General features: G+C 43.6%; 4 protein-coding genes and 1 pseudogene across 4 annotated transcripts; all 5 read right to left on the bottom strand.

Annotated features, from left to right (window-relative positions):
• Nucleotides 1-9,662: 9,662 nt before the first annotated feature.
• Nucleotides 9,663-14,484, bottom strand: LOC128458334 (odorant receptor 131-2-like). Its single transcript, XM_053443125.1, has 2 exons — nucleotides 14,380-14,484; nucleotides 9,663-10,442 (listed from the first exon to the last, which is right to left on the bottom strand). Exon 2 carries the CDS (start codon nucleotides 10,401-10,403, stop codon nucleotides 9,663-9,665), a length of 741 nt encoding a protein of 246 aa, XP_053299100.1. The 5' UTR covers nucleotides 10,404-10,442; nucleotides 14,380-14,484.
• A 2,120-nt stretch (nucleotides 14,485-16,604) lies between these two features.
• On the bottom strand, nucleotides 16,605-20,456 carry LOC128458336 (odorant receptor 131-2-like; annotated as a pseudogene).
• A 1,868-nt stretch (nucleotides 20,457-22,324) lies between these two features.
• Nucleotides 22,325-23,447, bottom strand: LOC128458338 (odorant receptor 131-2-like). Its single transcript, XM_053443127.1, has 2 exons — nucleotides 23,301-23,447; nucleotides 22,325-23,122 (listed from the first exon to the last, which is right to left on the bottom strand). Exons 1-2 carry the CDS (start codon nucleotides 23,445-23,447, stop codon nucleotides 22,325-22,327), a joined length of 945 nt encoding a protein of 314 aa, XP_053299102.1.
• Nucleotides 23,448-24,850: 1,403 nt separating this feature from the next.
• On the bottom strand, nucleotides 24,851-25,902 carry LOC128458061 (odorant receptor 131-2-like). Its single transcript, XM_053442682.1, has 2 exons — nucleotides 25,753-25,902; nucleotides 24,851-25,618 (listed from the first exon to the last, which is right to left on the bottom strand). Exons 1-2 carry the CDS (start codon nucleotides 25,900-25,902, stop codon nucleotides 24,851-24,853), a joined length of 918 nt encoding a protein of 305 aa, XP_053298657.1.
• An 8,877-nt stretch (nucleotides 25,903-34,779) lies between these two features.
• On the bottom strand, nucleotides 34,780-36,163 carry LOC128458342 (odorant receptor 131-2-like). The gene is made up of 2 exons (XM_053443132.1): nucleotides 36,059-36,163; nucleotides 34,780-35,583 (listed from the first exon to the last, which is right to left on the bottom strand). Exon 2 carries the CDS (start codon nucleotides 35,542-35,544, stop codon nucleotides 34,780-34,782), a length of 765 nt encoding a protein of 254 aa, XP_053299107.1. The 5' UTR covers nucleotides 35,545-35,583; nucleotides 36,059-36,163.
• Between the last annotated feature and the right edge of the window lie 17,435 nt (nucleotides 36,164-53,598).

Here is a 53,598-nt window from a genome sequence, read left to right on the forward strand (position 1 = left end):
GTCAAACATCCCATAAGGGACGGTCATTTACCTGAAGTCAAGGGAGGAACCAATGTCCCTATATAACTGTGTGTAAGACCCCTGCAAGTCAGATTTTCACCATTTGGCTGTGTGATGTCTCCGGGTTTCTAGATGCCCGTCCTGACCTGTGAAACTTCTGTGTGATAAACTTTGTTATACTGAAAGTAATAGGTCCTCAGAGTCCTTCCTTCATCATCAACAACTTCTACAACAAAATCTACCTCTCGGCTACATAGAATATACGATAGTACACACACCAATCAGGTTTAATCACTTTAAAAATGCATCAGCTGAGTTCACCTGTTTTAAACCAAAATGGAGCTTGTGCTCAAGAAAGAAGAAGAGTGAGGATGAGAGGGGGAATCCACTGAGGAGGAGAAGGCTGCGGCTGCGGCATTAGTAATGATGTTGTGTGTGATGTTGCATACTGCACACTTTCATGATGTAAATGTACTGTATTCCACACCTATGCTGAACTACACAATCTTGTCTTTCACTGTATTTCTGGGAGTTTTACAGATGGATGCTGAGGAAATCGCATGAATTCATATACATAGATGAGGCAGGGTTCATAGGACAAAAGCAGAAGGAGAAGCAGAAATAACATTGGCCACGGGGCTATAATCAATGTCCCAGGGCAACGTGGGGGTAACATCATCCTTTGCGCTGCCATTACATAGAATGGGGTCCTCCTCCGTCATGCCAATATGAGACTTTACTTCACACCACACATTCTCACATTTTTGGACCGATTGCACAACATCGTCACAGCAGTAAACCACATGCACCAGATGCAATACATTGTCATCTGAGACAATGGGTCATTCCAAGGCTCTGCTCTGGTCCAGAACTGGTTTCAACACCATACACAGTACTATACCGTCCACCATACTCTCCGTTTCTAAACCCAATCAAAGAGTTTTTCTCGGCCCCAGGCTCAGGTACCCCTCATTGAAACCTGTACTAGATACAGAATTTTCTGCTGTCTGATATTTGTCGAGCTTACAGTGTTATGCACACTCCTGTAGTAGCATGAAAACTGGGACATGTTTTGTTGTGATTCTCCATGTTGACATGTTGACTGATTTGGGGATATGGAGAGAAATAAATTATATTTTCATGAGTCTGCAGCATTGGTCTTGTGTAGTGTTTGGTGAATTTATTGTATATTTTCACTTTCTCTGTGTACTTCACTTACAGTACTATAATCACCGAGAAGTAGAATTGCTAAAAGTGTTTTAGGTTAGCAACAGCAGTGTTTAACTGGCTCAAACTGAATTAAGTGTTGTGCAATAGTAGTAGTAGATTTGACGTTGGCTAATTATTAATAATCATGAGAAATGATTATTAAAATAGAAATTATTTATCAAAAATAATTAAAAATTATAAAGCTAGTAATTAAGAATAGTGAAATAATTAATTAGAAATGATACGGTTATCAATTAATAATGGTTAAATTATTAATGAAAACAATAAAATTATCAATTAAGAATGAAACAATCTGTAATTAATGCTTATCGTTGCGGGGCACCACCCTGGTTACAGGGACCAACTATTCAAACTATAGTTATCAGTCTCAAGTGATAAAAGTTAAATTAATAATCTCAATATTTAATATTAATGATTATATAATAAACAATGAAGGGTTTTAAGTTCGAGCACAGGCTATAGTAATCCAGCTGTATTCACATACACATGTACAAATAATCACAGAAATACAAATACTTTAATTACAAAAGTATTTATTCAAAAGGGGAAATAAAGTTAATGTTACTTCAATGATTCTTCATTTAACAAACTCCAATATTTCAAAGAAGGCAACAGCAGCAGCAGCACTTATCACAATGGTCACACATGTAATACTGAGTATCTACTGGTGTGTGTGTTTGGTCGTGTGTGTCTGCCTGTCTGTGTCTCTATGTGTGTGTGTGTGTGTCTAAAGAGAAAAGGGAGTGGCTATGGCGTAATGACGAGATCACGTAGTGACGTAGTCTGGCCAGGATCAAGATGTTACGTTCACGTACTTTCAAGATGGAGGTTTATGACCCCGGTGACGACATGAGGTCGAAGACAAGATGGCGGTCGGTCGCCTGTTACACAAAGGAACTTTAGACAAAGAGATTTCTTATCTCCTGGTTCTGGCGCCGAATGGCGTCGAGATGTATTAAGGCTCTTTAAATCTAGAATTTTCTATGCCACATGAAATATGTAAGTGTAGGTCGGGACGTGTGTAAAAACAGGTTTAGGAGAAAAGAGAGAGAGAGACATCAAAAACATCGTCTGAGACCAGCTACAGTGACGTCACCACTCAGTACACAAATTAGAGTTGTGCACCGATCTTTTAACAGGTTAAGTCTCTGCAAACTTAGTCGGACGATAACAGTGCTGCCGGAGGCTCTCTGTCACAGCGCGAGGCACTTTAAAACATTCAACAATGTAAACAAGGAACCGGAAGTGACGCATCGTTTCCTCATGTTACACGGCTTAAAAACAGATCAGCGATCTACAAACAAACACACTCAAATAAACATGACACGCTAAGTATTTAAACTAGTCTCTGCCCAGACAATAAAGCCTCTTACTGTGACCTCCGCGGATTTTCCAGAAGTCCAGTGAATCTCGTGTTGTGTTCCTCGGGGTACATGCGGTCAGCGAATCCCCGGAATTAGGTGAAGAAGTCATGGCTTGAACTGGATAGCGCTGGTTCATCTGTTGCAGCGGCTTCGTGCTGGGACCGGATATGGAGCGAATTTGTCTTGCTCGTGGAACGGAATTCGGCCTTGTCTCTTCTGCGACAGAATGATGCTTTGTCCTGCAGGGATTAACAGCTGTGTCGCAGCTGTGGGGATCGTGAAAAGAAAAGTCTGTGATGCTCGGCCGGCGAGCGAGTTCCTGTGCGCGGCCTCTTCAAGTTAAAATAACAAAAAGTCCTATCAAAATAAAACGTCGACTGAATAAAGAAATAAAAGAAAATGGAAATAAAACAAACGTCTGTAATTGCCCCCTTTAGCAACTGGAACATCTGGGAGGCCCCGAAGGGGTCTGTTGACGTCTTCAGAGCAGGGTAAAATGGCAATTGCCTCCTTTAGCAACTAAACCATCTAGCTAGACCGGGAACAGTCTATTGACGTCTTCAGAGAGCAGGAAATGGCAGCGATTTTTGGGGTGCAAGGGCTTTTAAATTACCTGAGAGGTCCTCCTCCTTGAGGAGTTGGTCATAGGATGATGCTGGCTTTAAGCCAATTGAGTGTCAGGAATGGATCTGAGTGGGCGGGGCTTGGAACTTAGCGGGGGTTCCAAGGCATTCCCAGAACATTTTCCACCACCAGGGGGAGATTCTTAAGCCTGCAGGAGGATGTCAGGAAAAAGTACTCACAGGTGGATAAGAATGTTCCACAAGGCCTTGATTTACACAGGCCTTTGTTTAGATTTTCTTTGGATAACCTCTGACCTGTGTCTTGTGGTCATCCGCTGGGCTCTGGCCCAACATAAGTCATATGAAGCATGTGTGTTTCATATGGTAAAAAAATATGGTTTTGTTAAATAAGTGTATAGATTTTAAAAGAGTGTTTCATTTTGCAAAGGATCTGAGGTGTTCTGCTGATTGGGTGTGTGGTTGTGCTGATGGGTGTAGTGTTTTGAAACACCGGGCCCTGTTTTGAAAATTGTGCTTAATTAATCGAGAAAAACTGTAACATTGCGGACACAAACTTACACATCCACCAAAACAAGTGTGTGAAGCCCAACACAGCATAAAGAAATTATAACATCGACGATGATGATATTTCATTCACAGACAGGAAACTTCACTCACTGTGAGTCACTGACTCTGAGTGACTCCTCCAACACCCTGAGCCCTTGTTTATAACGTCTGTGGTATTTATTTGTGTGTATGTGTTTGTTTGTGTTTGTGTGTGTGTGTGTGCGTGTGTGTGTATTGGTCAGGTCGTCATAGGGGTATGTTAAAGGTCATGATTGAGTATGAGTGTTAGGGTTAGTGATAATGTTCCCCAAAGCAGACACGAAAGAGTTTGTTGTGAACAGGTAATGGAGTTTATTGGCTGGGTAGGCAGGTGCAGGCTGGAGTGGCAGAGTGCGGGCTGGCTGAGAGATCCTGTAAGAGGCGAGGATGGGAAGCCGAGCGGACAGGCACACGGAGGTTCTGCGTGGAATAATGAAAAATGCAGGCATTAGTCAAAAATAGGCATAGACGCGAAGGTCGAGAGCAAGAGCGATACTACTACCATCATAGACGTATAATCTGGCGCCCGAGTGTTGAGCGGACCAGATCTTTATAGAGGAGATGATGAGGATTGAGTGCAGGTGCGCCTTATCTGCTGCAGCTAGGAACCAGCCACGCCCCCTACCGCTCACACCACCTGTGCAGGGAAACAGAGAAGGGGAGGAGGAGAGACGAACACAACAACAAACAACTACACGACTCCTCAGAGTACCCCCCCCCCCTCAAGGGACACCTCCTGGCGACCTACCCGGTCTATCCGGAAACCGGGCGTAGAAATCTTGGAGGATGGAGGGGTCCAGGATCAAGGACCGAGAAATCCATTGTCTTTCCTCCGGCCCATACCCCTCCCAATCCACCAGATATTGGAAACCCCGGCCTCGCCGGCGTGCGTCCAAAACTCTATTTACAGTCTAAGCCGGGTGGCCGTCAATGATAAGGGTGGGAGGAGGGGGCTCAGCTGGAGGGCAAAGAGGACTTGAGGACACTGGCTTGAGGAGGGAAACGTGAAAAGTAGGGTGAATCTTCAAAGACAGGGGAAGCTTAAGTTTTACAGCACAAGGATTAATGATCTGATCCATCTCAAACGGTCCGATGAGTCTGGGGGTCAATTTCCAGGACTCTGTCTGGAGAGGCAGATCACGAGAAAATAACCAAACCTTTTGCCCCGGCCAGTACTCCGGAGCAGGAGTACGGTGACGGTCGGCAATGCGTTGGTTGCGGGCAGAGGTCCGGATGGCAACTTCACAAGGGGACAAACAGCCGGTCTGGTAGACAACCTGGCTGATCCCTCAGGGCCCCCTGGACCACACCTTCGATCTCCCATCCCGCTGCTCCAACCACACAGGCAGATGGCAAAATGGTGCTCCATGATGTGTCCTCCACAGGAGGTGCAAACTGACGTGACAGCGCATCAGGTTTAATGTTCTTCGACCCTGGTCGGTAAGTGAGCGTAAAGTTGAACCGCCCCAGGAACAACGCCCATCGAGCCTGGCGCGAGTTGAGCCTGCGAGCATAACGGAGGTAGGTCAAGTTCTTGTGATCAGACCAAACAATGAACGGGTGAGTGGAACGCTCAAGCAAGTGTCTCCATTCCTGTAGCGCCAGCATGACCGCAAGCAGCTCCCGATTCCCCACGTCATAATTACTCTCAGCAGGGGAGAGCTGGCGGGAGAAAAAAGCACAGGGGTGCTGCTTATGGTCAGCGACGGTGCATTGGGAGAGCACGGCCCCGACCCCGGAGTCAGAGGCATCCACCTCCACAATAAATTCAACAGCAGGATCAGGATGAATTAAAACAGGTGCAGAGGAGATCAAAAACTTTAGTCTAGCAAACGCCCCCTCTGCTGCCGGCTACCACACAAAAGGAACCTTCACCGAAGTCAGCTGGGTAAGAGGTGTGGCAACTCGGCTATAATCCCGGATAAACCTGCGTTAAAAATTGGCAAACCCGAGAAATCTCTGAAGTTGCTTTCTTGTTGTACGAGTGGGCCATTCGGCCACTGCCTTAACCTTGGCAGGGTCGGTCTTGATCTGCCCCTTCTCCACAATAAAACCCAAAAAACTAACAGAGGGAACATGAAAATCACATTTCTCAGCCTTAACATAAAGTCTATTCTCCAGAAGTCTCTTTAACACAATGTTCACATGTTGCACATGCTCCTGGAGGTCACGGGAACAAATCTAAATGTCATCCAGATAAACAAATACAAAACAATTTAACATATCCCTTAACACATCATTGATGAGCGTTTGGAACACAGCAGGGGCATTAGTGAGGCCAAAAGGCATGACCATGTATTCGAAGTGACCCAGGGGAGTGTTAAACCCTGTCTTCCACTCGTCCCCCTCCCTAATTCTCACCAAATGAAATGCGTTGCCGATGTCCAATTTGGTAAAGATAGTTGCTTTGTGAAGGGGACCAAAAGCAGAGTCAATGAGTGGGAGGGGGTATTTGTTTTTTACTGTGATGTCATTAAGGCCCCTAAAATAGATGCAGGGGCGAAGTGACTTGTCCTTTTTTTCAACAAAAAAAAACCCCTGCCCCCAAAGGTGAAGAAGAGGGGCGAATGAGCCCAGTGGCCAAAGAATCCGTAATGTATTTTTCCATGGTGTCTCTTTCAGGTTTAGACAAGTTGTATAATTTACTGGATGGATAGGGGGCACCAGGGATCAAGTCAATGCCACAGTCATACGGTCTGTGGGGCGGAAGGGATAGAGTACGGTCTTTACTGAATACCTCCCGGAGGTGATGATAAACAGAAGGAACGGAACTGAGATCCACTGGTTTGGGTGGGGATGGTGTGGTGGCTAATGTGGAAGGAATGGCGGAATGTAAGCAGTGTGAATGACAAAATAAAGTCCAATTAGTGATGGAGATGGTAACCCAGTCTATGTGGGGATTATGCAGTTTTAACCACGGGAGACCTAAAACTACTGGGGAACTTGGAGAAGGGATAAAAAAAAAAGATATAGCTTCATGATGGTTACCAGAAAGTTGCAAAGAAATGGGAATAGTGCAATGGGTGACCTGAGCCAGGAGTCTACCATCCAGGGCAAACACCCTTTTCGGGTGAGGAAGGAGCTGAGAGGGAATTCCAGACTGTGTAGAGAAATCAGAGTCAATAAAGTTATCATCTGCCTCTGAGTCAACTAAGATAGAAAGAGGCAGAGAGGTCTGAGCCCACGAAACAGTACCTTTAAGAATCAGGCGGGGAAGAGACGAAACGCTAGCAGAATGGCTCACCAATGCTCCTCCCGTGGTTGGTGAGCCCCCCCTTTTGGTAGAGACGGGCAGTGTTCCCGCAGATGTCCGTCCTGCCCGCAGTAGACGCAGAGTCCGTTGAGACGGCGGCGTTGACGTTCCCTCAATGTGAGTCTTGTTCTCCCCAGCTGCATGGGTTCCTCTGTGCCTGGGGGGGAAGGAGCGATCCGCGGGGGAATCCTGCTGGAGCCTGACTCAGGCAGCGGAGAGGGCGCAAACCCCCGATGAAGGGGGCTCATTGTCCGAATCACGGGAGGGGTGTGGCCAACCCTCCTGGATCTCTCCCTGCGCCGCTCGTGAAGACGATTATCTAATCGTATAGATAAGGAAATAAGATCCTCCAGCGAGGTGGTCTCATCACGAGCGGCCAATTCATCCCTCAACTCATCTCTAAGTCCCCAGAGAAACACCCCCTGAAGTGCCTTATCGTCCCAACCGCTTTCTATCGCAAGAATACGGAAATCGACTGAGTGTGCCACCACTGAGATATCCCCCTGACGAAGAGATAGGAGCCGGTTACTGGCCTCCCTGCTGCGCAGAGGGTGATCGAAAACTTTAAGGAATTCCTCAGTGAAAGAGGTGAAAGAAAAACAAACCGGAGAATTACTGTGAGCTATGGCTACAGCCCAAGCCGCGGCTTTCTCAGAGAGGAGACTCATGACAAAGGCAATCCGCGACTTGTCTGTAGAATAGGTGAATGGCTGCTGATCGAAAACGAGATTGCACTGATAAATAAATTCTCTACCGGAACCAGACTTCCCTGAAAACCTGGCGGTCGTGGGGATGAATGGTTCCTGCGGCTGTGTGGGAAGGGCGCCCGAGGAGGCAGCTGGTGGGAGTGTTGCAGCAGGATCCGGAGCCGGAGCTGGAACGAGAGCTGGAGCCGTCAGCGTGGAGAGGTGAGTAGTAAGCTGCTCCATGCGGCCACCGATCTGCGCCACGTTGGAGGTGAGGGTGTGGAGAGTCTCCATCACCTCGTGCAAAGCCTTCTCATGTTGTCCCACACGAGTTTGTTGGGTCGAGAGAGCCTGTCGGAATTTCTCCGCGTCTACACGACTCCTCACATTGAGGAGACTTCAGATCCCTGAGCTGAAGAGATGAGCAGAAGAAGAGATAGATAGATAGATAGATAGAAAGATAGATAGATAGATAGATAGATAGATAGATAGATAGATAGATAGATAGATAGATAGATAGATAGATAGATGCAGAGACTTCTTTTAACTGAACTACAATTATAGACAGGGTTTAAATTTCAGGAACTGTTGGGGTTACCCCCCTAATTAATTATTAAATACTCCTATAAGAAATACAAATCTAACTCTACTCATTAAACTTACCTGTTATTGCAAATATTGCAGTTTATTTGCTGAGGAGTTACCCCTACAGTGGGCCGTACCATTGACGTAACCGTGACGTCCTCTGTAAGTCCATTCGGTTTGCGGTGGAGCGCGTTCAGGTAACAACGTCACCACAGCTGGTTAGTGTGGTTAGTTAACTATTTCACTAAACTGTATATGATGACAGTCAGGTTCTGCACAAAACTGTGTCTAGTGATGGACGCTAACTTAGCCTGATAACTTCTGTTTAACTTTAGTTTAAGTGACAGTTTTGCTAACGTTAGCCTCACATTAGCTAAGTAGCTGTCCTCAATTTAACCTTTCTTTACTTATATAGACGGAGGATGTGAGGATGTATTAATTGACATCATCAAAGAGAACTGTACTTCCTTTGAATTGTCTTGTGTGTATTTGTGATCGAATCTCTCCTTAATGACATGGTTAAAATAAAGATGAGAGAACAGGACTTCCACACGTTTGCTGTTAAAACAATAAACCTGTCACAATGTGGCAGAAGGCCGATGTATCAAGGTTACAAACGGTTTTGTGTTCTGTGTTTGGTTTTGCTCTGATTATTGTGGAAAACCACCAGAATTCAGTCTCTTTGATAACCAGTGGTCTTTCGGACGAGTTCTCTTGAACCAGCTGTCTCAATGATATTTGACTACGGTCGTCTGTTGGCTCTTCATGATGGTTTGAGTGTTTCTCTCCTAACTCCTTGTTTAGTGTGACTTGTTCCACAAATTACATCTGACATATGGTTCATGGTGGCAAGACGTAACGTTTTCCACCGCTTTTTCCTTTAATGTATTAATAAGTTCATATTAATTTATTTCTTCTTATTTGTTCCTCTGCGCCGGCAGCAGACAGGATCACAGGCATTGGTTATGTTCTCTGTCCAATTTTCATGAAAACGCATTTGGCACAAGGTCACTAAAGGTAATCTTCACTGTGACATGGTAATGTTTTGCATCAACACCTCAAGCTGTTATTCTCTAGGCCAATGGAGGTTGTGTTTTCATCAGCATTTGTTTGCCAATTGGAAGGAAAAAGAGTCAGTGATCTTCTAGTTTAAGATGGTATTTCGTGTCATTGGACTGCTTGGTGGGGATATAAATTGGGAGGCGGGGACTCAGGCCTCTCAGTCTGACGTTGTTTTGCTTAATGTAAATATCAGCATCGTTGTTAATTTTACATTTTTAATGAAGCCATTCAAAACCAAAGGGTATGATTCAACAGTGTGGACATCTTTGATTCAGTATGACAAAATTCCCTTTTTATTGCTATTTAATCATTATTAGTGCTGTGGTGTCACTTTCTTCAGCTTCTCCTGGCACCTGTTGCTCAGAAGGTACATCTTGAAGTACTTCCTGAACTTTTTGTCTCTCACGCCGTAAATGATGGGGCTCAGGAAACGCGGCAGGATGTAGACAATGAGGTAGTTTGCAAATCTGGTCTCCCGGACTCGACCGGGGAAGATGAGATGCAGAACAAGCTCCACACTGGGGGAAATGTAGGAGAGCAGGCACATGGACAGCTGGAGGCCGTGGAGCAGGATGGTGTTCCAGGCTCTCTGTGCTGACATCTTCTCTGTGGCCACGGCTCTCGCTGCAAACAGTATTCGGAAGTAGGTGAATATCAGAGTCAGAAACACAAAGGAGAAATAGATGATGTCAAACGCTTGTCTTTTATGCACAAGGATAGGGTCTTTGAACACGTTCTGGCGTAAACACTTCACCGACCCATGAAACAAGCTCAGGGATTCAGTGGCCAGAGTCACAAACAGATCTGTGATATCTGGAGCCGCGCACAGAAACCAAATCACCCCAATGTACATGTACGTTTTTCTCACTTTGCAGATTTGCGAGTGGCGCAAAGGTTTGCAAATGGCAATGTAGCGCTCAATGGCCAAGTTGACTGGGGTGTTCCTGGTGGTGAAGATGGCCACCAGGATGAGGAGGCAGCAGAAAGAGACGTTGATCTTGTAGAAGATGTAGCTTGAGACAATAAGTATGCTTATGGAGTCGTTTATCACCATGTGGATGAAGAGGATATAACGAGGGTCTTCGTAAAAGGTCTGGAGGAAGACAAGTGAAGAGGGAGGGGGTTGAAATGTGCGGGAAACAGTAACAGCTCTTTGTGTAAATGAAATAATTATAATACAACAATATCAAATATGAATTGAACATAGTGCACAAAGGCCTGCAACTAACATTTATTTTCATCAACAGTTACTCCGCCAGTGATATATTGATCAAACAATTATATGTTATAGTAATATATGTTATATTTATAAAGGTTGATAAAGTAATTAGTTCATTTACAGAAGATTAATTGCCAATGCTTTCAACACTCAGTTAAAGGTTTTTGTAATTTATTAAAGGGGACATATTATGCCCATTTCACCACATTTGATATGGTTCCTTGGGGTCTTAATGAAATGTCTGTAACATTTTTTGGTAAAAAATACCACAAGGATCATTTAAAACAGCACCTTTTTACTCTGTCTAAAACAGACCTCCTCAGATCGACCTGTTTTGAGGGCCCCGCCCCCCTCTCAGCCCGCCCCCATCTTACCCCACCCCCTTTCACCCCTCTCATCCCTCCCCCTCCTCACCCCTCCCCCCTCTCATGGAGGTGTAGGACATAACGTTTTTACCTCCATTAATTAGCCTGTGTGTTTGAATGTGTTCTCACTACAGAATGCATTCAACATCTAAAGGGGAGATTATGGGCCTTTATGTCCAAGAGGAATAGAGCAGTAAGTTTTGTTTTTTTTATGCATGAGATATCAGTCATTTCTGCAATACAAATATGACTGAGGAATAAAATACATAAATTACTCTTCCCTCTGTATTACTTTGCTAACTGCTCATCTTACACGTGTCAATTGTTAACATGTTACATATCAAACATTAAAAGCACACAACTGTTTCTATAAACTTTTATTGTCAGAAAGATTGCTAGAAAGAATGCCACAGAGCTTTTTAAAAATAGTTATTAAATGTACTGGCTGGGACAGAGGTAATAAATACAAAAAATACCAAGTATAATGAAAACATTGATTACAAAAATACAATTTGTGCCATCAGTAGCCATACTGTAAACAAAGGAACACTTTATATTTGTGTGTGACCTTTATTCTCTAAATACATTGTAAACTTTGCTCAGCTGTTACAGGGATTTGGCGTACAGAAGCTTTGTGAGCTGGTGTTGAGGCCACCTGGGCCGGAGAATCAGGGTGGTCCTGCCCTCCTGCTCGGTGCTCCAGATAACCAGAGTGTTCCCTGATGCTCAGGGAAGTTATACAGAGTTCAGACCTGCCCTTGATTGAAACTCGACACATAGCTGGCTATAACTTCCTGCTTGTCAGGTTTCTCATACTTAGCAGAGAGGTCATCAGGTTTTCCTGAGGTCTCATTCAAATATGGGGCCGGGTCCTGAAAAACCTCGTGAAAGATGAGGTCCAACAGGTTATCCACGTGATCTGTAATACAAATTGAGGGGAAAAGTTGGACATTTTGCACTTTTTGTATTTATCATTTTCTTTTTATAATTATTTTATTCTATTTATCGTGAAGACGATAAATAAATGGTCTTTAAATCGTGAAGACCATTTAAAGACAGCAGTTAATCGATATGTTATTTATGTTTCACATACTGTTTGTACATTGTTTGGCTTTTAAATAAAGCCTGTGAGAATCACGGAAGGTTGCATCTGCTTTCACCGGCTTTGCTGTGGACTCGCCCTTCTTATATATTACATCTGTCCCCCGCCGACACACAGGACAAACCTCAAACAGCTCCAGGAGGCAGTTTTCATAGACAATATATGTGGGTGTCTTATGAACAGGGTTGGAAGATTCCATTCTATTAGAACGACAAAGATTTCACCAAAAGGCTGCAACAGCTAAAAAAGTGTAGGATGGTAATCCATCTGATTATTGAAATGTTTAGATTAAATATTGAGTCACTCACGTCACATCTGCTGACTCAGTCAAGACTGTGATCGAGTCATCAGGATCATAGGTAGCATCCTGTGGCTCTCCGAAATCCATACTTGAACAACTTGGGTTGTCCTGTCCCCACTCCAAGCGAGGTCTCTTACAGCTGAGGTCCCAACACCAACATCAGTGCAGCACAGTTTTCTGTGTGCCTATGATAAAACAGACACAGTATCCATGGAGTCACAACAATTGAGATGCTGTTACAACTTTAACACGGAGACACAATCAATGACATGAAGAAGTGACTGAGGGTAAACCAACCTGTACTTTTGTAGTGAGGTCGCAGTGTTTTCATAGAAAGCTGCGTTCCATGTGTGCGCATCTGTGGTGGGTCCGTCTGGCATGCTACGTGATGTAGCCTAGCACCGTGAACAGATGTGCTTGCCTGAACACCAAAAGCAGCAATGTTATTCATGTTTGTACTACTGTCATGCATACAAGGATACAAGGGCACATTTCCCCAACTAGGGCTGGTAATGAATAAATGTTCTAGTCCCGCACATTATGACAACAACATACTCCGGTATCTTGAATGAGCGGCCGTAGCAGCAGCTGTAGCTGGAAGTTAGGTTCGTGAGTGTTGTGCTCTCCACGCTCTTTCCCTCCGTCCGCTCGCGTGTCCTCCCTGGTGTACTGTGCCGCCGATTTTTTCCGACGGCAGCACTGGGCTGGAAGTTAGCTACAGCGCCAGTAGCAACCTTAGCAGCTACTGACGGCCGGCGCCCGCGGCAGCTACTGGCGGCCACGGCAGCTACGGCCGGCCGGCGGCCGCGGCAGCTATGGGCGGCCGGATGCCGCGGCAGCTACGGCCGGCGCAGCTACGGCCGGCGCAGCTACGGCCGGCGCAGCTACGGCCGGCGCAGCTACGGCCGGCGCAGCTACGGCCGGCGCAGCTACTGACGGCCGGCGCAGCTACGGACCCTAACCAGCTACAGCAGCTACTAGGCACACACCAGCGGAGGGGGGGAAAGCGCGTGGAGAGCACAACACTCATGAACCTGCCGTGCGAACACCGTTCACCGTGGACTCCGACGCCGTCTTCTCGCTAAGACTCGCCAGCCGTCCTCGATTAATTGTTCAATAACGTTATTAGCAGTCGAACATGAAAACTCCTGTAAAGTCTCTCCCTATCCCCCACCACTACATACTAGCCCCCCACCCCCTCACACACGGCACAACATGCTAACGGCACTAGCCTCCACACAAAATGTCTAAAAGAAGCAAATACCAGAATTATTTAAAAAAAATACTTACATTTCCCTCGTCTTCAGTATTGCGATGGAAAGATGGCACCGACCCCTCTTTCAATAACAACCTTTTAGAGAATCCAGCGTTATATTGGCCCAGGTTGATAAAACAGTCCTATTCAAAGTGGTGGCAGGAACGTTGCCATCATATATGAACTCAATCCATCTCAATCTTGTGTGTTCTGAAGCTGGAGTCACAGGAAGACATTTGTGCTGATTTGTGCAGCCGACCACTGAGCATCTCGGTTGTCGAAATTGATTCATGCTGCTGTTAGCTTATCCAAGTGTTTCCAAGGCCAAGGCTTGCAAGAATGAAATGGCGGACACCGGTGGACCGAGCTTCTATAAAGTGGGAGGGTCCATCTAGGGGTGGGTCGAGTGGTAGTGGGGGAGTGCATAGAGCTATGGGGGAATGTACTAAATGGGCGTTTTTTTTCGACTATGACGTCTATTTCGGGGGAAATTCCATTGGACGCACTTTAGCACATAGTTTCTGAAATAGAGGAACCACAACAAATCGCGGGAGTGATTTTTTTCCAGAGTTTTTGGGACGGTAGACATGCCAGATACCCAAACTAATGTGTAGAAGCACTACAAAAGTGGAATTTTCATAATATGTCCCCTTTAAACAAAATTATTAAAATATTTAGTGTTTCCAGCTCCTAAAATGTGAGGATTTAATGTTTTCTGTCTGTTGTATATCTCAAAGACAGATGTTTAGATTGAAGAATAGAAAATTGTATGTGTGCGTTGTTTTTACCTGGTGTCTGAAAAACGTGGAAACCAAGGTGCTGTTGATGTAACTGAGGATGAGCCACAACAGAACAACAATCAGGCTCCTCACAACCGCTCCGGTGAAGGTGTCTCTGATGAAAGTAAACTGATTCAGCTGCAGAGGGTGACAAGTAGCAGAGACAAAAAAGACTTTTAGAAACATAGAATCCTCAAACTGCAGATCCTAATCCTTCTCAGTGTTTCGATCAGCTGACCTACTTTCAAACTTTAATCTAGCAGCAGGTTCATATTTAGTTTTTCATGAGCACCCACAGGCTGTGAGTCAGCAGCGTCATCCTGTCTTTTACACTCCCACACAGACACAGCTTAAGCATGTTGAGGTAATGATTCAAATTCAATTTAATCTTGTGTATCTTATGTGCATTCCCATGAGTAACATGTCTGTTTCCATCAAAATAAAAGTTTTTACAAGAAGTCAATAGAGTTTACTCTTTAATTTCATTTCAAATTTGGACTTGAATAAGAGAACACGATGGTGGCAAACTTAAATTTCCCACATTACTATTTGCATTGGTCTTAACGAATTAAACAGCTCAAGATTTTCTACAGTCAACAGTTGGTAAATGCGATTAAAAAAGCAGCTTTGTGACGCACATAAAGTAGTTTGACCAAGTTCTTAAAAACCTCAAAAGCTTATAAAATGTATAGCAGTTTTATTATAAAAACAGTTTAACATTAATAAGACCAATCAACATGCAGTTTTAATACATGAAACAGAAACGCAATTGACAACAATATTATTCTGAGCTTTATCTTAAATGAAGTGACAACACAAATACAATAGTCATAAAAGTCGGAAACACAGGCTTTAAACTTGTAAGATTTATCTCTAATTATGAATTATATTCACATTTACATTCTTCCTGATACAAGAGTAACTAGCAATGTAAAGAATGTTTTTGAAACGTTGACATTTATCTAAATCTTGAACTGAACTGTGTAAAATGGTTCAGCAGAGAGTTGCAGTCTGCAGCTGCCTCACCTCCTCCCTCTCTGTTCTGTTCCTACCTGATTCCAGGTCAGATGCTGAAGGCAGACGTCTCTTCACACCGGTCTTTATAAACATGTCCGAAGTCATCAGAGAAAAAAAAAACATGGTGATGACGGAGGGTGTAGCTTGTGACGGTTATGTTGACGTCAGTGAGATCGAAGCATCTTTTATTTATCCTGTAATATGTTTCGGCCTTAATTTGACTTTAGACAAGTGTCTCCATGATGTGATGGACGAACCGTAGCCTCCTGCAGTGACACTGTTGTCCTCTCATTGGGTCACTCTACTTATTGATTAATCTGCCAGTTACTGTCTCAGTTTCTCAATTCCACCAATGGTCTGGAAAATGAAATGAAAAATGTCCATTACAATATTTAACGGTCTGAGGAGACGTTTTATTTAAAGCCCCCACAAGGAACTTCTCATGTTTGTCAAGCAGTTGTGTTCCCAACGTCTCCTGCAGTAAAAACCTCCTTTTAGATGCATTGAAAAAAATACACAATTCACAAATACAATGAACACGAGACTACTTGTGTAGGAGGAAGAAGTCTGGATCTGTTTAGAATCCTTTCTCGTGTTTGTTCCACCAATGTTTAAGCCCTATGAGACGAATTGTGATTTGTGAATATGGGCTATACAAATTAAATTTGATTGGTTGATTGTTCTCCTTCCCTTGTAGCTTTTTTAGTTTTTCTGCGGTTCTCCTTTCTGATCGTGTCCCAGCCTCAGCCATGACGACAAAAGCAACTTCAAGAAGTAATAATCTCTAAAGACGAGTGTGCTCCAGCTTCCTTTCCACCGACTAGCAGGCTCCTAACTGTACGGTGGTTTTCATGTAGAGAACAATCTATCTGTCAGTGTGTAAAGTGGAGCTCTGACTGCGTTGTCCCACTCACTGAACTGAAAAACACTGGATATTACCCATGATCCTCTGCTTCCTGAACCATAGATCTGTGTTAACAACTCGTATTTTAACTCAACAGTTCTGTTAAAATCAAAGTTGAACCTTAGAATTTTAAATGTTCACTTAAATTTAGAGTTTTAGTATTTGTTGATTTTAACGGTATTAGTATTATGATTTAATAGATAGTAAAAATTGAAAACATAAACACAAGAATTCAGAACAAAATTGCTGATCACACATGGTTTCTCTGCTCGATATTGATATTAGATGTTTGCGGTTTGTCACTGTGAAGCTGTCACTTCAGTTTAATCATCACTCTTGGCACGGTGACGTTTTTCCGCTGGTTGTTGCTCGAACTGACTTTACACACCAGGTACCTTCTCACATATCTCCTGAAGAGCTGGTCTCGCAGTCCGTAGACGATGGGGCTGACAAAGCCACAGGAGGAAAAGCGTATGGTCGAGTAGTTCTGGGACAGCAAGTCTTTAATCTTGAAGACTTTAATCTTGATGATGTTTTCCAGCACGTGGCATCTATTGCACTTCTGTCCATCCTGGGAGAGGGATCCCTCACATGTGGCTCTCTCTGAGGTTTCTACGCATTTTTACCCTGTTAAAGGGGTTTTTAGTAGTTTTTCCTTACTCTTGCTGAGGGTTAAGGACAGAGGATGTCACACCCTGTTAAAGCCCTATGAGACGAATTGTAATTTATGAATATGGGCTATACAAATAAAATTTGATTGATTGATTGAAGTAGAGCAGACATTGTTCAAACATGGGTCTCACATAAACAATCAAGCATAACAGCAACTGAAAACCGTGGAGAAGAATAATGTTTCTGGCTTTTTTAAAGTCTACAGACACTCCCTTGGCAGTGAACAGAATCCTGAGGTACGTGTAGAAGAGCAAGAGCCAAACGAAGACGAGACAAACGATGTGTGATGCGTCTCTCTTCTTCAGGCTGTAGGTGCTCCTGAACACCCTGTCCCTGACACAGAACGCCCTGGAGTGGAAGAACTGCAGAGGCTCAGTGATCAGGAGGATGAAGAGGTCGAGTAGGATAGAAAGAGCACTCACAGCCCAGATCAGACCAATCAGGATGTAGGTGTTCCTGACGGTGCAGATTTGACCGTGGCGGAGGGGGATGCAGATGGCGATATAGCACTCCACCGCCATTCCAGCCAGGTTCAGCAGGGTGTTGAGGGTGGTGGTGATGGTAATGATGAGCAGGATAAGGCAGAAGGGGATGTTGATCTGTGGAGGAGGGTGGACAGGGCCAGCTGCATCATGTCGTTTATCACCAGGTGGATGATCAGAATGTATCGAGGGCTCGAATTGAAGATCTGTGAGGGGAAAACAGCAGGCGAATAAAAGTGACTCTCAACAAGTCACAAAAACAAACTTATAGCTTAAATATAACTCAAATATTTGGTTACTTTCTGAAGGGTAAGCGAGACCCTACAGAGATCTGTGATGCTCTTAAATTTCTTAAAGACACATTTTTATTATTGTGCTCCCTGAGAATATGAACTCACTTTCCACTTTATAATTCCTTTTTTAATAATTTCAGTTCTTCTCCGTAGCTTCTTCTCTTTATTTTATTTATTTTTTACCAGTTTATTAATCTGCTTCTCATTTTTGATAATAATACCAGGTTTACCACATTTCATTGAACAGTATAACAAGTCTGATAAGGTCATGACAAAGTTGTGCTACTGAATATGACTGAGGCATAAAAACAGGAATTCAATTAATAAAATAATATCATTTAGTTTTTCTTTGAAGAAGCAACTTTATATTTCTCATAGAAATTGTTATGGTTTTTTGTACCCTGTATTCGGCTGATTTGAACCTGGATATTGACTTGTGGCATACAGTCTCTTTCTCACTCTCAAAACCAAACAAGAAGCTTGTTCTCAGTCTCAGCAGTTTGTCCTCTGGAGGGTTATTAAAGATGCTGCTCTTCAGATGTGTTTAAATTATACTTAAGATAAAGTTCTTCACCATAGTTTGTTCTCTATGAGGCAATACCCTTTTAAATACATTTGCTCTTTATCTTCTGAATATTTTAAATAATCTGTTCGGGAAAATGATTACAGTTTTTGTTAACACACGTTTTTCAAAACAATAACGGCTTTCTCAAAACTGCACACAGACAACTGAAAACCTCACACACAAAATGCTAAACCTGACACTCCCTTTGCAAGATGACTCTTTGCCATCAAATCTCTTACCTGTTCACAAAATGGAACTCGTGTTTTCATTTGGTACACACAGCCATATTTTCAAATGACACACACATACTCTTCATTGGGAACACACAACTAAGCATTTGCTTGCACACTACCAAGCATTTACAGCACACTGAAGTGAAAAATTGAAAACACAATCATCAAAATGGAACACACCATATGAATGACATGACTCTGGAGAATGAGCTATTTCTCCTTTTGTCAAATGTGTCAGTGTAGGCCTACTTTTTTCATAGTCAAACATAAAACAGCACACAAATATGCAGCATAAAAAGGTTTATTTCGGTACACACAGAGAACAGTACAGAACTGTAAACCGGCCTACTCAACCCCCCCCCCCCCCCCCCCCTTCACAAAAATTACAGTTTTTCACAATCGTTAACACACATTTTTCGAAACAATAACGGCTTTCTCAAAACTGCACACAAAAAACTAAAAACCTCACACACACAATGCTGACAGGCCTCGACACTCACGTCGCCACAAGCCTCCTCAATGGCCTGGAGCAGTGGGACCCGGTCCTGTGGGTTCCGTTCATATACCTTCCACCTCCAAGCTGAAAATAATTCCTCAATGGGATTCAGGAAAGGAGAATAAGGTGGAAGGTATAGAATGGAAAAATGTGGGTGGTCCTGGAACCACTCCCGCACTTGAAAGCTCACATTGTCCCGGATGACAACGTGATTGATCCACTGTGGGTCATCTGTCTGGTCAGGTGGTACCAGCAGGTCATGCAGGCCATCCAGGAAGACGAGGAGACGGGCAGCGTTATAGGCCCCTAGGTGGGCATGACGGTGCAACATCCCATGGTGATTCATTGCAGCACACATTGTGATGTTCCCACCACGCTGGCCGGGGACCTCAACAATGGCCCGCTGGCCAATGACGTTTCTGCCCCGTCGCCTCCTCTTCACCAGGTTGAATCCCACCTCATCAATAAAGATGTACTGGTACAACTCATCAGCTGTGCCATGCTCCTGGATCAGCATGAGAATGCAAGTTACAGTATGGACACAGAGAGGTCAACACAGTGGGCTACAGTGAGACACTGTAGAAAAGGAACAATATTGGATTACAGGTACAATACATGCATGTGTCAGTGCTGAATGTATGATACTTACAAGCACAAACTCTCACCATAACTCCTTGATGCTGTCTGTGTTCCGTTCGAATGGGACCCTGAACACTTGTTTCATCCACATGGCAGTCCTATGAAGAATACAGTCCAATGACGGTCTGGACGTTTTGTAAATGTAGCATGGTCAGCCAGGATCCTAGTTTTTATTTGTCTGAGTGTGATAGCGTTGTTCTCACGAACCATATCTACAGTTTCAGTGTCCTGTACGGCTGTTCAAATGCTGTGAAATTGCTCAACAGACCTGAATGTTTAGAGATTTGAGTATTTGTGTGTTGTAGGTTGATGCTTTGAGATTTTATTTGAGAAGTGTGTGCAACAACTGAACATTGTGTGTAGTGTTTTGACAACAAGGTGATGTGTAATTGACATCAGAGTGTAAACAAGGAAAGTCAGAGTCTAATGCAGATAAGGGAGTGTGAAGTAGTGCCAAATTGGGGCGAGCGATTGGTACATGAAGTGAAGGTTGTGCAAATTGTGCCGAATTTTCGCTTTTTGTGTGTTAACAACTGAGAAAAACTGTAATGAATCGATTAAAGAAATTACAGATATCTTTCAGAATAGTACGTTTACATTCATCATGTCTGAGTTTTGTATGGGAACATACCTGGTGCTTCCTGAAGGTGTGAACCAGACTACTATTGATGTAGTTATGAAATGCAGAGCACCGTCACGATCACATTCTTAGTCACAGCTGTGGTGAAGGTGTCTCGCTCCACTGCATTCACGACAAAAGAGCCATTAACAGATGATAAATTCATGTCTGGAATGGCAAAGTCTGAAAAAACAAAAAACAATATTGAAGGTTATTCTGTGAGCTCCAAAGTGTCACATATTCTATCAAATATTGTTTTCTAACAGTAAACTCTGTATTAGGAAACATGCCACGAAATGTTGAACTGCAGAGATTACCATGTTATTATGTAAATCTTATGTGTCACAAACTCTTCAACTCATTCTGAAGCTATTTCATTTCCGACACATGGGATTATTGTGTGTTCATGTTATGTTCATGTTGAGTGTATTTTAAAGGAATAATTTCAAATTTGGGAAACTTTCTTAGAAAGACAAAAAACAAGAACAAGTGCAGTTTAAACTTTGTGCTTTAAAACAGCTCTGATCAATATTTTTATTTGTTATTTGAATATGTTAAGTGACAATTTGTCTTTGTGATGAACTGAATCTGTTGCTCAACTCACCTTAATGTAGCTCTGCACAGAGTTTCCACTCGGCTCTTCACAGAGTTTCCACTCTGCTCTAAACAGAGTTTCCACTCTGCTCTCCACTGAGTTCCCACTCTGCTCTACACTGAGTTTCCACGCTGCTCTACATTATTAATTAATACCAAACTTATCAAAAACACTTGAACAAACATCAGTGTGATGAGACCTACCTGAAATGACAGGAACCAGAGAGAGAAACATTTGTATCACATGTACTATGCTTTCTTCTTTTGGTCCATGTCCCATCTGCTTACATGAAGGAGGCAGGTTTATGAAATGTACTGCAGTCAGCCACCAGGGGGCATTTGAGAGGGTTTGGCTTCACCTGCGGGGAGCTGTCATGACAGTAGGGTAATACATTGAATGTGTCCTCCCTCCTCACTCCCACCTGACCTACGCTAACTTCACATGTTAACGATAAACACATATCGGAAAATTATTAGGACACGTAGAGTATGTTACTTTGTGTTTCTTTTATTTGCTCTAGTGTTTATGAGACACTTATTTAAACACACAAAAAAAGTTGTAAAATGTTATGTGCACGCAGCTCAACTGCCTCAAACAATACAACACAACACGAGACGTGTACGACCAGGACATCCGGATTCACGATCCGACATATTCCGTTAATGACTAATTACATGTTTTTATGAACCTAAATCGGAATTCTGCAGGTTTTTATAAAGATCAGTTCTACATTTGAGTGATTAGAAAAGAGCAGAGGAGCAGAACCACTTGCTCACAGTGGAGTAATGCACCTCAATGCAGTGGTGCTGCTAAGAGAGGGGCTAGGGGGCACCCTGACACAGTAAAGGTTTGCCTAAGTAGAATGTTATAGGTGCAGCACACAGGTCTAAACTGAACAAATGTCTGTTGTAGTCTGATTTTTTAATTGAAAACCTTATTTTGTACAGAACACACAACAGTAATAGTCTATAATACTTTAAAAGCACATTCTGACAAACTAATGAGTTCAGATTTATCTGATTGTACTGATGAAAAAGCAGTAATGACTGAGGATTTGATTTAAAATTAGGTAATAGTAATTTTTTTATATTGAGATGCATTGACGTGGTGCATGTGAATGGTTGACAGCTAACTCGTTACAGGCAAGTGAAGATGCACATTTCTACTGCACCCCCACCTACACCCGACACCTGCACCCATTGGACGGTGCCAGCTATCAATCACACTGTGGTATCCACCCCCCAACACATCCGGTGCTTTATGGTCTGTTTGTCTCTAAATGATCATAATTCACTAAATGAACATGAGCTGATTGAAGAAGACATGAAACTAGAGACTGAGATAAACTCCTGAATGTTTACTGACGCTATAAAGTCAGAATGTATTGTTCTCATATTCTAAATCTTTGGTTAAAATCTGTTTGCACAGCAACATGAACTTCACCAACGTGTGATGGTTGATCTCCGTTTACATATCAGGTGCTTTTTCAGGTGCTGTCTGAAAGTCTTGTCTCGTAGCCCATAAACGATCGGACTGATAAATCTAGGTAACACCTGAATGATGATATAAGAAACAAAAAACACGTGTACAAAATGTTTGGGGAACAAGTTCAACAGGGCATTCCTCATAAAATGGGCTAAATAGGTCAGCATGCACAGCAGCAGCTGAAAGCCATGAAGCAGGATGGTTTTACTTGCCTTTTTTGCATCTCCATCCCCTGATTTACTCACTTTAGCAGCTTTGGCAGCAAGGAAGATTTTGACGTAAGCGTAGAGGAGCGTGAACCAAACACCAATCAGGTAGATAATGTAGGAAACCTCCCTCTTTTTTACACTGACAGGGTGTCGGAACAGGTTGTTCCTCTCACAAAAAATAGTAGAATGAAATAACTGTAGGGGCTGTGTTGCCAGAAAGATAAACACATCTGACAGAGCAGAAATTATGTTCATGGCCCAAATCCAACCTATGAGAATGTATGTTCTTCTGATGGTGCAGAGCTCCGCATGTCGCAGTGGTAGACAGATGGCGATGTAGCACTCCACCGCCATGGCAGCTAAATTCAATGGTGTGTTGAGGGTGGTGAAGATGGCAAAGGAGATGATGAGGCAGCACAGTGTAACTTGGATCTTGTAGAAGACGTAACTAAAGAAAAACAAGCTGATTGTTGCAGTGAGCTGGATCATATCGTTCAACACCAGGTGGATGAATAAGATGTACCGAGGATTCAGGTAAAATATCTGGAAGAGAGGAGAAGCAACAGAAGTCAATGAAACTCTCCCCTGTTAGCTTATCTTTCTACCTGAAATCCCTGATAATATCAATGATCATGATAATGATAATAATAACAATAATAATAATAATAATAATAATAATAATAATATTTTAACAATAAGAGACATTAAGAAGGATTCTAACCTGGTGTTTTCTGAAGGTGTGAATCAGTGTGCAGTTGATGTAGTTGATGGTCAGACCAAGAGCCAGAAGGAACACATTCTTGGCCACAACTGTTCCCTGAGAGTCTCGATAACTCGTCACATTAAAGTTATAAGAGGAGGAATTCATGGTGACGATGTGAGGATCCTGCAACTCTCTGGAAACATTTAAAATATTTTCAGGTCGTGTTAAGATTGGTCCTGCAAATTTAAGCTTTAACACGTTCTTCTTTGGACCAGAAACCAAAGGAATACCTCTGATCAGCTGTTCAAGTTATCATGCGAAGACCTCTAGTTTCAATCTGAAACCAACATTCACTCTGACAGACGTTTTTCATGTTAGAGCAGTTTTAAAAAAAACACGCCTGCAGGGCCAGATACTGAATAAAAATACACAATAGTTACGTTTATGGATTTGCATTCAACATTTTATCAAGAAACAGATACGTTGTGCTTATTGGAAAGGATGCAGCGTGATATGAGAGTAAGTGCAGAAAAATAATAATGAAGGCAGGGATCACAGATGTTACTCTGACAGATGTGAACTCCTCATGAAGAGAAGGACTGATTTCCTGAAACTGGCTCTGTAACAGCAGAGCTGAATCAGTCCTTTTGTTTGACGGTGAAACCATTCAAACCCAATAATATCCATCTCAAACACACACCTACATTTGTACAGGTCTTGGAGGTCTCTTCAAACTGACCAAATACGGTAAATCAAATGACACATGCTTGATGTAGGAGACAAAAAGTAATTATTGTTGCAGAACAAATGCTGTTATTAGATATTATCTGCACATGCATTTAAAAAGGGTTCCAGCATTATAGACTACGTGATAATAAGATACTGCAATGAGTGGGATAACATTAACAACTGCCCTTCCCCTAACAGTGCACTTACCTATCCTCCTCCACTAGGACTCAAATAAGCCTGAGGGCAGATCGTTGGCTTTATATTCGGTATTGAGCGGCTGTATCATGCTGATGAAACATGACGTCATGATATTCACGTGTGTGTGTGCTTGTTGACAGTGTCAGTCAAAGTGGTGGGGCTTTAATGTGTCTTGTCATTGATTCTACAAGTCTTTGATCTTTTTTTATTTAGGATAGTAGAAAAATTGTTATACATGTCATTGATTAAAGAAACTGAATGGGTTCTGTCCGTACACATATCACATCCTTCCACCTCCTTGCTGCAGTAGCTAGAATAAAACTCAGAAGAGCTTGTAACTCTGAGGCCCTTTGTTTCAATCAAGCCACATCAAATGACTCACACTCATAGAGATCAGCTCTATAAGTATGTGTGAGTTTCAAACATACAAATAAACAATCAAGAAACAGGCCGGTGCAAAAACATAATCTTCTTTGCAGAGGTAACAAAAATGTTTGAATTCATCATGTTTTGACCAGACTTGCAGCTCCTGTGTGTAGTTGGAAAAACTGAGTAGTGTGACAAGCAGTTTAGATTTACACAAGTGGAGCACGATGTTGGATTGAAGCTTTTCAACAACGAGCCAGTCTCTCAATGGTTTGTTAGGTTGTACTAACTTTACACAACAGATACCTCTTCAAATACCTCCTGAAAGTATTGTCTCGTATGCCATAGATGATTGGACTGATGGATCGTGGCAGGACCTGCACAATAATATAATAAGCTAAGAGGAGGTCTGTATAAGTCTGAGGGAACCATTTCAGCAACACATTTAATAACCCAGGGGCTACATATGTGGTCATACAAAGCAGCAGCTGAAATCCATGGATGAGGATTGTGTTTCTGGCTTTCTTGGCGTTTTTGCTTGCTCTTTTTGCAGTGAACAGAATTCTGAAGTAAGTATAAAAGATAATGAGCCAAACTAAGACTAGAAACACCGTGTATGTGATATCCCTCTTCTTGGTAATGAGTGGACTTGGGAAGACAGTTTGCCGCAGACAGAAGACTCTGGAGTGGAAGAAGTCCAGTGGCTCTGTGGCCAAGGTGATGAAAAGATCAGGAAGAATTGACAACATGCTGGTCGCCCATATTGAACCAATCAGCACCAAAGTCCTCCTGACGGTGCAGATCTGCATGTGGCGAAGAGGGAGGCAGATGGCGATGTAGCACTCGACAGCCATGCAGGCCAGGTTCAAAGGGGTGTTTTCAGTGGTGAGCAGAGTCATCAGGATGAAGGTGCAGCAGATGGAGACGCTGAGTTTGTAGATGGTGTAGCTGATAACGAACAGGGTTACGGTCAGCGTCATTTGGATCATGTCATTGACAACCAGGTGAATGAAAAGGATGTAGCGAGGATTCGTGTAGAAGATCTGGAAGGAATAAAAAATACGTTTTTATGAAGTAAATGATTTTAAATGAAAAAATCTTACTGTGCGTGTAACCAGAGCTGCAGATGATGCATTGAATGATTTTTCTGTTCATACTCGTGAAAGGATTATCACACCTGGTGTTTGCAGAAGGTGTGAATGAGACCTGCATTGATGTAGTTGATGGAGATGCCGAGAACCACAACAATCACATTCTTGGCCACAGCTTTGGTGAAGGAGTCTCTGTACTCGATGACCACGGTCACGTTGGTGGATGACGAGTTCATCTCTTGACGTCTGAAGATCTGGTGACAGAGAAAACATTACAGTTTTTATAATATCGTGTTATTGACGAGGAAAGTCACCGAATATATTTCTGTCAGTATCATAGTAAAAACATCATGTTTGTTAAACTAAGGGCAGTTTAACTGTTTAAGTTGGATGTATTTATATTTTTTTAAATAAGTCCTGTACTTTCTAAAAACATTCCTAATTATATGTTTTAATACAATATAAGCTTCCAAACTTAAATCATTATTATGTCCTTTTAGAGAATCACCTTATGACAGTGAGTCAGATCCACTACATGATATTTCAATGGTATCACGATGAACACTATTACATTTTGATTCGGAAAGTAATTATCTATACAAATTCAACACAGGGCTCAATATTAAGTAAATAGATTCAATTCTAACAAACAGGTTTCACAATGAAACTTACCTGTTAAACAAGCTTTGAAATGTATTCTTTAAATATGCAAATAGTAATTTAATGAGATCCTTTAAATACTTACTGAAAAAAAACTTATTTTCTATTTTGAGTCAAAGGTCTCGATAGTTGATATATTGTGAATCTCCTTTTATCACTCAATTAATATAAAAATACAGTGAACAGGTCATAAATATCTACATTTCCCCCTGGTTGTAAGAATACTATACTCTGAATAATAAGACTGTGAATAAATTAACAAACATCTCAGTAAAAACATGTATAAATATATATATATATACATGTGTATATATATATATATATATATAGATGATAGATTGTATCAATTAAATATCTTATTGTCTAAATGTTGCATTTGTCTGAAAGATAACATGGAAGCAAAAATAAGCCATCAAATAATTTCCATTGTGTTGTCTTTGTCATTACGCTGTTGCCTTAAAAAAAAGATGATTAAGAATTAATAATTCATTATAATATATAAACAAGATATTTTTAAACAGCATCTGAATAGATATTTACTTTGGTTTGAGGAGTCTGAGGAGACCCGGTCGAGATCAGGGACTCGAAATATACAATATCCTGCAAAAGAAGAGGAAAGATTCAATGTTTAACTTACGGAAATACACCAGTAAAACCACAAACTAGCCTGTGTAAGCACGTCTTCAGAAACAGGTCAGTGTACAGGACAGTTCAAGGATATCACCTGAGTCGCTGCATAACATCACCAACACTGATGCTTCAGAGGCACTCAGAGGTTATATGTTGTGTTTTCAGCAATCATCCAAGGAATTGTGTGTGTGTGTGTGTGTGTGTGTGTGTGTGTGTGTGTGTGTATGGGTATGTGTGTGTGTATGTGTGTGTCTACTTGTCTCCGTTGCTCTTCAAGCACAAACTAACATCACATTTATTTAGTTATTGATGGAAGGTGTCAGATTTCTTATCTGCATCATCACAGTCCACTTTAACCACAATGTCCTGGTTGTGTGTGTTGTGTGTTGTGTTGTGTGTGTTGTGTGTTGTCAAAACAATCAAACACAAAGCACTGGATGGGTCCTGGTAGTTTAGGATTAGAGTTGGTGTTTATTTTTAGGTGCAAAGTGAGTGGCAGTTAGGGGGGGGGGGGACCTTGTGTCTCGCTGGCCTCCTCCTTTCTCTCCTCGCTCCAGCATTGAGCTTTGACTCTGTCTGAGGTCAGCTGGACTCTGGTCGTAGGTTTACTTCCCCACTTTCATGTATCATGTCCCATAATATGTGATACCGCGTCTTTGTGATGTCTAGTTTGGTCAGTGATGCTTCACACTCACCTTCAGCACTCGGTGGTGGCACCAGTGACAGTGACCATTCCACAGGATCACACTAATTTGTAATGTTTAAGGGAGTCAGCTGTGTCTGTTGAGATATTTTGTTCTGAAAAGGTCAAGACTCCAACACTTAACAGCGTTTAATGACCTCATCACAGGCTCTTCCAAATATCACTGCTTCCTTCCTTTAGAAACAAACCATTTTGGTTTCCTACCCTAACCCTACCCCCCCCCCCCCCCCCCCCCCCCCCCCACACCCCAGTATGCTGCACTTTCTCCGGTAAACTTTCTGTCTTCACAACTTTGTTTCCACAGGAACGACCTCTGGGATCTGCTGACATTTAACCCTCTGTGTGCTGCAGGACGTAGATCCTCCTTCTCATCAGAGCTCGTTAGGCCCTCATGGTAAAGGTCATGCACACTGGGGCAGCTTGTTAAGCACACACACACACACAGGGGTTTATCAGATGTGAGAGGTTCTCATCATCATCATTAAAGTGGAGCTGTTTTCCTATATGTGACCATTAGGATGATCATTTACCTAAAAGGCTTTGGTAATAAATAGATAAACAAGTTGCTCAGTGGAGAGGAGCCCATCCAGGGACATTAACGAGGTGTTCTGAAGCAACAAGCCGCTCTCAGTGGACGGGCTCTTTGATCACATCAGCTGGAAATCCAGATGGAGGCAAAGACACTTTCGAGCAGGTCAGGGACTGTGTGTGATGATTAAAAATTGTTTCCATCATTTTTGACTCCACAACAAGTATTCGCATCTTTGAAACATTTACCGCTAATTTCAGTTCCTTTCTTTTGTCGTCAGTTTTTCAAACTAAAACTTTTTTTTTTCATTTGAAACAAAATTATTAGTTAGTGAAAAATCATACTGATAATTTTTTACAAACCATGTCAGTAATGCTTTAAAGGGGACATATTATGAAAAATCCACTTTTGTAGTGCTTCTACACGTTAATGTAGGTATCTGGCATGTCTACCGTCCCAAAAACTCTGGAAAAAAACAACTCCCGCTATTTGTTGTGGTTCCTCTATGTAAAAAACTATACGATAGAGTGCATGCCCCCCCCCCTGGAGGCGGAGACCGGGTTACGTTACGAGCCACAGCACCCTCCTCAGCTCGAAGCAGCGGGTGTTAGCTGGGAAGCTAGCCGAGGGGGGACGCTAACCAGCCGGTGAGTGGGGTACGAGGCGGAGATCTGGCCGAGAAGCAGAGCCTGCGGTCCGGGTAAGTCACATGCCAAAGCCCCCTCCTCACCTCGGGCTCGTTAGGTGATGTCGGGCTGCCGGCTCCATGTCAGAAGCTCCCTTCTGGTGGACCTGTCGGTGTTTGTTTACGGTTAGTAGCAGGGAGCTAACGCTAGCTTGCTGTTAGTTTGTGTTTAAAGTTGCAGCACTTTCTGGAATGGTTGCTTGTGCACGTTTTTACAGCAGCATTGCATGTGGCAGCCCACCCGAGAAGCAGCGGAGATCTGTCCAAGAAGCAGAGCCTGCGGTCGGGGTAAGTCATATGCCAAAGCCCCCTCCTCAGCTCGGGCTTGTTAGGTGATGTATGGATGCCGGCTCCATGTCAGCGGCTCGCTTCTGGTGGACCTGTCAGTGTTTGTCTATGTTTAGCAGCAGGGAGCTAACGCTAGCTTGCTGTTAGTTTGTGTTTAAAGTTGCAGCACTTTCTGGAATGGCTGCTTGTGCACGTTTTTACAGCAGTATTGCATATGGCAGCCCACCCGGGAAGCAGCGGAGATCTGGCCGAGAAGCAGAGCCTGCGGTCGGGGTAAGTCACATGCCAAAGCCCCCTCCTCAGCTCGGGCTCGTTAGGTTATGTCGGGATGCCGGCTCCATGTCAGCGGCTCGCTTCTGGTGGACCTGTCGGTGTTTGTTTACGGTTAGCAGCAGCCGCCTGACTGATCTCCCCATGGACAGGGGAGCGTTGACAGTGCGTGTCTCGTGTCGCAGTGAGTGTCTTCAACTAGAAAAGCTGTTGTTTTGTTTCGGTAATTGACGGTGACATGTAAGCTAGTTGGCGTTAGCCTCATAGCAATCAGTGCCCGGCTTGCCTGCTCGGAGGCGGGCTGGATCCCGGCTGTACCCGGGCGGCTCACTGCGAGGCTGGCGATGCTCCCGCTGACTTCACACACCTGAGAACCGGACACGTCTCACCGGCTCAGGGTTCCCCACGTCTGCTGGGTATGTCTCATTTTCATCTTTGATCATTATCGATCTGTGACTAATCTCCAGTCTGTGTGTCCCCTGTGTGTGTCCCGCTACGGTTAGCAGCAGCGGGCTAACGCTAGTTTGCTGTTAGTTTGTGTTTAAAGTTGCGACCGTATTTACAGCAGTATTGCATGTGGAACCCCGGCCGGGAAGCATCGGACTGGGAGGTGGGGGGAGAGATCCCATTTCGGGTCCGGAGTGGAGGAACAATGCTCTCGGAGTCGTAGCTTTTGTGTGTGTGTCTGGCGCCCCGTGCATGCAGCAGGTATACATAGAAAACAATGCACTCTGAGGCTAACCCGAGTCGTAGCTTCTGTGTGTGTCTGTCTTTGTTAGAAAATAGCACCGGAACGTGTTCCAGGACCCCCCCGGCCCCGGCTTTATTGTACCCGTGCTAAGGCGCTCGCTCAGCGGACAGCCTCTCCTGTGATGCCCGGGCAGCAAAGCGGAGGAGGAGGAGGGGGGGAGAGAGAGCTGCGCCTTATAACTTTTGAGGCACGTACAGATTTGCTCCACGCACCCCGAGCTGCACGAACCGGTGACGTCACCAGCAGCTCGTTGCCGCCTCCGTCGCTCGCTTTAAAATAAACTCATACCCAGGGTTTTAAGTGCATTTCGCCGCAAAAGTTGCCGCAGTGTTAGCCTCCAAAGCTGTAGCCCCCCACGATCCCTTTGTCTGTGTGTGTCTGTGTGTGTGTGTGCGCGCTCAGACTATATGCCCTGTATGAATAAATATACACTACAATTATATAGTGTATACACACATATCTAATGCATGTATTTAAATAATGTACATCTTTATCAGAAGGTGTAGTAGTTTGAAAATTGTAGCTTCAATGAAGAAACACAACAAACAGATACAGAAATATATGTGTAGGACAGTGACTTAAAATTATTTTAACAACCTTAAATATGCTAAGGGGAGATTTAAGACGTGAAACTGGATGTGTGTTTGTGTGTGTGTGTGTGTGTGTGTGTGTGTGTGCGTCCATTGTCATCAACCATCCAGACCACGATCCACCATCCAGACCAGACGCCACTCCAGTCCTCAGTCACCGTCCACCGCCGCCCACCAGGACCCATCACGAGCCACCACCGCGGTCCTGGTCCACCGCCCGTGCCCAATGCCAACACGACACAGGGTCCGCCACCAGCACCACGATCAGCCCACATAACTCAGAATCCGCCACACTGGATCCAACACCGCGATCCACAAACCGCAATCCATGGTGTGGCCACAGAGGCCCTGGATCTGCGGGTGATAAAGCAAAGGGATTCCGGGGAAGGGGGATAGGGATAGAGAAGAGGAAGGAGAACCTAGAAAGAGAAGCTCCATGTGTCATGTGTAATAAAAAAGAACAAGAAACGTTCTGGCGCACTAATTAGCTCTAACTATAAGCTTTATCAAAAAGGAAGGTTTTGAGCCTACTCTTAAACGAAAATATGGTGTCTGCCTCCCGAACTGAAAGTGGTAGATTATTCCACAGCCGAGGGGCTTGATGGCTAAAAGCTCTGGCTCCTACTCTACTTTTAGAGACTTTAGGGACGACAAGTAGGCTTGAATTCTGAGAGCGGAGTGCTCTAGTGGGTTTATAAGGTACTAACAGCTCTTTAAGGTAAAAAGGCGCTATATTATTAAGGGCCTTGAAGGTGAGGAGGAGAATTTTAAATTCTATTCTAGATTTAACTGGAAGCCAGTGTAGCGATGCTAATACTGGAGAAATGTGCTCTCTTCTCTTTGTTCTCGTCAGGACACGTGGTGCGGCATTTTGGGCAAGCTGTAGAGTCTTTAACGACTTACTGCTGGAGCCTGATAATAATGAATTACAATAGTCCAGTCTCGATGTAACAAAGGCGTGGACTAGTTTTTCTGCATCTTTTTGTGAAAGGACATGTCTAATTTTTGAAATATTACGCAAGTGGAAAAAAGCAGTCCTAGAAATTTGTTTTAAGTGAGAATTAAAGGATAAATCAGGATCAAATATCACTCCCAAGTTCCTGACTGTTTCATTGGAAGCAAGGGCAATGTCGTCTAGCGCAGCTATATCATTAGATAATGTATCTCTAAGGTGTTTGGGGCCAAGTATTATAACCTCTGTTTTGTCTGAGTTTAATAAGAGAAAATTGCGGGTCATCCAGGTTTTTATGTCCTTGAGACATGTTCGAAGTTTAGTTAATTGATTACTTTGTTCAGGTTTTATTGACAAATATAACTGGGTGTCATCCGCATAGCAGTGGAAATTTACCGAGTGTCCTGATAATGTTTCCTAGTGGAAGCATATATAATGAGAATAAAATTGGGCCGAGCACAGAGCCCTGTGGAACACCATGGTTAACTTTGGTGCTTACAGATGACTCATCATTAATTTGCACAAATTGGGAGCGATCAGAAAAATACGATTTAAACCAGTTAAGGGCGGTTCCATTAATGTTAATTAACTGTTTGAGTCTTTGTAATAAAATTTGATGGTCAATTGTGTCGAATGCTGCACTGAGATCTAACAGAACGAGGACCGACACAAGTCCCTGATCTGAGGCTATTAAAAGGTCATTAGTGACTTTTGCCAAGGCTGTCTCTGTACTGTGATTGGCTCTAAACCCCGACTGAAAGTCTTCATATAAATTATTTTCCTGGAGAAACTCACACAGCTGATTGGCTACAACTTTTTCTAAGATTTTAGACATGAAAGGGAGATTAGATACTGGCCTGTAATTGGCTAAAACCTCTGGGTCTAGGGTGGGTTTTTTGAGTAGGGGTTTGATGACAGCTATTTTAAAAGACTGTGGTACATAACCTGATGATAATGACAGATTGATAATGTTAAGTAACGAATTATCAATTAGGGGCAGAATTTCTTTAAGTAATTTTGTAGGAATGGGATCTAAGATACAGGTTGTTGGTTTAGAACCTGAGATTAATTTGGTAAGCTGATCACAGGTGATCAGAGAGAAGCTGTCTAAGTAATTGGTAGGATTGTCAGCCGTTTCTGAGATCTCTGTTGTTGGGAGGGTATTAGTTCCATTAGAGGGCAGGAGATGGTTGATTTTATTTCTAATAGTTTGAATTTTATCATTAAAAAAGGTCATAAAGATATTGCTATTTAGGGATTGAGGAATACTGGGTTCGGTGGAGGTGTGACTCTCTGTCAGCCTGGCTACAGTGCTGAAGAGAAACCTGGGGTTGTTTTTATTCTCTTCTATTAGTTTTGAATAGTAGGCGGCTCTTGCTTTGTGGAGAGCCTTTTTATATTCTTTAACACTATTCTTCCAGTCTATGAGGTTTTCAACATGGTTGCTGGAGTGCCACTTCCTTTCTAGTTTTCTTGATAATTGTTTTAACTTATTTGTCTGGGAATTATACCACGGAGCTAATTTACTATGTTTGACATTTTTCTTTTTTAGAGGGGCTATTGAATCTAATGTTAATCGTAATGAGTCTGCAGAGCTATCGACATGGTGGTCGATCTCAATGGAGCTCGGGTTTTTAAAGAATTTGTTCTTTATATCTACGGATAATACGGGTTTAAATGTAATTGGAATTATTTCCTTAAATTTAGCTACAGCACTATCAGGTAGACATCTAGAAAATGAGTTTTTTATTAGTGGCATATATTCAGTTATTGAAAAATAAGAGAGCTGGATTGCGTGGAAGTACTGTTAAATGTTCAATTCCGACACCGTGCGATAATATAAGGTCAAGTGTGTGGTTACAACAATGAGTAGGTTGGTGTACACACTGACTGAAACCAAGAGTCTAGTATTGAACTAAATGCTACGCTACGGCAATCTTTCTTATAGTCAACATGTATATTAAAGTCACCAACAATAATAATTTTATCGGTCTTTAGGACTAAGTTTGATTAAAACTCAGGGAATTCCGTTAAAAATGCAGTATAAGCCCTGGGAGCACGGTAAACTACAGCAAATATGATTGGCTGTTGGTGTTTCCTGGATTGGCGTGGAAGACTAAGAACCAGACATTCAAATGATTTGTAGCTGAGTTTAGGTTTAGGATTAATTGATAGACTGGAGTTAAAAATAGCAGCAACTCCACCTCCTCATCCAAATTCTCTGGGAACCTGTGAATTTATATGATTGGGGGGAGTAGATTCATTTAGACTGACATATTCATCAGGATGCAGCCACGTCTCAGTGAGGGATAATAAATCTATGTTGTTAACTAAAATAGCTTTTCATGTGACTGTTTCTCAAACACCGACAGGTTAGAAGCAAATACTTGGTAGTAGTTAGTGTCGGGAGTCCCTGCTGACTGTGTGTGGAAGCTGGGGGGGAGCTAGCTGCTTCCGTGTAGCTTCAAGCTGTTGAATTAGCAACGCAGTTCGGAAACAAGACCGGGGAACCGCTGCTCTAAGAAACGGTAACATCAGCATTATGACCCGCTGGCTGTTACTTAATTTTATTTAGTTGCCATCGTAGACTGTGTGTGTGAAAAGCCGGGTGCAGCTAAATAATTAATGTGGACTTCTTCTGGGAACTCAAGAGGTAGGCTTCTCTAAGCTCGTCTTTCGTTGCGCCACCTACTGTTCTGGTGCCCAATTGTTTACAGCAACGGAGAACTATAAATCAAAAAGTGTCCGTCCGATCCGTCTGTCCGTCCGTCCGTAACGGACTCGGAGAAGCATACATTGGCCTTGACTCAACGAGTGACCTTCTAGTTTAAGATGGTTTTTCCTGTCATTGGACTGCTTGGTGGAGTTTATAAATTGGGAGGCGGGGACTCAGGCCTCTCATTCTGACGTTGTTTTGCTTTAATGTAAATATCAACATCATTGTTAATTTTACATTTTTAATGAAGCCATTAAAAACCAGAGGGTATGATTCAACAGTGTGGCCATGTTTGATTCAGTATGACAAAATTCCCTTTTTATTGCTATATAATCATAATTAGTGCTTTGGTGTCACTTTCTTCAGCGTCTCCCGGCACTTGTTGCTCAGAAGGTACATCTTGAAGTACTTCCTGAACTTTTTGTCTCTCATGCCATAAATGATAGGGCTCAGGAAACGTGGCAGGATGTAGACGATGAGGTAGTTTGCAAATCTGATCTCCCGGATTCGACCGGGGAAGATGAGATGCAGAACAATCTCCACACTGGGGGAAATGTAGGAGAGCAGGCACATGGACAGCTGGAGGCCGTGGAGCAGGATGGTGTTCCTGGCTCTCTGCGCTGACATCTTCTCTGTGGCCACAGCTCTCGCTGCAAACAGTATTCGGAAATAGGTGAAGATCAGAGTCAGAAACACAAAGGAGAAATAGATGATGTCAAACGCTTGTCTTTTATACACAAGGATCGGGTCTTTGAACACGTTCTGGCGTAAACACAACACCGACCCATGAAAGAAGCTCAGGGATTCAGTGGCCAGAATCACAAACAGATCTGTGATATCTGGAGCCGCGCACAGAAACCAAATCACCCCAATGACCATGTACGTTTTTCTCACTGTGCAGATTTGCAAGTGGCGCAAAGGTTTGCAAATGGCAATGTAGCGCTCAATGGCCATGCTAGCTAAGTTGACTGGGGTGTTCCTGGTGGTGAAGACGGCCACCAGGATGAGGAGGCAGCAGAAAGAGACGTTGATCTTGTAGAAGATGTAGCTTGAGAGAAAAAGTGTGACGGTGACGGTCAGCTGGATGGAGTCGTTTATCACCATGTGGATGAAGAGGATATAACGAGGGTCTTCGTAAAATGTCTGGGGGAAGACAAGTGAAGAGGGAGGGGCGTGAAATGTGCGGGAAATCAGCAACAGCTCTTCGTGTAAATAAAATATTCAACAATATCAAATATGAATTGAACATAGTGCACAAAGGCCTGCAACTAACATTTATTTTCATCAACAGTTACTCTGCCAGTGATATATTGATCAAACAATGCATTTTTAATCTTTTAAAAAGTACAGAAAAGGGAAAATACTGTTATGTTATATTTATATAGGTTGATAAAGTGATTAGTTAATTTACAGAAGATTAATAGCCAATACTTTCAACACTCAGTTAAAGGTTTATGTCACTTATTAAACAAAATATATACATATTAAGTGTTTCCAGCTCCTAAAATGTGAAGATTTGATATTTCTGTATGTTGTACATCTCAAAGACAGACGTTTAGACTGAAGAATAGAAAATCCCTTTGAGTCTGTTCTATTGTATGTGTGCGTTTGTTCTTACCTGGTGTCTGAAAAACGTGGAAACCAAGGTGCTGTTGATGTAACTGAGGATGAGCCACAACAGAACAACAATCAGGTTCTTCACAACCGCTGTGGTGAAGGTGTCTTTGATGAAAGTGAACTGATTCAGCTGCAGAGGGTGACAAGTAGCAGAGACAAAAAATATTTTTAGAAACACAGAATCCTTAAACTGCAGATCCTAATCCTACTCAGTGTTTCGATCAGCTGACCTGCTTTCAAACTTTAATCTAGCAGCAGGTTAATATTTAGTTTTTCATCAGCACCCACAGGCTGTGAGTCAGCATCATCATCCTCTCTTTTACACTCCACACAGACACAGCTTAAGCATATTGAGGTAATGATTCAAATTCAATTTAATCATGTGTATCTTATGTGCATTCATATTAGTAACATGTCTGAGAACCTCAAAATAACAGTTTTTACAAAAAGTCAATAGAGTTTACTCTTTAATTTCATTTCAAATGTGGACTTGATTAAGAGAACACAATGGTGTTAAACTTAACTTTCCCACATTTTTATTTGCATTGGTCTTAAAGGAACAGCTCAAGATTTTAAAATTTAAAAATGAATCAAAAACAAATGTTCAGATGAAAATGAAAAACATTTTCATATTTCTTTCTAAACATGTAACAGTGAGACTGTTGCTTCACCAAACCTGATGAGGAAAACTCATGTTGCCTCCAGGAGCCACTGACGAGCTCATGATAGACTGAGACCTGAGGCAAACACAGAAGCAGACATGTTTTAATCAGCCTGATAAATATATCTACAGCCAACAGAAGCTTTGTGATGCACATAAAGTAGTTTGACCAAGTTTTTAAAAACCTCAAAAGCTAATACAATTATTCGTTTTATTGTCTGTAGAAAATATCACGTTTTTCCACTCGAATGTAAAAGAAATTCAATAATCAAGTTCATGTAAATCTGTTATTTTCAGGTAATTTGAAAAAAAAGACATTGAAATTCACTTTTCAGATCAAAATATTTCCGACATGAATGAGACCTCTGCTTAATTTGAAGGGTTTTATATGTGAACATGATATTATTCATGTCCATTAGTTTATTATAAAAACAGTTTAACGTTAATAAGACCAATCAACATGCAGTTGTAATACATGAAACAGAAACGCAACTGACAACAATATTATTCTGAGCTTTATCTTAAATGAAGTGTCAACACAAATACAAAAGGTCATAACAGTCGGAAACACAGGCTGTAAACTTGTAAGATTTATCTATAATTGTTATTATTATTTATATTATTATATTTTAAAACCAGCTTAACTAAATCTTGAACTGAACTGTGTATAATGGTTCGGCAGAGAGTTGCAGTCTGCAGCTGCCTCACCTCCCCCCCTGTCCTGTTCCTACCTGAGTCCAGGTCAGACGCTGAAGGCAGACGTCTCTTCACACCGGTCTTTATAAACATGTCAAAGTTGATCAGAAAAAAAAAAAACATGGTAACGACGGAAGGGAGTAGCTTATGACGGTTCTGTTGACGTCAGTGAGATCGAAGGGTCTTTTTTTATTTATCCTGTGATATCTATGGCCTTGATTTGACTTTATACCAGTGTCTCCATGAAGCTATGGACGCATCATAGCCTCCTGCTGTGACACTGTTGTCCTCTCATTGGGTCAGTCTACTTATTGATTAATCCGTCAGTTACTGTCTCAGTTTCTCAATTGCAGCATTGGTCAGAATTTATTTTATTGAAAATGAAAATTGTTCATTACAATATTTAACAGTCTAAGGAGATGTTTTATTTAAAGCCCCCACAAGGAACTTCTCATGTTTGTCAAGCAGTTGTGTTCCCAACGTCTCCTGCAGTAAAAACCTCCTTTTAGAAGCAGTGAAAAAAATACACAATTCACAAATACAATGAACACGAGACTAGTTGTGTAGGAGGAAGAAGTCCGGATCTGTTTTGAATCCTTTCCTGGCTTGTTCTTCTTCCCTTATAGCTTTTTTTGTTGTTCTACGGTTCTCCTTTCTGATCGTGTCCCAGCCTCAGCCATGACGACAATAAGCAACGTCAAGAAGTAATAATCTCTAAAGACGAGTGTGCTCCAGCTTCCTTTCCACCGACTAGCAGGCTCCTCACTGTGCGGTGGTTTTCATGTAGAGAAAATCTGTCTGTCAGTATGTTAAGTGGAGCTCTGACTGTGTCGTCCCACTCACTGAACTGAAAAACGCTGGATATTACCCATGATCCTCAGCTTCCCGAACCATAGATATGTGTTAAAACAGGGGTCTTCAACGTTTTTCAGGCCAAGGACCCCCAAACTGGTGGAGAGATGGAGCAGGGACCCCCTACGATATATATTGTATAAAATTGTTTTTTATATTAAGCTGGGCCTAGTGCGATATATAAGCATAGCTACCCTGTTATTGCACATTCAATACTAAGCTATTCAAATATAACACGGTGCATATATTCATGTTTTTAATTTAAACATGTGCACGGTACAGGGTGGCCATGCCACTGCCATTTATAAACATACATCTTGCATATAACACTGAGCTATTAAAGTAATTCACAGATTCATGTTTTTATTTTAAACACACAAGTAGAAGAGACAGTGAATCCTCAAGCCATCTGTGGATGCCACACATACTCCCACATCAGTGAGATGTCGGACCCTTATGGGTAGCACACAACTTATTTAACCTTGGACGGATGGCGGTTGTCAGGCAGAGTGTCAAATCCGCCTCTCAATATGTTGGATGCATGTTACTGTGTATTTAAAGACATTTAAATTTGTGGAAAAAAATTGGTTAGAAAATAAATCCAAAATTATAAAAAATGAATCAACCAAACATTTCACGACCCCCCTGCAGTACCTCTGCGGACCCCCTAGGGGTCGCGGACTCCCTGTTGAAGACCTCTGTATTAAAATCAATGTTGAACCTTAGAATTTTTCAAATGAAACCTGAAGAGTTTTAGATGTTCACTAAAAGTTAAAGATTTAGTTTTGTTGATTTTATTGGTATTGGTCTTATGATTTAGTAGATATTTAAAAGTGAAAAACATAAACACAAGAATTTAGAACAAAATTGCTGCTCACACATGGTTTCTTTGCTCGATATTGATATTAGACGTTTGCGGTTTGTCACTGTGAAGCTGTTGTGGTGGATGTGTTATTGTCTAATATTGTTTGCAAGTGTTTACAGGGATTTAATTATCAGTGACATCTGCGATCTGTTGCTTTGGCCTTTGGGTTGTTTTCATACTGGGGTTCCGGGTTTGGACAGCAGAGGGGGTGGCTCCTTCATTATCCATGGACTTGAAACTAGTGAACAACGTGTCCGTTTCATTCCTGCACTTTTCCCCTATTTTAGGTAAGAACAGGTGTTGTAATATGGTGAAAGCATGCTTGTGTGTGTGTTTTAGGTCGTGTGGAGAGCGCTGGTGGTGGGATATGTGTTTACAGAGGGTTTTGATAGTTTAGTTTTAGAAGAGTTTAAACATGAAAGAGCCGACCCGATGCGCCATGCTTGCAGAGCACTCAGACAGCGCATGGTCGGAATGTGCGCGCAGCGCCTGCGCCACTGTATGTGTAGTATGGTAGCGGCGTAACTGTTGTTTGGGTGAATGTTTTCAATGTGTTTATTATGTTGTTTATTCATAGATGCCACATGTGTAATTTTATATTTTGTATATTTCATGTTCCAATTTTCTTGATGTGTTTGAGATTTGCTGTAAATTCTGAAATTGCAATGTGTCTATATTTGTTAATACATTATCCATGGACTTGAAGCCAGTGAACAACGTGTCTGTTTCATTCCTGCACTTTTCCCCTATTTTAGGGGCGTAACATTTGGAGGCACCACTGGGAAGTGTGTACGGTCTGGATCAGCTACGACAGGAAGTAGATGTCCTCAACCGTCACGCAGCCCTCTATAAACTACACAGACATCAAGAGCAGGTGGCTGCAGTGGGATCCTGACAACCTGAGGACGGAGTGCACGTTATCTGAGGTGTTATTAAATACCAGGAGAGCTGCCACCAACCTACCTCTATAAAGAGTTAAAAGGGACCACAAGTCAACGTTCATCCACACGCTCTGCTGGAAAGATGAGTTCTTCAGAGATGGAACAGCTACAGCTGGAGATAATCAGAGAACTGTGTGTACTTCCTAGAGATATTCTGGTGGAATTATGTGACTTTCCAATTATCGCATGGCCAGAGTTTGAGTTTGTAACTGGCAAGAGTCGAACAGCTCTCATGACACTAATTTCTAACCACATACAGAGGGAGGAGCTTGAAGAGCTGGAGGACAAGGGGATGTCTTTTCTACTCCATTTTCAGGATAAAATGGCTGAGCTCCAGGTAGTTGCCTCAAGTGACACACAAGGACAAGTAAAAACGCAGGGAGAAGCTGTGAATGAGGAACAGATTAGGAAGGATCAGGAACGGGAAAAGATATTGAACGAGATCGAGGCCTTGCAGCTCCAGTTAGAAAAGACACAGAAACCAAGTGGGGAAAATAAGCAAGTGGACAAAGAAAAGAAAAAAAAAAATTCCAGCAACAACAATGCACAGAGCAGTCCTGCAGCTCCGCCATGGCACAAGGATTTAAAAATATCTGGACAAATCGGGGAACCAGGACAGAAAGATAAGCTTACATTTTCAAGTTTAGCTCGTCAAATTGAACATGGCCTAAATAAAGGGTTTCCAGAACTTGAGATTGTCGATGCAGTGATAAGAGCAATTTCTCCTGGCATGCAACTTCGCAGCTATTTGGAAGGGAAAATTAACCTGACATTGGCCACATTGAGATGTATACTTCAGTCTCACTATCAGGAGAAGAGTGCAACCGAGCTCTATAAACAGCTCACCTCTGAGGTGCAGTTTTCCTCCACCAAACCGTGGACGTATGAGGAGGTGTTTCAGTTGTCAACAGCGGGGAACTGAAGACTATTGCATGCACTGTTACAGGTGTGGCAGCAGTGAGCATTTCCTGGCTGGCTGCCGGGCTCAAGGACAAAGACATGTTGGAGGGAACACTTTAAACGGGGAAGGGTTGCTCGCACGGGACAGGGAGTGACCAATTACACAGCAGTGTCCCCACATTGTGCAAACTGTGGGAAAACGGGTAAAACAGTAACATTAAAGCAATGTGCCTCATGTAAAAAAGTACTCTACTGTTCGAGAACATGTCAAGTTGATAATTGGCCAGTGCACCAAAAGAAATGTGCACCACTTTTATGTATGAACATGAACTCTCCCTCTACAAGAAAAAAACTGGCTAACATGGCTCCACTGGTGGGGAGAAAGTATCTGTTTGACTGTTTCATCCAAGATAAAAGGGTTCAAGCCTTGTGGGACTCAGGCTCCCAAGTGACAATAATTGATGAGCTAAGGAAAGAAGAAAACTTGCCTGACACAAAGCTAAGAGACATTTCTGAAATACTGGACACAGCCGACAAACTAGACATAGTGGCAGAAAACGGTGAGAACATGCCATATGCAGGGTGGCTGGAAGTCACTTTCAGACTAGCTGCAGGAGAAGCTCCAATGACAGAAGTCGTAGTCCCCACACTTGTAATGAGAGGAAATAAGCTTATTCGACCAATAATTGGCTCGAATGTTATTGAGCTCATTATAGACAGCGAACTGAAACAGTCCAACACCACTGATCGGGAACAGATGGGATATGCGGTGAGGGCCGTATTTCCTGACCTTGGGCAGACTCAAGCAAAAGCATTTGTGGAACAAATTCGTGCTGAGCAGACGAATGAATATGTTGTCAAGACAAAGAAGGAGAAGATCAACATTCCGAAACACACTTCTATCCAGGTGGAGGGCCATGTGCACATGTGCTCACCACAAGATGACGTCACACTAATCATGGAGCCCGATGTGAACCCCCGCTGGACAGAGGGGCTCGAATTCTGTGACACACTCGTAAAAGTGATTAAAGGTAACAAACCATCCATTATTTTGAGAGTGCAGAACCCACAGATCATGACATAGCGTTGGCAGGGAGAACTGTGATTGGCACTGTCCAGCCCATTCAGGCAGTTTACCCAGCCTCCATATTAGAAGGATCCAGCCCTGCCCCTCACATGGTGAATCACATGAAAGTGGAAATTAACCAAGTTGCTGACAATGTATGGGACCCACCTGTGAATCTGAGTCACCTTAGTGAGCCAGAGCGAGCAAGAGCTCACCAGATCTTAAGGGAGGAGTCTGCATCCTTTTCACGAACAGATGATGACATTGGCTGCGTAGAAGAACTGCAACTCAGGATATCACTGAAAGACACAGAACCTGTTGCAAAAACTTACCTTTCAGTGCCTAAGCCATTGTATCGGGAAATGAAAGACTATTTGCATGATCTCATCACACAGGGCTGGGTTCAGAAATCAAATTCACCTTATGCATCACCAGTCATCTGTGTTCGGAAAAAAGATGGGAGTTTAAGGCTATGTATTGACTTCCGTGAGGTGAACAGAAAAACTCTCCCTGATCGCCAGCCTATTCCCAGAGTACAAGATATCATGGATGGTCTTGGAGGAAACTCCTGGTTCTCACTGTTAGACCAAGGTAAAGCCTATCACCAGGGTTTCATGGCCAAAGAGAGCAGACCTGTGACTGCTTTTGTAACTCCCTGGGGCCTCTATGAATGGATTAGGATCCCCTTTGGCCTAATGAACGTCCCAGCTGCCTTCCAGCGTTGCATGGAGGAATGTTTGGCAGGACTGAGAGATGAGATCTGTATTCCATACTTAGATGACACTCTGGTCTTTAGCAAATCATTTGACGACCATGTAGAGGATGTGAGGACAGTACTACAGCGACTACGGCAGTATGGGATAAAGCTGAAGCCTAGTAAGTGTGAAGTGTTCATGCGTGAGGTCCGATACCTCGGGCGGATGGTGTCTGCTGAGGGCAGTAAAATTGACCCGGCTGATACATTGGCTGTGAGAGCTTTAAAGGAGAAGAAGCCAAGAACTGTAGGAGAGGTGAGGGCAGTCATGGGACTACTGAGCTACTACCGACAGTACATTCAGAACTTTTCTCGAATAGCGGGACCCCTGTATGCTCTACTCGAAGCAGACCCTGAGGCAGCTAAACAAAAAACCAGCTATGCCAAGACAAGGAATGTAAAAGGAAAAAGCAAAGGGGCACCTTCACATAAGCTGATTACATGGACTGACAAGCGCCAGCAGATCCTGGAAAAACTGATCGACTGTTTGGTGGAGCCGCCGATACTTGGATTTCCGGACTTCTACAAACCCTTCACCCTGCAGACAGATGCTTCAAATCAAGGCCTAGGGGCAGTGTTGTATCAAGAACAGGAGGGACAGCTACGTGTTATAGCATCCCGCACACTGACCAAAGCTGAAAAAAATTACCATCTTCATTCCGGTAAATTAGAGTTTCTCGCATTGAAGTGGGCTGTTACTGAGCGTTTTAGAGATTATTTGATTAGTTCACCGTTCAGTGCTCAGAGCAAGTGTTTACTCAGGGATTGGGAGAAACTCAGCCTAGATGTAGACGGAATACTTCACAGAGAGACTGCCAACAGAAAACAACTGGTACTACCAGAGAAGTACAAGGCAACAGTTCTGAGACAACTTCACAATGAAATGGGACACCAAGGTATGGAACGAACCACATCCCTCATTCGAGATCGTTTCTTCTGGCCACACATGCAGCAAGAGATAGAGCATTACGTGTCTCGGACTTGTACATGTCTCAAACAGAAGAAGCCCTCTAGACAGACTAGAGCCCCTCTCAACCCCATCGTCACGACACAGCCATTTTAATTAATATCCATTGACTTCCTGCACTTAGACAAATGTAAAGGGGGTTATGAATACATACTGGTGATAGTTGATCATTTTACACGATTTGCACAGGCTTATGCTACAACTTCTAAGTCCGCCAAGACAGTTGCCGATAAAGTGTTTAATGATCAGGGAGGTGAATTTGAAAATCAGTTATTTGCACAGCTGCAGAAGAACTGTGGAGTGATGGGTTCAAGAACCACACCGTACCACCCATAAGGGAATGGTCAAGTCGAACGCTTGAACAGAACACTGCTGCAAATGTTGAAGACGCTCACTGAAAAGCAGAAATCGAATTGGAAAGAGTCACTTCCAAAGCTCATTTATGCATATAACAGCACGCGCTGTGAAGTCACCGTATTCTCTCCATTCTATCTCCTGTTTGGGAGGTCACCAAGGCTGCCTGTTGACCTAATGTTTGGTTTGACTCCTGAGACAGGAACTGCAGACCAACAGGAATATATGAGAAGATGGAAACAACAGATGCAAGAGGCCTATGATATTACAGCAGGGAATGCTAAGAAATGCGCGGAGAGGAGCAAGAGAAATTATGACTCTAAAGTGAGGAGTTCTGTGCTGTACGAGGGTGACCGTGTCCTCGTTCGCAATCTGACACCCAGAGGTGGGACGGGAAAGCTTCGGAGCTACTGGGAAGAGTGCATTCATAAAGTCATCCGTCAAATGGGAAAAGACATGCCCATCTATGAAGTACTGCCGGAGCAAGGTAAAGGGAGAGGAAGCAGGATACTACACCGTAATCTCCTGTTGCCATGTGACCACCTACCGCTAGAGATCCAGCTAAAACCTGCAACATCAGAGAGACGAATCACAGCTCGGACCAGCAGAGACAAGACGGAACCTCACCAGGAAGAGGAGGAGGATGATAGTGACGAAGATGACTGTGGGTACTATCAGATGCCCAGGATTCTGCCTCAGCCTGTGATGAAGCCACGGGTAATCACAGACAGAGAGGATGCTGCTGACAGGGAACTCACAAGGGCCTCATAAGATGTGCAGCATCAGTGCCAGGACATACCCCAACTGCAAGAAGCTCAGTACAGAGAAGTTGAGCTGGATGAAGAAGAGACATTAGGCCGAGGGGAGAGCGTTCAAGAAGAACTTGCTTTGGGAGAGGAAATACAAGCACCGCCGTCACCTGTTCCGAGTGAAAGAAACAGAGAAGTTGAAACAGGATGCCAGCGACCAGTGAGAGAGAGACGACCTCCGAGGATCTTCACATACAACCAGCTAGGCAACCCAGTTTGTAACAGCGTTGGACCCCAAAGCAACTTCAGGTACTGGAGCCCTCCAGGATCCTACAGAGCAATCCAAGGGACAAGTACGGGGATGGCCCCAGTGCAGCAGTTTAACTACCAGCCTGTTGTTCCTCACCGAGAAGGCATTTACACATACGCCCCACATACACTCATGGACTGTTAAAGAAAGCAGAGTGCTCACATACCCATACACTCATGGACTGTTAAAAAACTCTAGTGCTTGTATTTATCTATGGATATGCATTCATGGACTGTTGAGAAAGCTGTGTGTTCCAACAAGCTTCATGTGATGATGGACTTTCTTCAAGCAGAGTGTTTGTACTTATCAAAATGGAAGAGTTGCATTATATGCCCTTGCTGACTACTTGTAAATATGGATAAGTGATGTTAACGTTGGCTATGATGTCGGGACGACATCTATGTTGAAGGGGAGTGTGTGGTGGATGTGTTATTGTCTAATATTGTTTGCAAGTGTTTACAGGGATTTAATTATCAGTGACATCTGCGATCTGTTGCTTTGGCCTTTGGGTTGTTTTCATACTGGGGTTCCGGGTTTGGACAGCAGAGGGGGTGGCTCCTTCATTATCCATGGACTTCAAGCCAGTGAACAACGTGTCCGTTTCATTCCTGCACTTTTTTAGGTAAGAACAGGTGTTGTAATATGGTGAATGCATGCTTGTGTGTGTGTTTTAGGTCGTGTGGAGAGCGCTGGTGGTGGGATATGTATTTACAGAGGGTTTTGATAGTTTAGTTTTAGAAGAGTTTAAACATGAAAGAGCCGACCCGATGCGCCATGCTTGCAGAGCACGCAGACAGCGCATGGTCGGAATGTGCGCGCAGCGCCTGCGCCACTGTGTGTGTTGTATGGTAGCGGCGTAACTGTTGTTTGGGTGAATGTTTTCAATGTGTTTATTATGTTGTTTATTCATAGATGCCACATGTGTAATTTTATATTTTGTATATTTCATGTTCCAATTTTCCTGATGTGTTTGAGATTTGCTGTAAATTCTGAAATTGCAATGTGTCTATATTTGTTAAAACATTATCCATGGACTTGAAGCCAGTGAACAACGTGTCCATTCCATTCCTGTGCTTTTCCCCTATTTTAGGGGCGTAACACTATCACGTCAGTTTAATCATCACTTTTGGGCAATGACGCAGGAGGAAAAGCGTATGGTCGAGTAGTTCTGGGGCAGCAAGTAGAGCAGACATGGGTCTCACATGAACAATCATGCATAACAGCAACTGAAAGCTGTGGAGCAGAATAGTGTTTCTGGCTTTTTTAAATTCTACAGTCGCTCCCTTGGCAGTGAACAGAATACTGAGGTACGTGAAGAGCACGAGCCAAATGAAGACGAGAAAAACGATGTGTGATGCGTCCCAAATCCAACCTATGAGAATGTATGTTCTTCTGATGGTGCAGAGTTCCGCATGTCGCAGTGGTAGACAGACGGCGTTGTAGCACTCCACTGCCATGGCAGCTAAATTCAATGGCGTGTTGAGGGTGGTGAAGATGGCAAGGGACATGATGAGGCAACAGAGTGGTAGATCTTTCTACCTGAAATCCCTGATAATATCAATGATCATGATCATGATAATAATAGTAATAATAAAAGATATTAAGAAGGATTTTGACCTGATGTTTTCTGCCAAGAGCCAGAAGGAACACATTCTTGGCCCAAACTGTGCCCTGAGAGTCTCGATAACTCGTCACATTAAAGTTATAAAAGGAGGAATTCATGGTGACGATGTGATGATCCTGCAACACTCTATTACAGGTGTAGCGTGAGGGAAAGCGGGATATTGAGAAGTTGCCATAACGCCACCTGTGTGGGGATTCTGTTTGGTGTTGTTATTGTTGTCTCTCCTCCTCCCCTTCTCGTTCTCCCTGTGAAGGTTGTGTGTGTGGCAGGGGGCGTGTCTGGTTCCTGGCTGCAGCAGACAAGGCACATCTGATTGCAATTTCACCTCATCATCCCTTCCATAAAGACCTGGTCTGCTCTCCACTACGCCGCCAGATTATTCCATCGTATACGGTAGAACATGTGCTTCAGCGATTCTCGAACCTTGTGTCTTTCATGGAATTCTACTAACTCTTGCATCTTCCTTCATCTACCTAGCCCATCCATGTGCCTTGCCGCTGAGTCTCAATCCTCGTCTCACCTGGGATCTCCAAGCCAGCCAGCACCCTGTCGCCAAAGCCTGCATCTATATCTTGTCACAATAAACTCTGTTCCATCTCTAAACCATTGATCTGCGTCTGCTTTGGGGTCCAACTTACAACCAACCCTAACATCCTGGGGAGTTTCACCCCCAGGAAATACTAATAGATGTCACGTGCAGCAGCACAGGTTTGTGAAATCACAGAGGCAAGAGACGTGTTTAAAGGGGACATATTATGAAAAATCCACTTTTGTAGTGCTTCTACACGTTAATGTGGGTATCTGGCATGTCTACCGTCCCAAAAACTCTGGAAAAAAACAACTCTCGTGATTTGTTGTGGTTCCTCTATGCAAGAAACTATACGATAGAGTGCGTCGAATGGGAATACGACCAGAATTGACGTCACAGTCGGTCTACATGGCATAGCCCCCCCGCCCCCCCCGGAGGCGGAGATCTGGTGGAGGAGGAGACCGGGTTACGTTACGAGCCACAGCACCCTCCTCAGCTCGAGGCGGCAGGTGTTAGCTGGGAAGCTAGCCGAGGGGGGACGCTAACCAGCCGGTGAGTGGGGTGAGAGGCGGAGATCTGGCCGAGAAGCAGAGCCTGCTGTCGGGGTAAGTCACGAGCCCAAGCCCCCTCCTCAGCTCGGGCTCGCTGGGTGATGTCGTCGGGATGCTGGCTCCATGTCAGCAGCTCGCTTCTGCTGGACCTGTCGGTGTTTGTTTATGGTTAGCAGCAGGGAGCTAACGCTAGCTTGCTGTTAGTTTGTGTTTAAAGTTGCTTCAAATGGCTGCTTGTGCACGTATTTACAGCGGTATTGCAAGCGGAACCCCGGCCGGGAGGCTAACCCGAGTCGTTGCTTCTGTTTGTGTCGCCCGGTTGAAACAGGAGGTATAACTTAAAACAGCTGTTTGTGGAGCTTTGTTAGAAAATAGCACCGGAACGTGTTCCAGGACCCCCCCCCCCCCCCCCCGGTCTCCAGCTGCAGCCGACAGCCTCTCCTGTGATGCCCGGAGGAGCGGAGGAGGAGGAGGGGGGGAGAGAGCTGCGCCTTATGCCTTATAACTTTTGTGGCCAGTACAGATTTGCTCCACGCATCCCGAGCTGCACGAACCGGTGTCGGTCACCAGCAGCTCGTTGCCGCCTCCGTCGCTCGCTTTAAAATAAACTCATACCCGGGGTTTTAAGTGCATTTCACCGCAAAAGTTGCAGCAGTGTTAGCCTCCAAAGCTGTAGCCCCTCCACGATCCCTTTGTCTGTGTGTGTGTGTGTGTGTGTGTGTGTGTGTGTGTGTCAGTGTGTATGTTCATCGATGAAAACTATTTCATGTTCGCTATGTTGCAGGAGGTCGGGATATCCGAGTTACCCTGAACGCAGCACAGCGATGTTGTTAGCAGCCCGGAGCTAAGCCTCCGCTATTTGCTCGGCTTCATGTCCGCACACGGACCGTCGGTCCACGCGGAGGGGAACCCGGACAGACCCGGGTCTGGGTGAGGGGTTCCGGGAGTGAGGGCGTGACAACAACCGGACTGAGACGTCGAGAACTGTCAAATCGAACTAGCTCTCAGCGGCTAGCTGGTCTCTCATCGGGGCTTGAGAGTACAGCAGCGCATATTTTAAGTGTTGATATGTGTGTATACTTCAATGAAGAAACACAACAAACGTATACAGAAATGTATGTGTAGGACAGTGACTTAAAATAATTTTAACAACATAAAATATGCTAAGGGAGATTTAAGACGTGAACCTGGATGTGTGTGCGTGTGTGTGTGTGCGCTCAGAATACTATATGCCCTGTATGAATAAATATACACATACAAGTATATAGTGTATACATACATATCTAATGCATGTATTTAAATAATGTACATCTTTATCAGAAGGTGTAGTAGTTTGAAAATTGTAGCTTCGATGAAGAAACACAACAAATGGATACAGAAATATATGTGTAGGACAGTGACTTAAAATGATTTTATAACCTTAAATATGCTAAGGGGAGATTAAAGATGTGTGTGCGTGTCTGTGTGTGTGTGTGTGTGTCGGGGGCGGGGCGGTGAAAGGGGGGATGGGTTGTTGGTGAGAGGGGGGGCGGGGCGGTGAGAGGGGGGACGGGGCACTCAAAACAGGTCAATCTGAGGAAGGCTGTTTTAGACAGGGTAAAAAGGGTGCTGTTTTAAATGATCCTTGTGGTATTTTGACCAAAACATGTTACAGACATTTCATTAAGACCCCAAGGAGCCATATCAACTGTGGTGAAATGGGCATAATATGTCCCCTTTAAACTAATAGAAAATCCCTTTAATATAAATCAAATACATGTAACCAAAAACACAATGAACAACACACAAACCACTAGTTAACACATGATACTTCTCAACGGAACAGGGCTGGGACCCACCACGGCGACGAGAACCAAAGAAAAGGGGGAAGGATTAATAAACAAACCACCCGTGACACAGCAAACCAAACGGGTTGTGAAGAACCCCCACCACCAGGAATTAGGTCGCTGCCTCTGGCCCAAAGCACCTGACCAACAATAAATAGATTATTAAAACAGGTCAAGATTGAAAACAAGTGAAACCAAACAACAAAACAAAGCAACTAAATAAACAACTTACAAATATTAAATGTTACTTTAATATCGGGCGTTCCCCCGAAGTAATCACTCCACGCGCCGAGATGGTATTGGTATTTTATGTCGACCTCTAACACCTTGGTCCCTCAGGTCCACTAATTGGCCTACTGTGAATGGTAGGTCTCGGACCCGCTCATCATGCCACACTTTTCTTTTGCTAGCAGAAGGCAACAACCATTCACAAGCACTCTCAAAAGCAACTCTGAGTCGAGCTTGGTGTTCAACCACCCAGTCCTGCCACACTGCAAGGTCCTGAACTCGACCAAGGAGGATGTCCACAGAAAGCAGAGGTTCCTGTCCAAACATTAGAAAGAAAGGCGACTCACCAGTGCCCCGATGAGTTGTGGTGTTGTAACAAAACAGTCCTTAGCGGCTTGGCGCTCACACTCTTGGACCCAATTCTTAATGTCTGAAGACATTCTTGGCCAATAACAGCGCTGTCGGACCAATTCTGTAGTTCGCTCGATGCCCTGGTGGCCTGCTCTTGGTGAAGCTGGTTCAAGGTCTCCTGCTTTAGGACTGCAGGCAAGATACACTGGAGAGAATCCTCTCCCCCATCTGAGCGGAAGACTCGGCGGAGAAGAACCCCGTCTTTCTCCACTAAGAAGACCCATTGGCGCAAAATTGCCATTACTGGCTTGGACAATTGTTGCCTTTCAGCCGAGGTGGGAGGCCCTTTCCGTCGCCAAAACAAAAACACATCTTTTAGAAATGGATAATCCTCCTGCAAGGAGCAGAGATCAGATGCAGAGCGGGATGGGAGAGCTGAAAAGAGGGACCGAGTTGCGTCAACTCCAGATCTGGGGCTGGCCCTTGCTGAAAGCCTAGGGTGACTGAAGTGCCAGGCATGACATGAGCAACTAAATGGGAGCCAGAAACACACTGCAGTGAGAGGGCATCAGCGTTCCTGTTGCTGCGACCTGAATGATACTTAATGGCCAAGTCAAAGTCGGCCAACTGAGCAGCCCATCGTTGCTCTGTGGCCCCCAATTTAGCTGACTGGAGATAGCTCAATGGGTTGATGTCGGTATAGACAAGGCACTTATGTCCAAACAAATACTCCCGGAACTTCTCCGTCATAGCCCACTTGAGTGCAAGGAATTCCAGCTTCATTGAACTATAGTTCGACATACTGCGCTCGGTGGGCCGAAGGCCTCTCCTGGCATAGACTATGGGTTTCACGCGATTGTAAGTCTCCTGTGAGAGTTCAGCCCCAAAACCACTATAGCTGGCATCAATTTCTAAAATGAAAGGCAGTGACCAACTTTGAGTTCAAGGCCTCAAAGCTCGCCTCACACTGAGGTGTCCATGCAACACCTAAAGTTAGGCCTGTCACCTTCTTGGACTTGGTACCTGCCAGCTCGGGCCACAAGTTTATGCAGAGGGCTGGCCAGCTTTGCAACACCCTCTACAAAGTGTCAGTAGTAGCTGGCGCCACCCAAAAAGGAGCGCAGTTCCGATATGTGACGGGCGCGCTGCCAATTAGACACAGCCTCGATTTTTTTGGGGTCTGTGGAGATTCCCTGGCTTGTGATGACATGCCCCAAGTAACCAAACTCCCGTCAAAAGAATGCACACTTTTCGAGTTGCTTTTAGGCCTTCCTTTTCGAGCCGACCAAGCACTATTTCCAGCCTCTGCAGATGTTGTTCAACAGAGGAGGAGAAGACAATAATATCATCAAGATAAAGAAGCAAGGACTGACCCCGCTCTTTACCAAACAATCCTCTGCATCAGACGCTGGAAAGTGCTTGGGGCGTTACACAAGCCAAAAGGCATGCGATTGAACTCGAAAAGGCCAAATGGTGTACAAAATGCAGTTTTGGGTCGGTCCTGTTCTGCCATAACAACCTGGTTGAAACTGCTGGCCAGATCGATGTTGGAAAACCAGCAAGAACCAGAGAGTGCATCCAAACTCTCCTTGATGCGAGGCCGAGGGAAAGCCTTTCTGGTCTTACCGTCAAAGAGGGAAAGCCCACGCACAAGCGCAGGTTTCCATCCTTTTTCCTTACCAATACTATGGGTGATGCATATGGACTGCAGCTCTCCCTAATGATCCGGGACTCCAGCAGCTGATTAATGTGAACCTTCACTTCTTCCTACTCTGAGGGAAGGATGCTCCGGTACCTCTGCCGGACAGGGACCTCATCGAGCAGAGGTATGTCATGGGAGAGGAGGTTGGTGCAGCCCAAGTCGCCTTCATGGGTTGAAAAGACGGATTGATATTTGCTTTTGTGCAATAATGCTTAAAAAGTGATACCATAGAATGGTGTGCCTTTAGGCATTCAATAAAATCTGAATAAATTACAAAGCATTAATATTTAAATTATTAAATCATAACTTGTATTGGTTAAAGTTGTCTCGGGTCACCACCCTTCGAAGGAAGGGAAAAGATAGCCAATTTATTGATTAAGATCAGTCTCATTTAGATCTAGTTCAATTAGAAATCTCAATATTTACTATTAAAGATTATATAATGAACAGTGAAGGTTATGGAGTTCTTAACAGTGTAACGGTTGGCAAAGTTCACTTATGCAACATTAATGAAAGAACATTTGTGAAAGAAAAACATTTATTATGAATATAATAATGTATGATAACACAAATTTCTAAACAAAAGTACTTACTAAAAAACGATGTGTATGTGAGTGTGTGTGTGTATGTAAATTAGGGTCTCTCAAAATGGTGGTAGACCAAAAGAGTAACGCCTTCCTGTGGGCTCCTAAGATGGTCACTAACCCCCCCGTTCTTCTGGAGTGGGGGAGTAGATAAATAGGTGTAGAGTTAATGCGTGTGTCTGTGTTGATGTTAAACAGATAATGAGAGCGTCAGAGAGGAAGCCAGTAGCAAGCCTAACTAGCATTAACTTTCATTTAACTTATAACTACAATATCACAGCATATATCAACTTATAAACACAACACAGAATCATATAAACAGTCTTGCTTAGTCTTGTATAATTATTAAGCCCAGTATGTTACCAGTCCTTAGAAAGGGAGAAAGTTGCTGTGCCGTTTGCAGTTCTGTGACGTCCTCGATTTCGTGTGGTCTCTTCCTTAGCGTCCGTCGCGGTCCTGTTTAGCTGTGCAGTTCAATTGCCGGTTGAAGTTCTCCTACAGGACATCGAGTCGCTACTAGGAGTTTGTAGCGCTTGAAGGGCGAGGAGGTTTCCTTGAGAAGGTGAGCTGGAAGCTAGACCTTTGCGCTCCTCTTGTAGATTGGAAGAGAAGATGTGCATGAGCAGCCAGTTCCTCTCCTCAGCGATGCAGGAGAAACGGCTGGCAGCCTGCTGCCTCGGTGGGTGGATGTGGAAAGAGGAAGAGTTGGGGCAGATCTTGGTCTTATATAGGCCCGGTGACCTCAGAGGTCATGGGGCCAGAGTGACCAATTGGAGTTGACTTTTGTGGTTTTTCACACCTATGTGTGAAGATGTCCGGAACAGATGGGCATGCAGTATCCTGGGAAACTGAGTTCGGGAGGCTTTTTCCAAGAACAAAGAAACTGCTTTCAGGCTTTGACTAACATGTAGGCCGAAAGAGGAGCCTTTGGTTTCATAAAAACAGTGTTTCCCAACATTGCGTATTGGGGAGTTTACCATGGCTTGCTCATGCTCAGTCATTTCAGACAGATCTAGTGACTCTAACCTGTT

The sequence above is a fragment of the Pleuronectes platessa genome, chromosome 16, assembly GCF_947347685.1.
Source record: "Pleuronectes platessa chromosome 16, fPlePla1.1, whole genome shotgun sequence".
In the NCBI taxonomy this organism is placed as follows: domain Eukaryota; kingdom Metazoa; phylum Chordata; class Actinopteri; order Pleuronectiformes; family Pleuronectidae; genus Pleuronectes; species Pleuronectes platessa.

Bases quoted from the DNA above. Each gene is read 5' to 3' on its own strand.
- LOC128458334 (XM_053443125.1), bottom strand. From the start codon at position 10,403: ATGGTGATAAACGACTCCATAAGCATACTTATTGTCTCAAGCTACATC.
- LOC128458338 (XM_053443127.1), bottom strand. From the start codon at position 23,447: ATGAATTCCTCCTCTTATAACTTTAATGTGACGAGTTATCGAGACTCT. The intron at 23,123-23,300 runs GTTAGAATCCTT...CCTCTCTTCCAG, and splicing joins ACACCTTCAGAAAACACCAG to ATATTTTACCTGAATCCTCG.
- LOC128458061 (XM_053442682.1), bottom strand. From the start codon at position 25,902: ATGAACTCGTCATCCACCAACGTGACCGTGGTCATCGAGTACAGAGAC. The intron at 25,619-25,752 runs GTGTGATAATCC...TATTCCTTCCAG, and splicing joins ACACCTTCTGCAAACACCAG to ATCTTCTACACGAATCCTCG.
- LOC128458342 (XM_053443132.1), bottom strand. From the start codon at position 35,544: ATGGTGATAAACGACTCCATCCAGCTGACCGTCACCGTCACACTTTTT.